At 43.8% G+C, this 72,089-nt stretch overlaps 1 protein-coding gene across 1 annotated transcript; it reads left to right on the forward strand.

Moving 5' to 3' along the window:
• The first annotated feature begins 28,983 nt into the window (after nt 1-28,983).
• On the forward strand, nt 28,984-34,045 carry LOC125538771 (plant UBX domain-containing protein 1). Its single transcript, XM_048702063.1, has 8 exons — nt 28,984-29,223; nt 30,554-30,656; nt 30,748-30,816; nt 30,944-31,017; nt 31,712-31,841; nt 32,527-32,631; nt 32,943-33,159; nt 33,635-34,045. Exons 1-8 carry the CDS (start codon nt 29,071-29,073, stop codon nt 33,636-33,638), a joined length of 855 nt encoding a protein of 284 aa, XP_048558020.1. The 5' UTR covers nt 28,984-29,070; the 3' UTR covers nt 33,639-34,045.
• The last annotated feature ends 38,044 nt before the right edge of the window (nt 34,046-72,089 follow it).

Genomic DNA, 72,089 nt, shown 5'->3' on the forward strand with positions numbered 1-72,089 from the left:
AGAAAAGGATGATGGAGACTATGATTCCCCCACAAGTTGGGATGAGACTCCAGACGAAAAAAAGAGAAAGGCCATAAAAAAGGGGAGAAGGCCCAAAAATGTGAGGAAAAGAGAGAAGGGGCAATGCTACTATCCTTTTACCACACTTGTGCTTCAAAGTAGCATCATGATCTTCATGATAGAGAGTCTCCTATGTTGTCACTTTCATATATATACTAGTGGGAATCTTTCATTATAGAACTTGGCTTGTATATTCCAATGATGGACTTCCTCAAAATGCCCTAGGTCTTCGTGAGCAAGCGAGTTGGATGCACACCCACTTAGTTTCTTTTTGAGCTTTCATACACTTATAGCTCTAGTGCATCCGTTGCATGGCAATCCCTACTCACTCACATTGATATCTATTGATGGGCATCTCCATAGCCCGTTGATACGCCTAGTTGATGTGAGACTATCTTCTCCTTTTTGTTTTCTCCACGACCACCATTCTATTCCACCTATAGTGCTATGTCCATGGCTCACGCTCATGTATTGCATGAAGATTGAAAAAGTTTGAGAACACCAAAAGTATGAAACAATTGCTTGGCTTGTCATCAGGGTTATGCATGATTTAAATACTTTGTGTGGTGAAGATGGAGCATAGCCAGACTATATGATTTTGTAGGGGTAGCTTTCTTTGGCCATGTTATTTTGAGAAGACATGATTAGTTTGTTAGTATGCTTGAAGTATTATTATTTTTATGTCAATATTAAACTTTTATCTTGAATCTCTCGGATCTGAATATTCATGCCACAATAGAGAAAATTACATTGAGAAATATGATACAATTATGTTATTATTGTTGAGAGAACTTGCACTAGTGAAAGTATGAGACCTCGGCCTTGTTTCCTAGCATTGCAATACCGTTTACGCTCACTTTTATCATTAGTTACCTTGCTGTTTTTACATTTTTAGATTACAAAAACCTTTATCTACTGTCCATATTACACTTGTATCACCATCTATTCGCCGAACTAGTGCACCTATACAATTTACCATTGTATTGGGTGTGTTGGGAACACAAGAGACTCTTTGTTATTTGGTTGCAGGGTTGCTTGAGAGAGACCATCGTCATCCTACGCCTCCCACGGATTGATAAACCTTAGGTCATCCACTTGAGGGAAATTTTCTATTGTCCTACAAACCTCTGCACTTGGAGGCCCAACAACGTCTACAAGAAGAAGGTTGTGTAGTAGACATCAGTCGGAGGTTCAAGTTCAAATCCTTTTGGGCGAAGGCGGATGGGTTCTTTGACACATTAAGGGCTGCTAGGGAATCGGTCCCACACGATGGAAACCCTTATGTCATTCTTGATCAAAATCTTAGGGCCACGGTGAAGGCCTTGAAGAAGTGGATTGACCGGTGGGTCGGCAATGTTAAGATGCAAATCGCGATTGCGCTTGAGGTCATTCTTCAGCTTGATTCTGCCATGGACACAAGAGATATTTTCTCTCAGGAGCGGGAACTGCGAAAGATTTTGAAGAGGAAGCTGCTTGTACTATCCTCCCTTGAGCGCATGATTGCCAGATTGCGATCCTGCCTCCTTTTTCTCTGCGAAGGGGACGCGAACACCAATTTCTTCCATAGCCACGCCCGTCACCGCCAGCGGCGTAACATGATCACCGTTCTCAGGTAGGGAGAGGTTGTTGCCATGGGCCAGGACGAGCTTTCATGCATGGTGGATGGATTCTATGATCGCTTGTTGGGTGAGGCCCCACTGCGGACGTAGGCACTTAATCTGGAAGTCCTGAACCTGCCTCATAGAGACCTGGCACACCTCGAGGTGCCTTTCACGGAGGAGGAGATTGAGCAGGTAATCAAATCTATGCCCATGAGCAAGGCGTCGGGGCCGGACGGCTTCACGGGTAGGTTCTATGCTTCTTGCTGGCACATAATCAAAGATGACATCATGCACGCCATGGACCTCTTGCACCAAGGTGACATGCGGGGACTACCAGCGATCAACAAAGCCATTGTTACACTACTTCCCAAGATCGATTGTGCGGTGGATCTAAAGGACTTCTGTCCGGCCAGCCTCATGCACGGGGCGATAAAGATCTTCGACGGGGCAATGGCCGTCAGGTTGGCCTCCGATTTTCCCACGCTTGCTGGCATACACCAGAGTGCTTTTATCAGAGGACGGTCGAACCACGACAACTTCATGTTGGTTCAATGCATGGCATGTCGGCTCCATGCCCTTTGAGAACCCACGGTCATGCTTAAGCTCGACATCATGAAGGCTTTCGACACGGTCCATTGGCCTTTTCTCCTTGAGGTGATGCAAACGATGGGTTTTGGTGCGCGATGGATAGAGTGGGTTTGTGGACTCCTGGCCACCTCATCTACGCGAGTTATGGTAAATGGATACCCCGGCAGGCCCATTTACAATGCAAGGGGCATGAGACAAGGTGCGCCTCTCTCGCCGATGCTCTTCATCTTGGCTATGGAGCCGCTGCACAAAATGTTCCAACTGGCGGCCTCCCATGCTCTCCTGACTCCGCTGGCCAGAGTGGGGATGCAACAGTGGCTATCGCTGTTTGCTGATGATGTGATGCTTTTTATCAAACCGAATGAAGCGGATCTACGCACCAATTCCTGGATCCTTCAGTGCTTTGGCGAGGCATCGGGCCTTAGAGTGAACCTCACCAAGAGTACAACATCGCCGATCAGATGCACTATAGCTGATATGGAAAGGGTGGAGCAATTCCTGGGATGCCCGACGGGCACATATCCTTGCAAGTACATTGGCCTCCCATTATCAATAAGAAAGCAAACATCGGGCCAGCTTATGGGTCTTGTGGACTGCCTTGCGCACAAGCTACCAACTTGGAGGGCCGCCTCTATGCCTAAGAGCGGACGCTTATTGCTGATCAAATTGGTCCTTTGTGCCATACCGATTCATGCGATGATGGTGCTTGACATCCCTCAGAAAGTGATCAAGGCCATGGTGAAAATCTGCAGAGGATTCCTTTGGTGTGCACGTGAGGGCGCGAATGGTGGTCAATGTAGAGTGGCCTGGGAGGCCGTGTGTGCACCTAAATGGGCAGGAGGCCTGGGCTTTCCCAACTTCCGGTGGCTGAACATTGCCATTCAATCCAGATGGCTATGGCTCCAGCATACTGATCAATCTAGAACGTGGGCTGAATTCCAGATAACAGTTCCGAAGGAGTCGAGGTAGCTATTCAGGGCCACGGCAAAAACTATGGTTGGCAACAGCTTGAGGGCTTGCTTCTGGGAAGACCGGTGGCTCGCTGGCTTTACAGCTCAGGATGTGGCCCCGTCCATATACACCATCGTTGCACCTAGCGTGCGAGCATCACGGACGGTCCACCAGGCGATTTCAACGGGCGATTGGGCCTTAGACATCAGGCCCGGCCTCACTGGCCAGCAGCTAAACGAATATATGCTCCTATGGGACCGGGTGACCAGGACAGTGCTCATGCCGGATGAGGCCGATCGCATCATTTGGAGCTGGGAGGCGAATGGGCAATACTCAACGAGCTCTGCGTATGATGCCAGGTTCGTGGGACGAGAAGTGGAGCCGACAACACAATTCACATGGCAATCCAAAGCCCCACTACGATGCCGCTTCTTCCTTTGGCTCGCGATGCACAATAGATGTTGGACCTCGGACAGACTTTCTAGGCGCGGGCTGGATCATCAGGACGTGTGCCCCTTCTGTGATCAGCATGAGGAGACCATTGATCATCTTCTGCTGGGCTGCGGCTTCATCAGAGAGGTTTGGGCTGTCATGTGTGGAGCGCTTAATAGGCCACAATGGACGCCGAGTCAGGACTCGATGCTGCAAGACTGGTGTGTCGTCACTACTACTCAAGGCCAAGGTGCAAAGGAAACGCGTGCCATCTTACTTCTAGTGCTCTGGGAAATTTGGAAGCACCGAAATGCAATTGTCTTCGAGGGAGCCCCCCTCTCCTTCGGGGCACTCACGACCAGAATTGACACCGAAGGACGAGCATGGAAACAAGCTGGCATCCTCAAAGGAAATGTAGAGCCTCTCCTCGGAGAGCTAGTTCGGTGGGCTGAGGGGAGTAGTTAGGCTAGATTAGTGCCCGGCTATGCAGTGGAGTTGGTTCCCATGTATCTTTGTAACATGTAAACGCCAACGTGGAGGGGCTCTCGTCCCCATCCTCTTCCTTTAACATATAGTACGCACACTCGTGCATATTCGAGAAAAAAAAAGAGATGACTAGTTAGTGCATTTCATTCGTGTCCGTCTTTCTACATGACTATACCTCAGCGATACGCTTGGCCGTGTTCGTCCATATTTAAGAGGCAGCGATGAAAATATTTTAAAAAATTGAAGCTATAGTGAGGGTTAGTAAATTTTGTATGCTCTAAATTACTCTGCATAGTTATAACATTTTGGCATATTTTTGCTTTTAAAATTGATATCAAGCAAGGGAAATCAAATGACCAGTGACACACCATTTCAAACACATCAAGAGCAACTCCAGCATAGTCGTCATATTCACAACCTTTATAATACATATGGATTGCGGTTCATAATGTTTTGGAGGCTCGGAAGATTGTGCGCCAGAATGCGGTCTTCATATTTTTCCTGTTTTTTTCTACACTGTTAACAACAACTTATATCAAACAAATTAATGATTCAACAAATATTATCACAAACTATAAATCCAAATACAACAAATAACCCAAATTAACAAGCAATTCAGATGCAACAAATAAATTGTTCAAGAAAAAAATAAAAGAAATTTAAACACACACCTCTAGTTTGCTATCAATGATACCCAATGAGATGCTCATGATGGGAACCATGGTCTTCAATCTTTCGGTGGACCCTAAGAAATGCTTGAATGTTGTTTGTGTGCCTATGAGGCTCGACGATTGCGCCAATATTTTCATAGTCGATGAGGCTTGACCATGGTGGAGGCAGAAATGATTTTTACTTGTGGCAAAATTTATGAAGAAGCAAACCATGTATGCATAATGCAATTATGCAAGAGCTCGCTAGAATACTAAGATATATATTACTTTGTATTTAACAAGTACAACCAAAATCCAAAACTAATTATTAGTTTCAATATAGGGGCTCCATGGAATTTTGGAGCTTATTTTAGCCAATGCCAACAAAATTTGAGTCAAAATTTGAAGTACAATTTCTTTTTTGTGGGGGATTTAGAATTCCTATTCCAATTCTAAATTAACTTTAGACGACTTGGCCAGCTGGATTGTGTGTTCGTGTTTTGATTCATCGGTGGGGTGTACTCGCAGGCCCACTTGCGGATGCATAAAGCCCACCAGCAAGTCAACAACCACTCAAGCCCGACACACACAGAATCATACAGATTTGAATTAAGATGTGCATGTATTTGTACTAGTAGGTTTTTTTGACGGAATTTTTTAGGTACGTCAGCCACCAAGGCTTGCCAGATAGCTGGCACCGCCCTTGATCCTCGATGATCATGTTACGTAGGACCACACAAAATGTCATAATACTTTCCAAGATATCTTTGTTCCAGAAACAAGCATGCCCCCAAGATAGTTGAAAACCTTGCTTGCAGGCTTGTAACACTCCAAATGCCCCCTCAATGTTCTTCCTATGAGCTTTCCGCGCCTTGGCAAAATGCTCAAGTTTCATGGTCTCATGATTAGAAATTGTGTTTACAAATGTTGACCAAGATGAATAGATGCGAGATAGTGGCATTGGGCATATCGATAGTCATTCACTGTGAAATTGCAAAGGTGGAGAAGTACCAACAACTAGCTTTGCAAACACATGAGATCTCTGCAACCCATTGATATCATTGTGGGATTCAAGCAACCTAAAGTAGCAATGCCAAATCCACAAGTCTTCAGAGGTAACAACTTCGAAAATTATTGTTGGATCATGGCAATGCCCCGTGATTTGGTCATGCCAAGTTTCAAAGCAATTCTTCCACCTCGAGTGCATACAATCAACACTCCCTAGCATTTTAGTGCAACCCTTTGCTTCATGCATCGCTAGAAGCATGACAGTGTCCTCGACATTGGGTGCTTGTGGATACCATTCTCCATAAATTCTCACTACAGTTTCAGCAAACATTTCCGTTCACTTTATGATTGTAGCTTCGGCTATTTGAAGATACCCATCCAATGCATATGCAGGAACGCCATATGCAATCATCCGAAGTGTCGCGGTCACCTTCTGATAAAGAGGACAAATCTAGGAGACCAACGACATTTCTCTGATGCGGGAAGAAAGGTTCATTGGCTTCCATGTCATTGGAAATTTGACGGAATAGCCGTTCTTCATGTGGAAACCTCGCCGGAACACATACAGCGGCAAGGTATGATCCGACATAAAGTATCGTGCATGAGCTTCTCGTGGCCTTCGATTATGTTTCGGTGAATTTTCGCACAACCAACTTTCGATCACGCACGCTTCCTCTTCATTCCAGTTGAAAGTGCATGTAGTCCCCATGCCTTTTCGCTGGTTGCATAGTCATTCACCACCTTCATGAGTTGTGAGTAAGAGAGAGCGGCCGTCGCATGGAGATTGCAGGTCGAATTGTGTATGAACTCGGGCTCTTCGATGTTGTCAGTGTCACTGCGGACCTCACGTCTAGAGGCTGCGAGGGAGGCCTTCGTAGCGCGGGGATGGCGTCGCGATTGCCGACAACGCCCGTTTGCCATGGTTTTCATCCAATGATCTCGTCATGCTGCAACATGTCCTTTTCCTTTTGGAACCGCGGGTGAGCATCCATAGTGGCTTGCCGCATGGCCTCCATGGCTCGCATAGTTGGATCTTCCCCTATTAGGGGTGTGCTAAGTAACCGCAGTGCGGCCTTTGTAGCCACGGGTGAAGTGGCCATTGATGTGACGAGCCCCGAAGCCCGGGCGTCGAGGGTCATGAAACCCGTGGGTCCAGTGCCCAAAGTGATGAACCCGAGAGGACCCCAAACTAGAGGGGTTGAAGTAGGAGGGACTGGACCCAAAGTAGGATGGCACCCATAGGAGCGACCCCGCTAGGGTTAATGATTACCGGCATAGCATTGGACGTAGAAGCACGGTTGGTATTGTTGTTGATCCCCTGTTCTACAACTCACATGGGGTTGTCATGAGGACCTGGTCCATGTTGATGGCCTAGGGAGGGTCCTCATCTTAGTTATCAGTTGTTGACGGAGAGCTTGCGGAGCTATCCTTGTCCTCCGAGTCATCCGTCCCAGATGCAATCTTCTCACTCATGATCGACAGTGGGCAATTGGTGCACACCATTGCGATCATATGGGATGTCTGGTTGGGTTGGAGGAGTGTTGCATTGTCGTTCCAACGCCTCAGCTTCACAGAGCACGGCTGTGTCGCTGGTCCTGATCGCCAGAGTTGATGCGAATGCTAGTGGTGCTCCCGGCCAAAGGCTAAAGCTGGGGTTGAAGGCATGCTTCAGAGCCGCATCCAAAGCTCGGAGATGTGATGGGACACGAAGCCTAATGCTACCATAGCGGTCGATGATGAACACGGCATGCCGAAGAAGAGGGTTCAGGCGGCGCGCTAGTGTAGAGCCGCCCTGCCTCATCCGCGATGAAGATGTGAGAGCCAAAGATGAAGCTCTCGCCCGATGCAAACTCGTCGGGCATGACTAAAGATTTGATCTGGGTTTGGCCTACGACCGGTGCAACCTTGTGACTGGCATGCCAACTGACGGTACCGAAAGCCGTCAATGGCCTCGGTAGGCTAGAGAGCGCGACCGAAAGTCCAAGGGAAATTGCATATGAGGAATTTACCTAGGTTTGGGCCCTCATGGTAGAGGTAATACTCTACTCCTACCTTGCTTTGAGTAACGGTGGGAAACACCTCGTGTAGGGGGGTACAAGTATGAGGTGATGACCGCTAGTGAGACGATGACCATGATGTTAGATGGCTTTCAAAGTACAACCAATCCTGTATGACGCCCACGTGCGTCATATAGGCGCAACTTCGCTGAAGCGAGAAGCAAGATAGCTCGACCCATTTGACACGCATATTGTGTTCTCGCTTTGTTTTTTCTTTTCTGATTTTTTTATTTTGGTTTTGGTTTGCTGTTTCAATTTCTTATTCGTTTTCATTTTTATTTTTTTCATATTTGTCTTCTACATTGTTTTATTTTTATAGTTTTGCAATATATGGTGAATACTTTTTTCAAATACAAATTGATTTTTTAAGTATATGAACATTTTTTCAAGCACACACTAAAGATTTTTACACATGTGATGAAAATTTTGGTTATATACACTGAGCTTTTATCAATATACGATGAACTTTTGTTAATTACATGATTAACATTTTTTAATATACAATCAATTTTTTGTAGACATTGATATTTTTATATATAAACACAGGTTGAACATTTTATAAAATATATTTTTTATTTACAATGTGTTTTAAATAAGTAGCTACTAGAAAAACAATAGTTGGTTATTTGGGTAAAAAATTGAAGGAAAAGAAACCCGGTCGTGGGGCAGGTTGGGCAGGCCCAATTGTCCTGGCTTGAGCAAAGCCACATCTACTCGATGCACGTGGGCGATGACTTGGAGCTCTCCCGAACTACCAACTGGGCTCACGTTATAAAGGAGGATGACGCCTAGGGTTTACAAGTTTCATAACGGACCTTGAGCCTTGATCCGTAGAGGGGCCCTTGGTTTGCACGCTAAGATGAAGAACCTTCGAGAAGTCGTTCCTTCTATTAGGCGAAGGACCCTCACTGTGACTTGGCTCTTTGGACCCTGAGGTTGGCCCATTGGTGGGCCTCCCGGGCGATGGGCCGCCCTCAATATAAAATAAGAATCGATTTTCTACTCACTCCCTCCCCGAAAGGGTGGCGTAAAGTTCGAAGCATTTTTTCTCAAAAAATCCAACTAACGGCCGTTCACCAGAGGACTAACCTAGCGAACGCCCTCCCCGTCGTCACATGAATCTTGGAGCAGAACCTGCAACCTCCTTTCTTCTGAGGTGCAATCTACAACCTCATGTGTGTGCCCGAACACCCATAGCCACTAGGCTTGGAGGGCCTTTGTGAACCATTTGTGTTTAAAATGCCACATGTATTTTTCAATCAAAAAAATCTTGTTTTTTTATTTTCTCACATGGCGGTTTGATTTTTTTATAGCATGACATTTTCTAAGAGGATGGCCCTTTTTATTAATGAGAGATGGCATTTTTTATTTTTAATGACGTGGCTGTTTTATTTCTAAGTGCATGACATTTTTTTAAGAGGATGAAATTTCCATTTTTAATGGCATGGCGGTTTTATTTCTAAGTGCATGGCATTCTTATTAATGAGATATGGAATTTTTTATTTTTAATGGCATGATAGTTTTATTTTTAAGTGCACAACATTTTTCTAAAAATAGCATTTTCTAATATTAAGAGATGACATATTTTTACTATTAAGAGATGGCATTTTTATCGTATGAGATGCATTTTTTGTTTATTAAGATATGCCATTTTTATTTTAAGAGATGGCATTTTTAATATTAAGAGATGATATTATTTATTTATTTTATAAGAGATTGCATTTTAGTGTTAAGAGATGGCATTTTTGTTATTTAAGAGATGACATTTTTTTATCATGTCATTTTAAAAGATGGCACCTTTTGTTTTTGGTCTATAAAAAATGCTCTCTAATTTTTACAGCATGGCATTTTTCATTTTTCAGATCTAATCTTGTTTGGGCCTGGAGGCCTTGTAGCCGAAAGGGGGAAACCAGGTTCACGAGCTCCCCAGCGCAGACTAAAAAAAAGAGAGCTCCCCAGCGAAGGAAAATGTTCGCTGGTGGATCGACGAGCCAGCGAACAAAACGATCGCTGGAGTCTCATCAGAAGTTTTCGATGTTTTTTTTTTCTTTTGAATTTCCTGTTCATCCTGAGCTGAAATGAGATCGAGAATAGAAGGGGACTTTCGTGTATATTGGTGCTATTCTAGGAGTGTCTCCTAGAATAAATGCAGAGGCGGTGGAAAGATAAGTCAGGAGAATAAAATTAACTTACTAATTAACCACTGTACATCTCTAAATCAGGAAGAAAGAAAATAAATTACTAATTATGTGAATATAATAAGGCATTCGGCTGGAGGTAGTGTGCTGCCGAGTTTATTGCTGTACCCGCTGTGCTCTTCTCTCTCCACCTATATATTCCCTGCGCGTGCGGTGCGGGGGATCGAGCTTCGCGCGTCAGACTAGACTAGAGAGATTATAGGAGGCCAGATCACTCGTTATCTTATCCATGCATGATCGTGTGCGCGCAGAGGAATAGGTCATGCAGTTACTGGTTGAAGGAGCAAGTCGTACGGCCGGCGTGATGCATAACTAAGAGCCGGGCGGCTAGTTCAATTTATCGAAGGCATTGCGCTTGTGTGCCTTGAGTACGTGAAAGCGAAACAACCGAACAACCGAGAGAGATACAGGTGAGAGAACCAGCTCCTACTACAACTTAATCGATCTAGTGCTCCGGTCAACAATGGCGCTCCGGCGGCGGCTCCACGTGCCCCTCTTCCTCCTCCTCCTGGGCGTCGCTTTTCTTGCGTCGCCCGTCGTCGGCCTCCCTCCCGGCGGCTGCTACGAGACGGCGACGAAGGTGTCCAGGCGGTGCTCGGGGGAGTTCATCAAGGCGCTCTTCTCCGACGACTTGCACGGGGTCAGCCGTAAATGCTGCGATGAGCTGACCTGCGTCCGCGAGCAGTCGTGCTTCAGCGTGCTCCTGTGGTACTGCCCGCCCGAGGCGTGGGCGCACTGTTACGGTGGTAAAGCGGCCGCCGGGGTGCCATTACAAGGGAGCCCCTGAGCGCCGGCCGGCCGCCGTCAATCCCGACGGCGCGATGTCTACGGAGTACGGGCACCAACAATAGGGTGACGTGCACATAAAATAAACCAATTAGGTGACGTGGCGTGCGTGCACCGGAGAACGTTGTGCGCGCGTGCTTCGTTGCGATTCTGTTTCTGCGTGCGTAATGTTTTTAGATCACGCGTGTGTCGTGTTTCCACTTGATATTTGCTTCTGTAATTGGGCATAGCACTAGCCGGTCATTTTAGAGTCGTGCAATTGCATTTCTTTCGTACCACTTTTTGTCTATGAATTTTTGTTTTTAGAAATGAATTCTAAGATTAAACATGTGGACGCGTCTAGCCGGCACCCAGCCGCCCAGTATGATTAGCGAGCGGCTTGTTATTTAAGGAAATTTTTTGTCCCTTCTTCTAATTAGAAAATCTTTCTCGTCTAATCCATTTTCCCGCAATGTATTAAATAGCAACACAGCCATATCTTTCAGCGCATGCACTTTGTTCTCCTATGCATTTATTTGTGGTTTTAGAATTTTAAAAAGGCATAACTTTTAATCCGCACATCAGAATTGCGATCTGTTTTCACAGTTGGAATCTTCGCGATGTGCTCTTTAAAACTAGATCCCGCATGGGTATGTTTGGACGAACCAGTCTTCCTGCCAACTAAACATCAATATGTGTGTAACTAGACTACATGCCGTGCCAACTGAGTATATGTGTGTGCCAATAGTCTTTTTGTCAACTAAACATCAATATGTGTGCAACTAGACTACATTCCCTTGCCAACTGAGCATATGTGTGTGCCAATAATCCTGCCAACTAAATATCAATGTATGTGCAACTAGACTACATTGCCGCGCCAACTGAGCATATATATGTAACTAGTCCTGTCAACTAAATATCAATGTGTGTGCAACTAGACTACATTGCGGCGTCAATTACGCATATGTGTGTGCAACTAGTGTCCTGCCAACTAAACATCAATATGTGTGCAATTAGACTAAATTACAAGCCAACTGAGCATATGTGTGTGCAACTAGTCCTTCTGACAACTAAACATTAATGTGTGTGCAATTAGACTACATTATAAGCCAACTAAAACATCAATGTGTGCACAATTAGAATAAATTATAAGCCAACTAATTTTTAAAAAAGTTGCACCATGTAGTACTAAAGTTGCACAATGCAGTATTTTAGTTGCATAATATAGCACCAAAGTTGGCATCAAAAAAATTTCGTCGAAACATATCCATGCGGGATCAATTTCAAAGATCTCGTCGCGATGAATCCAACAGTGAAAACATGACTGAATTCTAACGCGTGGTTTAAAAGATACGGCTTTAGAAGAATTTGAAATTCCAAAATAAAAATACGTGGATCTGTTTTCTTTAACTGATGGGACTAGTGTAAACACATTTAATGCCAGCACCAACTGCGCTACGAGACAAAAAAATACACATATGTGTGTGACAGAGCGGCCGCTCGAGATGTCCAAATAGCACGCGCGTACTTTTTAGTTTTCAGGTAAACATGTTTATTATACTCCCTCCAATCGCAGGAAGTAATTGTTTTTTACCACAAAGAAGCGAGTTGGTAATAACCTCATAGAAGTAACGAGAGGTCAAACATAAAAATATCTAACTACCATTTGTCTCTCCTCAAGTTTTGTTAGGGTTTGCATCCTGCTCAAGAAGGCAAGATGGCAATGGCTCTCTGGAGATGGAATAAGGTTCTTCATGCCTAACCCCCATCTCGGTGGTGCGTCTAGCATCATCGGAGGGCATGTGGAGGAGTATCTTCGTCAATTCTCGCGGTATTTGGTCGGTGGTTGTCTTTTATGGATCTGCTTGGATCAGGTCTTTGTTCGTCTATATTCGTGTTTATTACTTCTCATGTTTATTGTAGTGTCATGATTGAAAATGAATAGATCAGAAGTTTGCCAAAAAAAGAGGGGTCAAATATACCCAATTTTTATAATTTTTTGAATGAAACCTTGTTAAAGGGATGGGTGCTCAAATAATTTCATAAAGGGCAAAAATACAGAGTGTGTGCATGGTTAGAAAGATTCAGATCCCATGACACCCACAACTCCAACCCTAGCCACCGCCTCGGTCTCCCTCCTCTTCCATGTTCGGCGGCCTCGCCCATCTCCTTTTCTTTTTCTTAGTTTTTTGTTTTCCAGGCGATGTCGACAAGGTGTGGCGACTTTGGTATCTTCTTTCATGTTGTTTTGTGGCACTAGAACATAAAGACACGCGTTGCGGCGCCCGTCTTAATGAAAGAATTATTTAAATATGTAAAAAGTCTAAAAGCCTTTAGTTTTAAGGGGGAAATAAAGAATTGCTATAGTAAATCAGTATGGATAGTGCGGCATATTGGTTCAAGCTCTAGGTATAGGTTGGAAAATCAAAGGGTGACAATTCCATCATAAAAGTTTGTTTACGTATGACATCTGCTAAGATGTTTGAATAGGTGGTGGAGCGTGTCTGATTTTTTTTAAGGAAGCAAGCAATAGAAAAGCATGAGCTAATTCAGTAACTACCATTGAAAAGGCATGACGGTTACTGTATCGCCATCCCTAACACTTAACCACTCATTAGTCCAATAACTTCTGGAGAATTCTAGCAGATATAAAAATGCATATATTCAATTTTTTGTGCACTCAACTTATTAAATAGCTAATGCAGCTAGCAGAATATACCTCAATGTTCCTAGCATAGGCTCCATTATCATCTAAAGTGCAGCTGAAATTATAGAACTGATAATTATTTTCATATGTTGTCCATCAAGTTACACATTGTTAGTTTTACTCAACGCAACTGTATCTTAGACGTCCAACGTTGGTTATAGTGAATCGAGCATCGTTTTAAATCATCTAACTCTAGAAAGGCTCCTGCACCATCACACATACAAGTAACTCGGAAATTTTTTTGCTTAATCAGAAGAAGAATGACCTGATATTGATAAAGCATAGAAAACGAGCGGTGCAGGTTGATAAAAAACTGTTTTCTTTAATCAGAAGAGAAGTCAAAAGCTGGTTGCAGCTTGGGTCATAGTAATAGTTGAAGCTCTACAATTAGATGGATAAAAATGGGATTTGAACATGAACACAATGTACTTACGTGAGCCAAAGATAACTTACTGAGGATCAATATACTGGGAAGAGGGAGGAAACACGCATCCGTAGCTCTTACAATAGACACACTTTGTTTTGAGCAAACTTATATCATTCATTATTCATTGACCAATCTGCAGCTGCATAGTTAACTGATGAGTAATATTTGAAGTACAGAAACAACATGTTTTTGGTACATAGTACATGTAGCTGAAAAATATGTCCGCAGAAACGTCTTCATATCTGATTAACAACAACCAAATCGAAAATAAGATGGCAACATCAGAAACCTGCGGTTGGTTGTGAGCAGAGAAGATTAACAGTGTTAGAGTATTTAGGAGGGATAATTACCTGTGGTTAATGATGAAACTGTCATCGTATTTTTTTCACATCACACCAGACAATTCATCAATCAATTCAAGTGCGAAGGTCAAAGAGCCATTCAACGGAAAAGGAGCAAATGTTATATAGTCCAAGTTGTAGAATTCCTGATTCACTTATCAAGCGTGTATCAGCCAGTAGGGTATCATGTTGCAGGTCGGTTGAGTGAGGGCTCCATCCATAACAGATATAGCTAGCGCACAGGATCTCCCTTCTGCGAACAAAAGGACAAAAGAGCCGGGTCGGCCGTTGATTCGCCGTTGCTATCAGTCGGTCTACTCGTGCCTGCTGCTTACTTTCTCGGAGGCCTCAGTATGCTTGCGGCAACCGGGTAATTGGCCATGGTCAGCAAGCCACCGTAAAATTCTTGAGCTCCGCCACCGCTGGACGCCAAAATAGGGGGTTGGTAGTGCCGCTGGGCGCCCAGAGCATATGCAAGCTCGATGGTTGCAAGCTTGGTGGTTAGCTTGCGCCGTCTCCGTTGTTGTAGCCTCGCGATCATGGATACCGCAGAAAAGAAAAGGATGATGATGCGAGCGGAGGAGAGTATTTGTAGGCAGAAACTGCCATTCGTTAGAGCTAGAAGAAGTGGAAACGCAAGGTCGGCCATCTTCTGCGCCATTAAGCTTGAACCTTGAAGAAACTGATGCGACGCCATCAAGCTTGAACCTTGAAGAAACTGTTGCGGCGCCATCATGGCCTTCCCCACGCCGCCACTCCGCCTCCCAACCTGTCGTCGTCGCTCTGCCTTGCGAGTAGACCGAGCCTGATTCGTCTGGTTAGAAGGAACTGGGCTTAAGATAAAGGCCTGATCTTCTGTCCCCCCTCACGACCATGCGGCCCAGTTCATTAGAAGGCTCCAAAATTGATCAGCGGAGCAGCGGCCCTTTTGAAGTTGGCCCGGCCGGCTCGCAGGGCCTGACGAGGCAAACGAGAGGTCAGGGATGCCGCAGGATGACAGAATGATCTGACGCGTTCGTACCATTGATCGGACGAGTACATGAGTCAAACGCTGAGAGGGGTCGTAGGTCGCTCTCTTATACTGTTTTTAATGGCCCGGTTTCTCCAACTGCCCGAACTGATGATGATGAATTGCAAGCCTATTCTTCATGGGGTGATGCTCTTGCCGATGTGGCTTCAATGATTTATAGATCTCATCTGAAGGAGCAAGTAACAAATACGGCCTTCAAAGCCTGACAAGTAACTAATACAACCTTCAAAGCCTGGTATGGCGAGGGTGTTTCCACGTATCCCTTGCCTTTATTATTGGTTCACTGCAATTTTCAATCTTCGGTGGGCGGCTTTTAATTGAAGGAAGAAGACGAGTTGTATAATTTTTAATGTAATTTTATTTTCTACTAGTCGTTCTACATCCAGTTGTCTATCCATTGTACTGGATTTTGTTTTTCTTCATATTAATCAGATCTAAGATGCCTTTTAGGTGTCTTTATTCAAAAAATAACATACAAAGCGATCTCGTTAATCAGCGAAACTAGGCTGAAAACCACAACGAAAATGATAAAAGAAAGAAAAATGACTACGCCCACATCGGGCTATTAAGAACTCCGCCACCTAGGGATTATGAGCGGGTTCTTCGTTGAAGACCCCTTTAAGGAGACATGACACCAATCGAGTTCGTCACTGCAGGCATCGAATCCCCGTGGAAGATTCAAGCTTTTGCCTAGAGCCACCCATGACGGCCCCACCAAACCTTGGTTGAGGATCCAACCACATCAATCAGTCCCCATGACAACCTCAAAACCAAACGGTCCCAATCTGGCGGAGGAGAATCACTCTTCAACAATGCCTCCAAGAAGGGGAAAGTTACCCCCAAGCGCCATCATCGCATGCATCGACCCTTGCCAAAGGCTAAACTTTAGCCAGAGGCGCAAGCCTCTCCACCTAAGGATCCCCTGGGAGGGGAGCACTGCCATAAATAACCAGTAATACAAGCCTCGCAGTCGCATTGGCGAACCTGAACCACGCGGATCGGGGAACACCACCATTTCAACTTCGACACCATGAAGTTCAGTAAAGGCCAACAACCAGACATCGTCAGCGAGCCACCGCTAGGATGTGTTTGGTTATAGGGACATATTAGGTTGGCCATGGGTATTCCCATCCAAGTGGCTAGCGATAGTCACTTTTTTTTGTTTGGTTTGTGGGTGAGGTCGTTAGCCTGTGTTTTATTTGGTTTGAAGGATAAACCATAGTTAGGGATAGCCATTCGAGTGTTTGTTTTGAGGGATGAGTAATGGATAGGGGTTGTGGTGACCTTTTTGTTCGAGGTGGTGAGATTACCCCTTAATTTGTTATTTGTTAACATGAGGCAATCAATTATGATATGTACAATAATAACCCAAAAATGTAACTAAATTTTGACATCATGCATGCCCAAACAAACTCATTAATAGTACAAGCCAAACTTTAACTTCAATACATATCATAGTTCACCATTTTCACATACATAGTTCAACATTTTCAAGGGAGGGGGGGGTGTTGTAGCTCCTACTTCCTTGTCGCATTTTCCCTTTGAGCTGCTGTAGCACAACATTGATTAAAGAATCAGTATTTTGGGGAGATAATTATGGGAAGAAACACACATGTCAGTACAACACGCACACACAAGCACATCATGTGCACACCGCACACCCACACACATTGCTGGCAAGCCTGACAGGCACGCCCGACCGGAGAGAACCGCCTCCTTCCACAGGGCTCTGGCGGCTATTTGCAACACTCACCTCTGCTTGTCGCTGCCATCACCTCTGCTTGGTTGTAGCTCCAATCGGAGAAATGGCGGAGGAAGGATGTGGCACGATAAGTAAGAAGGTAAGAAAGGAGAGATCCATGCAATCACAGATTCACCTCCATCGCCACGCTTCAGTTAGCTTCCACCGCCGCCCGCCGTCACGGGAGAAAGAATAAAGATGGAACTCAGTTTGGGCATAAAACCTGGTATTCAAAAGTCGAACACGAAAAACCTAAACCCAAAAAACCCAAACATATTCTCGAGTAGCAGTTTTGAAACCCCGGATTTTACTCAGAAAATTCAGGTCAACATTCACGCACCTCGACCTACCTGAAGTAATAGGAGCCTAGTAAAAAAATCTTCCCAAAGGTCCAAACATCCCAGCCTAGCCAAAATGCCCCCACGTAATTTTTTTTCCAATTTCCTGCTTCCTACCAGGTTCGGTGTGTTGGGGAACGTAGCAGAAATTCAAAATTTTCCTACGTGTCACCAAGATCTATCTATGGAGAAACCAACAACGAGGGGAAGGAGAGTGCATCTACATACCCTTGTAGATCGCTAAGCGGAAGCGTTCAAGAGAACGGGGTTGAAGGAGTCGTACTCGTCGTGATCCAAATCACCGGAGATCCTAGTGCCGAACGGACGGCACCTCCGCGTTCAGCACACGTACAGCCCGGTGACGTCTCCCATGCCTTGATCCAGCAAGGAGAGAGAGAGAGGTTGAGGAAGACTCCATCCAGCAGCAGCACAACGGCGTGGTGGTGGTGGAGGAGCATGGTGATCCAGCAGGGCTTCGCCAAGCACCGCGAGATATGAGGAGAAAGAGAGGTAGGGCTGCGCCAACAAGAGAAGAAACTTCGTCTATGGACCGCTCCTTTGCCTCCACTATATATAGGGGGAGAGGGGGGGCGGCGGCCAGCCCAGATCCCATCTGGTGGGGCGGCCAAGGGGAGGGGGAGAGGGAGGCGCACCAGGCATGGGCCCTAAGGCCCATCTGCCCTTAGGGTTTGCCCCCCTCCTCCCCTTAGGCACCTTGGGCCCTTGTGGGGGGGCACACCAGCCCACCTGGGGCTGGTCCCCTCCCACACTTGGCCCATGCAGCCCTCCGGGGGTGGCCCCACTTGGTGGACCCCCGGGACCCTCCCGGTGGTCCCGGTACGTTACCGATAAAACCCGAAACTTTTCCGGTGACCAAAACAGGACTTCCCATATATAAATCTTTACCTCCGGACCATTCCGGAACTCCTCGTGACGTCCGGGATCTCATCCGGGACTCCGAACAACATTCGGTAACCACATACAAACTTCCTTTATAACCCTAGCGTCATCGAACCTTAAGTGTGTAGACCCTACGGGTTCGGGAACCATGCAGACATGACCGAGACGTTCTCCGGTCAATAACCAACAGCGGGATCTGGATACCCATGTTGGTTCCCACATGTTCCACGATGATCTCATCGGATGAACCACGATGTCGAGGATTCGATCAATCCCGTATACAATTCCCTTTGTCTAGCGTCCATCACACGGAGTGACAAATCCCAGTCTCGATTCGTGCCAACCCAACAGACACTTTCGGAGATACCCGTAGTGCACCTTTATAGCCACCCAGTTATGTTGTGACGTTTGGCACACCCAAAGTATTCCTACGGTATCCGGGAGTTGCACAATCTCATGGTCTAAGGAAATGATACTTGACATTAGAAAAGCTTTAGCATGTGAACTACACGATCTTGTGCTATGCTTAGGATTGGGTCTTGTCCATCACATCATTCTTCTAATGATGTGATCCCGTTATCAATGACATCCAATGTCCATGGTCAGGAAACCGTAACCATATATTGATCAACGAGCTAGTCAACTAGAGGCTTACTAGGGACATGGTGTTGTCTATGTATCCACACATGTATCTGAGTTTCCTATCAATACAATTCTAGCATGGATAATAAACGATTATCATGAAGAAGGAAATATAATAATAACTAATTTATTATTGCCTCTAGGGCATATTTCCAACAGTCTCCCACTTGCACTAGAGTCAATAATCCACTTCACATCGCTATGTGATTAACACTCAAGGTCACATCCCCATGTGACTAACACCCACGAGTTTACTAGAGTCAATAATCTAGTTCACATTACCATGTGATTAACACTCGATGAGTTTTGGGTTTGATCATGTTATGCTTGTGAGAGATGTTATAGTCAACGGGTCTGAATCTTTCAGATCCGTGTGTGCTTTACAAATCTCTATGTCATCTCCCAGATGCAGCTACCACGTTCTATTTGGAGCTATTCCAAATAACTCTTCTACTATACGAATCCAGTTTACTACTCAGAATAATCTGGATTAGTGTCAAAGTTTGCATCGGTGTAACCCTTTACGACGAACTCTTTTACCACCTCCATAATCGAGAAAATTCCTTAGTCCACTAGTTACTAAGGATAACTTGGACCGATGTCCTATGATCCATTCCTGGATCACTCTTGTACCCCTTGACTGACACATGGCAAGGCACACTTCAGGTGCGGTACACAGCATAGCATACTGTAGAGCCTACGTCTAAAGCATAGGGGACGACCTTCATCCTTTCTCTCTATTCTGCCACGGTCAGGTTTCGAGTCTTACTCAATGTTCACACCTTATAACACAGCCAAGAACTCCTTTGCCGATCCATTTTGAACTCCTTCAAAATCTTGTCACGGTATGTATTCATTTGAAAGTACTATTAAGTGATCTATCCTTATAGATCTTAATGCTCAATACTCAAGTAGCCTAATCCAGGTTTTCCATTGAAAAACACTTTTCAAATAACTCTGCATGCTTTCCAGAAATTCTACATCATTTCTGATCAACAATATGTTAACAACATATACTCATCGGAAATTCTATAGTGCTCCCACTCACTTCTTTGGAAATACAAGTTTCTCATAAACTTTGTATACACCCAAAACTTTGATCATCTCATCAAAGCATACATTCCAACTCCGAGATGCTTACTCCAGTCCTTAGAAGGATTGCTGGAGCTTTGCATACTTGTTAGCATCTTTCAGGATTGACAAAACCTTCCGGTTGTATCACATACAACCTTTCCTCAAGAAAATCGTCGAGGAAACAATGGTTTTTGACATCCTATCTGCAAGATTTCATAAATAATGCAATAATCGCTAATATAATTCCAACAGACTCTTAGCATCGCTACGAGTGAGAAAGTCTCATCGTAGTCAACTCCTTGAACTTGTCGGGAAACATCTTAACGACAAGTCGAGCTTTCTTAATGGTGACATTTACCATCATTGTCCGTCTTCCTTTTTAAAATCCATCTGTACTCAACAGCCTTACGACCATCGAGCCGTTCTGCCAAAGTCTACACTTTGTTTTCATACATGGATCCTCTCTGGGATTTTATGGCCTCGAGCCATTTATCGGAATCCGGGCCCACCATCGCTTCTCCATAGCTCGTAGGTTCATTGCTGTCTAGCAACATGACTTCCAAGACAGGATTACGTACCACTCTGAAGTAGTACGCATCCTTGTCGTCCTACGAGGTTTGGTAGTGACTTGATCTGAAGTTTCATGATCACTATCATAAGCTTCCACTTCAATTGGTGTAGGTGGCACAGGAACAACTCCCTATGCCCTGCCACACACTAGTTGAAGAGACGGTTCAATAACCTCATCAAGTCTCCACCATCCTCCCACTCAATTCTTTCGAGAGAAACTTTTCCTCGAGAAAGGACCCGATTCTAGAAACAATCCCTTATTGCTTTCGAATCTGAGACAGCAGGTATACCCAACTGTTTTGGGTGTCCTATGAAGATGCATTTATCCGCTTTGGGTTCGAGCTTATCAGCCTGAAACTTTTTCACATAAGCGTCGCAGCCCCAAACTTTTAAGAAATGACAGCTTATGTTTCTCTAAACCATAGTTCATACGGTGTCATCTCATCGGAATTACGTGGTGCCCTATTTAAAGTGAATGTGGTTGTCTCTAATGCCTAATCCATAAACTATCGTGGTAATTCGATAAGAGACATCATGGTATGCATCATATCCAATAGGGTGCAGTTATGATGTACGGACACACCATCACACTATGGTGTTCCAGGCTGTATTAGTTTTGAAACAATTTCCACAATGTCTTAATTCTGTGCCAAACTCGTAATTCAGATATTCATCTCTATGAGCATATCATAGATATTTTATCCTCTTGTCACGACAATCTTTCAACTTCTCCCTGAAATTACTTGAACCTTTCAATAATTCAGACTCGTGATTCATCAAGTAAATGTACTCAACATCTACTCAAATCATCTATGAAGTAAGAACATAACGATATCCACTACACGCCTCAGCACTCATTGGACTGCACACATCAAAATGTATTACTTCCAACAAGTTGCTTTCTAGTTCCATTTTACTGAAAACGAGGCTTTCAGTCATCTTGCCCATGTGGTATGATTTGCATGTCTCAAGTGATTCAAAATCAAGTGAGTCCAAACGGTCCATTTGCATGGAGTTTCTTCATGCATATACACCAATAGACATGGTTCGCATGTCTCAATTTTTTTTTTCAAAACGAGTGAGCCCAAAGATCCATCAACATGGAGCTTCTTCATGCGTTTTATACCGATATGACTTACGTGGCAGTGCCACAAGTAGGTGGTACTATCATTACTATCTTATATCTTTTGGCATGAACATGTGTATCACTACGATCGAGATTCAAAAAAAACATTCATTTTAGGTGCAAGACCATTGAAGGTATTATTCAAATAAACAGAGTAACCATTATTCTCCTTAAATGAATAACCGTATTGCGATAGACATAATCCAATCATGTCTATGCTCAACGCAAACACCAATCTCGATGGTAGAGGGAGCGTGCGATGTTTGATCAACCTTGGAAATACTTCCAACACATATCGTCATCTCACCTTTTAGCTAGTCTCTGTTTATTCCGTAGCCTTTTGTTTCGAGTTACTAACACTTAGCAACCGAACCGGTATCTAATACCCTGGTGCTACTAGGAGTACTAGTAAAGTACACATTATAATGCATATCCAATATACTTCTGTCGACCTTGCCAGCCTTCTCATCTACCAAGTATCTAGGGCGGTTCTGCTTCAGTGACTGTTCCCCTTATTACAGAAGCACTTAGTCTCGGGCTTGGGTTCAACTTTGGGTTTCTTCACTAGAACAACAGCTGATTTGCCGTTTCATGAAGTATCCCTTCTTGCCCTTGCCCTTCTTGAAACTAGTGGTTTCACCAACCATCAACAATTGATGCTCCTTCTTGATTTCTACTTTTGTGGTGTCAAACATCGCGAATATCTCAAGGATCATCATATATGTTGAAGGAAATATGCCCTAGAGGCAATAATAAAGTTATTATTTATTTCCTTATATCATGATAAATGTTTATTATTCATGCTAGAATTGTATTAACCGGAAACATAATACATGTGTGAATACATAGACAAACAGAGTGTCACTAGTATGCCTCTACTTGACTAGCTCGTTAATCGAAGATGGTTATGTTTCCTAACCATGAACAAAAGAGTTGTTATTTGATTAATGGGATCACATCATTAGAAGAATGATGTGATTGACATGACCCATTCCATTAGCTTAGCACCCGATCGTTTAGTATGTTGCTATTGCTTTCTTCATGACTTATACATGTTCCTATGACTATGAGATTATGCAACTCCCGTTTGCCGGAGGAACACTTTGTGTGCTTACCAAACGTCACAACGTAACTGGGTGATTATAAAGGAGCTCTACAGGTGTCTCCAAAGGTACATGTTGGGTTGGCGTATTTCGAGATTAGGATTTGTCACTCCGTTTGTCGGAGAGGTATCTCTGGGCCCTCTCGGTAATGCACATCACATAAGCCTTGCAAGCATTGCAACTAATGAGTTAGTTGCGAGATGATGTATTAGAAACGAGTAAAGAGACTTGCCGGTAACGAGATTGAACTAGGTATTGAGATACCGACGATCGAATCTCGGGCAAGTAACATACCGATGACAAAGGGAACAACGTATGTTGTTATGCGGTCTGACCGATAAAGATCTTCGTAGAATATGTAGGAGCCAATATGAGCATCCAGGTTCCGCTATTGGTTATTGACCGGAGACGTGTCTCGGTCATGTCTACATTGTTCTCGAACCCGTAGGGTCCGCACGCTTAAGGTTTCGATGACAGTTATATTATGAGTTTATGAGTTTTGATGTACCGAAGTTAGTTCGGAGTCCCGGATGTGATCACGGACATGACGAGGAGTCTCGAAATGGTCGAGACATAAAGATTGATATATTGGACGGCTATATTCGGACACCGGAAGTGTTCCGGGTGATTTCGGAGAAAACCGGAGAGCCGGAGGGTTACCGGAACCCCCCCCCCCCCGGGAGAAGTAATGGGCCATATGGGCCTTAGTGGAGAGAGAGAGGGGCAGCCAAAGGTGGTCCGCGCGCCTCTTCCCCCCTGGTCCGAATTGGACTAGGAGAGGGGGGCGGCTCCCCCCTTTCCCTCTCCCTCCCCACTTCTTTCCCCCTCCTACTAGGAGGAGGACTCCTCCTTGGCGCGCCATAGAGGGCCGGCCGGCCTCCTTCCCTTGATCCTTTATATACGGGGGCAGGGGGCACCCCTTGACACACAAGTTGATCCACGTGATCATATTCTTAGCCGTGTGCGGTGCCCCCTTCCACCATAGTCCTCGATAATATTGTAGCGGTGCTTAGGCGAAGCCCTGCGACGGTAGTACATCAAGATCATCACCACGCCGTCGTGCTGACGGAACTCTTCCCCGACACTTTGCTGGATCGGAGTCCGGGGATCGTCATCGAGCTGAACGTGTGCTAGAACTCGGAGGTGCCGTAGTTTCGGTGCTTGATCGGTCGGGACGTGGAGACGTACGACTACATCAACCAAGTTAACGCTTCCGTTGTCGATCTACAAGGGTACGTAGATCACACTCTCCCCTCCCGTTGCTATGCATCACCATGATCTTGCGTGTGCGTAGGAATTTTTTTGAAATTACTACGTTCCCCAACATATGTCCCTGATATAGTTCATCACAAAGCTCTAGCAGCTTGGTGGTAATGACTTTGGAGAAACATCACTATCTCATCTGGAAGATCAACTCCCATTCGATTCAAATGATTGTTGTACTCAGACAATCTGAGCACAAGCTCAACAATTGAGCTTTTCTCCCTTAGTTTGCAGGCTAAGAAAATCGTCGGAGGTCTTATACCTCTTGACGTGGGCACGAGCCTGAAATCCCAATTTCAGCCCTCGAAACATCTCATATGTTTCGCGATGTTTTAAAACGTCTTCGGTGCCTCAACTCTAAACTGTTTAACTGAACTATCACGTAGTTATCAAAATGTGTATGTCAGATGTTCGCAACATCCACAGACCGACGTTCGAGGTCAGCACACTGAGCGGTGCATTAAGGACATAAGCCTTTCTACTGTCCGCATAATTGCTACTATCAACTTTCAACTAATTTTCTCTAGGAACATATCTAAACAGTAGAACTAAAGCGCGAGCTTACGACATAATTTGCAAAATCCTTTTGACTATGTTCAGGATAATTAAGTTTATCTTATGAACTCCCACTCAGATAGACATCCCTCTAGTCATCTAAGTTGATTACATGATCCGAGTCAACTAGGCCGTGTCCGATCATCACGTGAGACGGGACTAGTCATCATCGGTGAACATCTTCATGTTGATCGTATCTTCTATACGACTCATGCTCGACCTTTCGGTCTCTGTGTTCCGAGGCCATGTATGTACATGCTAGGCTCGTCAAGTTAACCTAAGTGTTTCGCATGTGTCCGAGGCCATGTCTGTACATGCTAGGCTCGTCAACACCCGTTGTATTCGAACGTAAGGAATCTATCACACCCGATCATCACGTGGTGCTTCGAAACGACGAACTTTCGCAACGGTGCACAGTTAGGGAGAACACTTCTCTTGAAAAATTTTAGTGAGGGATCATCTTATTTAAGCTACCCGTCGTTCTAAGCAAATAAGATGTATAAACATGATAAACATCACATGCAATCAATAGTGACATGATATGGCCAATATCATATTGCTCCTTTTGATCTCCATCTTCGGGGCTCCATGATCATCATCGTCACCGGCATGACACCATGATCTCCATCATCATGATCTCCATCATTGTGTCTCCATGAAGTTGTCTCGCCAACTTATTACTTCTACTACTATGGCTACCGGTTAGCAATAAAGTAAAGTAATTACATGGCGTTGTTCAATGACACGCAGGTCATACAATAAATAAAGACAACTCCTATGGCTCCTGCCGGTTGTCATACTCATCGACATGCAAGTCGTGATTCCTATTACAAGAACATGATTCAATCTCATACATCACATATCATTCATCACATTTCTTCTTGGCCATATCACATCACATAGCATAACCCTGCAAAAACAAGTTAGACACCCTCTAATTGTTGTTTGCATGTTTTACGTGGCTGCTATGGGTTTCTAGCAAGAACGTTTCTTTACCTACGCAAAAACCACAACGTGATATGCCAATTGGCTATTTACCCTTCATAAGGACCCTTTTCATCGATCCGATCCGACTAAAGTGGGAGAGACAGACACCCGCTAGCCACCTTATGCAACTAGTGCATGTCAGTCGTGGAACCAGTCTCACGTAAGAGTACGGTAAGGTCGGTCCGGGGCCGCTTCATCCCACGATGCCGCCGAATCAAGATAAGACTAGTAACGGCAAGATAATTGACAATATTGACGCCCACAACTACTTTTTGTTCTACTCGTGCATAGTAACTACGCATAGACCTAGCTCATGATGCCACTGTTGGGGAACGTAGCAGAAATTCAAAATTTTCCTACGTGTCACAAGATCTATCTATGGAGAACCAGCAACGAGGGGAAGGAGAGTGCATCTACATTCCCTTGTAGATCGCTAAGCGAAGCGTTCAAGAGAACGGGGTTGAATGGAGTCGTACTCGTCGTGATTCCAAATCACCGGAGATCTAGTGCCGAACGGACGGCACCTCCGCGTTCACACACGTACAGCCCGGTGACGTCTCCCATGCCTTGATCCAGCAAGGAGAGAGGGAGAGGTTGAGGAAGACTCCATCCAGAAGCAGCACAACAGTGTGGTGGTGGTGGAGGAGCATGGTGGATCCAGCAGGGCTTCGCAAGCACCGCGAGATATGAGGAGAAAGAGAGGTAGGGCTGCGCCAACAGAGAAGAACTTCGTCTATGGGCCCTTGTGGGGGGGCACACCAGCCACCTGGGGCTGGTCCCCTCCCACACTTGCCCATGCAGCCCTCCGGGCTGGTGGCCCCACTTGGTGGACCCCGGGACCCTCCTGGTGGTCCCGGTACGTTACCGATAAACCCGAAACTTTTCCGGTGACCAAAACAGGACTTCCCATATATAAATCTTTACCTCCGGACCATTCCGGAACTCCTCGTGACGTCCGGGATCTCATCCGGGACTCCGAACAACATTCGGCAACCACATACAAACTTCCTTTATAACCCTAGTGTCATCGAACCTTAAGTGTGTAGACCCTACGGGTTCGGGAACCATGCAGACATGACCGAGACGTCTCCGGTCAATAACAACAGCGGGATCTGGATACCCATGTTGGTTCCCACATGTTCCACGATGATCTCATCGGATGAACCACGATGTCGAGGATTCGATCAATCCCGTATACAATTCCCTTTGTCTAGCGGTATTGTACTTGCCCGAGATTCGATCGTCGGTATCCCGATACCTTGTTCAATCTCGTTACCGGCAAGTCTCTTTACTCGTTCCGTAACACATCATCCCATGATCAACTCCTTGATCACATTGTGCACATTATGATGATGTCCTACCGAGTGGGCCCAGAGATACCTCTCCGTCACACGGAGTGACAAATCCCAGTCTCGATTCGTGCCAACCCAACAGACACTTTCGAAGATACCCGTAGTGCACCTTTATAGCCACCCAGTTACGTTGTGACGTTTGGCACACCCAAAGTATTCCTACGGTATCCGGGAGTTGCACAATCTTATGGTCTAAGGAAATGATACTTGACATTAGAAAAGCTTTAGCATGCGAACTACACGATCTTGTGCTATGCTTAGGATTGGGTCTTGTCCATCACATCATTCTTCTAATGATGTGATCCCGTTATCAATGACATCCAATGTCCATGGTCAGGAAACCGTAACCATCTATTGATCAACGAACTAGTCAACTAGAGGCTTACTAGGGACATGGTGTTGTCTATGTATCCACACATGTATCTGAGCTTCCTATCAATACAATTCTAGCATGGATAATAAACGATTATCATGAACAAGGAAATATAATAATAACTAATTTATTATTGCCTCTAGGGCATATTTCCAACATTCGGTCATTCCCGACCTCGACCCGACCCCAGTTTCCCATCTCCCAGCCTCCACAGGCAACACCACCACCAGTCCATGATGCAACCACCACCTCCATGCCTCCCACGCAATGACCATTGACCGCCACAACGCCTTGCAACGCGAAGCCTTCTGCTCTCGCAGGTCCCAGTGCACTGCTGCTCTACCTAGCCACTGTGTCGCCTACAACCAGACGTTGCGCGCCACCTGGAACCATGTGCCGATCGTCTCGTCCTAGGCCAACTTGCACCCCGTGGATGAGCTCCAGTGACGACAAAAGCCTCCATCTTCTCCGATGCGACACCACAACCAACCCATGTTCTCATTCGACATTTCCACATCTAGAGCCAATGTTTTTCTCACCATGCCATATTTCGGGTAATCAAGGCTACCCGAACCAAATTTTCGGGCACCCGAATTGTTGGGTAGCTATTTTTTTAAGGATTTTTTGGGTGTTAATTTTGGAAACCTGAATCTTTTTTACCCGACCTGATTGTTTGGGTAAAGTTGAACGCCCAGGCTAAGATAGAGGAGGAAGGGATAGGGTTGACTTTTTGTGGGAGTTGAACGAAATGAGAGGGTCATGTAAAAACATTTCGTGGGTTGCCTTTGTGTCGTATGCAACCGATGTCTATTTGTGTGAGATTTTCGCGGCTAGGCGGAGGCCTCCTTTTAAAAGAATATTCCTAGCATCCAGGTAGCTCTACTCTTTCCCACCCATGAACCAAACAACTAGCGTTTAGACAAAAAAAGGGCTACCCTTGTCTCGGGGTGGGATAGCCCAACAACCAAACGCACCAAATCAAAGAACCCTCACTTCCATTCCTCTAATTTACCTATACTTTCCTTTCAAAATAAAACGCAAATGAATCATAAGAGAAAAAAATCATAAGAATCTAACCCTACAAATGAAACGATCAACATAGTTTTTTTTCCTCTTTAAATTAAACAACCCTCGCTTCCCGCACACCAACAATTGAATATTATTCAATAGTTTCCATTCCTCTGATTTATCTATACTTAAACGCAAATGAATCCTAAGAGAAAAAATCCAAAAAAATCTAACCCTACAAATGAAACGATCAACATAGGTTTTTTCCTCTTTAATTTAAATTAAAAAACCCTCACTTCCAGCACACCAGCAATTGAATATTATTCAATAGTTTCCATTTCTATGATTTACCTATACTTTCCTTTCTCGCTCCGATGTTTTACACCATTCATATAATATATTTTACCCGCGTTCCAAACAGGACCCAGGGCCACTTCTTTGTGGCCCCCACATATCTTCCAATAAAATCCGGCAAAAAGAAAACGATATCTTCCACGAAAAGATTCACCACTCGCCCGGGGCCCGGGTGTCAGACTCCGCAACTCGGCCGCGCCCCCCACCGTGCCACACAAACCAGTATAAAAGGGGCTACGGTCACGCGCCTGCATGCACCAGCACCAGTACCTTTACCAGACCCGACCCGACCTGCAGCCGAGGCCCCACCTGACCTCCCCCCCGCGGTGCCCCGTCACGAAGCCGGTTCCCTGACGGTGCCACGAAGGCCGTGTCCGACCCCGATGGAAGCAGAGTACCCCCAAATAAACCCTCTCCTCCTCTGCTCCAGGCGCCGGAAAAGGGTGGAGGACGAGGGAGGGCTCGAGCTGCTGCTGTCCATGGATCTCGACGAGGAGGAGACGCGCCCGGAGCAGCAGGCGCCGCCCCGGGTTCCGGTACATCTCCCCTCCCTACCTCCCTCTCGCGCCTCCGTCTCTTGGGTTTCTTGGGCGAGTTCTTTGGCGGGGTGGAGTTCTTGGAGGGATGGGTACGGTGAAGGCCGCGCGATCTTGGGTGGGGGGCGGAGTTCTTGGCGGCGGGATGGGCGGCGTAAAGCGAGGATTCGCGCCTGGGATCGGGCGGTGGGCGCGCTCTTTCCGGATTCTTTGCGTCGGGGGTTAGCATCTTAGCGGGGCGTTCTTGGCTGGAAAGGGCGCCGAGATGGTGCGCTGGTTCGTGGGCATTGGTGCGTTGTGCTAGAGATTGCAGTTCTTGATGCTTCTTTACCTGCCAACTTTGTGTATGGAGGAGTGATTCCATACTTGTACAGCCGCATGGTGGGTGATTGGGGAATCCGCCTGGCTGGATGTATGCCTTGCGGAAGACGAGTTCTTTGACCTAGGTTTTAATCCATGGGTTCTTTCAATTGAGGGTTCGTCTTTATTGCTGTTGGCAGCACGAGGTTTCAAGGGGGAAATAGGCTCTGTAGATCTGTTAAGGTCCAAAAAGATTTTGTAGATCCCAGCAAATGAAGTGCCTGTTATTGTTTCTTTGTGTGAGATTGCTGGCAACATACTTGAAACTGAAGGATTAACATTTTACCGCGACATGCTGTAGCCTCTATGGTTTGCATTTGAGAGATTCTGTCTGTATGAACATTGATGGCCATGACAAGTTTAGGGGCCATCTGTAGCTTCGTCTACGTGAAGCTCTTTATGTTCTTACAATGCCTTGGTCGTGCTAGGCATATATGGTTATCGGTTGATTGGCAGAAAAGCAGTACTGTATCTTGGGACAAGTTTGGAGGGAGGCTGCCAGGTGCTCTGCAAAACACCGTAATGGCTGAAACCTACATGCTGTCAACTTGTTATTGACAACATCAATACTCTTTTGCTTGCCCTGTGATAGATGCTCAATTATTCGTAATTGTGTGCCCTCTGGTGTCAAATATAATCGAAAGCTGTCTTTGAACTTCAGAAAGACATCTGTGGCTTCATTTCGAATACATTTTTGTGCCGTATTTTTTCTCATATTGATCCTTTTTCGAATAAGCACCCATGAGTCTGTAGACTTTTCTGCTCAGGCGGTTGGTTTATACTTTGTGTCCAAATCATCGATAGGTTGATAATTATATGAAGTGTAAAACAATCAGTCATAGCACTTGTATTCATCTGCCCATGAAAGACTGTTCTTCTTTGGTCAGAACCTCTGTGTTATGATTTTCCATGAATAGAAAAGTAAAACGTAAAATGAAGTCTAACAACTACATTTTCTTCAAAATCACAGGACAAGCTGAAAGCAGTGTCACAAGAGCTTGGACATGAGATCCGGATATTTACAAGCACAACATTTGAGCTAATGACTAGCAAATTGGCCAAGGCAGATCAGGGTAAATCCTTTTACTTGCTTTTGCTTTACTCAATTCTATTTATGTGTCTTTATGGTAATTGCATTGTGACATGAAAGCATGATTCATGCAGAGGAAGACGATGACTTCTATGAGCTTCAGCCTAGTGATTATTACAAGTTGATTTCAAATAGGCTTGCAGGTTACTTAAATACTCTCTTAATATTGTCTGGGAACATTTACATTTATTACTTAAACATCCTACTTGGCATTGTCCAAGCTTTCTAATTTCTTAACTGTAACCATGTTTAAAATTTGACACCTTGCAGAACAATCGAAAGTTCTGAAGACTCGTAAAATAAGGGAAGCAGAACTTGCTGCTCAACGAGCAAGGCTAACAAAGGTAGGAAGGAATATGATGCACTATGCTACTGTTTAATTATTATGATTATGTAGGAGTGGCATACCCCTTGTACTAATACTACTTTTCATCTTCTAGCTCATTGTATTTTGCTTATTGATTTTATCTAGCCTTATATTAACAGTACCTCCGGACATGTTCTAAGGGAAAATTTGTTTCATAGAATAAATATATCTGCAAAGTCTAGCTGCTGGCATGTGAAATCCTATGAAGAAATACTTCAAATGATGCACATAGTTTGGATTACTCCCTCCGTTTCTTTTTACTCCACGTATAAAATTTGGTCAAAGTCAAACTACACAAAATTTGACCAAATTTATATCGAAAAATATGAACATATATAATACTAAAACTATATAGTAGTATGAAAATACATTTCATGGTGCATCTGACAATATTGATTTCATATTGTGAATGATGATATTTTTCAATACAAAGTTAGTCAAACTTTTAAAAACTTGACTTTTACCAAACCTTATACTCGGACTAAAAAGAAACGGAGGGAGTATTTATATTCAAAGTAGCTTCTTTTGCCTTTCCTTATTAATTCAGTATTACTAATTTAGTAGTAGAAAGTTCCCTGTGTCATCCTCATTTAATTGGTTTATTTGTTCGTCCCTCTCTGAATCTAGTTTCAGGGCAAATTCCATTTTGTTGCTAACCTTCTTAACTGTAGGCAGTGGCGAGGGTTCGATTCCCTGATGGTTACATTCTTGAGGCTGAGTTCCATCCATCAGAGACGGTACATAGTCTGGTGGATCTTCTCATGAAAGTAATTGCTAGACCAGACCTGCCATTCTATCTTTGTAAGTTCCACTTCTCTTTTCAGATGATGTAGAGTTTGACAAGTAATATTTTCCCTCTCCTCGTTTCCTGTTCACCAGTTCCTTTCATTTCACCCTGGTTCGGTTAAGATTGGCTCAGTGTTACCAATGATAATACATTTGTGTATGAGTAGCAAACGTATATGTTGACAATCATGACAAACAGGAAAACTACTAGTGCCCTATAAATAGTTCGATGGTCTAGCATCATGTGAACAAAATTTCAGTGCTCTGAGCAAAGGGTTTTACATATTTTTATTAATCGATTGTTATGAAGTGCTATAAATTAATCAAAAACAGTTTGGTATGCAACTATTTACAGCACCGACTTGTTGAGCTCCTAAGTACCCAAATGTGAAAGTGCTCTGATTGTGTGGTCTTTTGACAAGCTTGGTCACATTATCATTTTCTTGTGCCCTTGATTTGAATATCACCAGTGTCCAAATTGTTGCCAGCTTGATGTTGCATGTTTTAGATACAATATCTGTCCTGGAACCCATATTCCATATTACCTTTGCTTGAACTTGTAGAAGTCTGAGGATCCTCTAGTATCCATCCATTGAACTTTTCAGTTTTCACTTGGGATTTTCATAGATCATCTGTAGTCGTGTATTAGAGATGTACCAGTTACAACATCTTAATATCATTTTTATTGACTCCACAACAGACACAGTTCCTCCAAAGAAGCGAATAATGGACACCTCGCAGGACTTCTACACAATTGGCTTTGTTCCTGGAGCTAATGTCTTCTTTTCTTATGATCTGCCTGAAGGTATGTATTATCTTAAAAACTATAGTATCAATGACGAGGAAATAAGCAATCTTTATTTCTTAGCTTGAGTGTCTTGACAAAAATGCATTTTCTACGTATATAAAGTTGTGTTTCTGGTGCATTCGAAGACAGGCACATGTTCATGATTACCTATTCTATTTCAGCATTTGACTCTTGTTAGTCATATGCATATGCATGAGCTTGCCATTGGGCATTGAATAGCGCAATTCATTCTTGTTAATGTTAAATCAATGTTGTTGGTTCAGATATCAACATGTTTTTAGAGGTATTCATGTGTGTTTGGCATGCAGGGTCGGAGTTAAATACAGATGCTGTAAAATCCGGACCATATCTCCGTGAAGAAATTCGAACTTTGGATGGACTGTCACTTGAGTCGGAACCTTCTGACCAACCTGATGATTCAAAGACAAATTCTGATTCAGCTCATCAGTCTTATGCATTCCAATCTGATTCTGCACCACCAGCAGCAGCAAATAAGAAATCAGCCAAACCAAAGTGGTTCAAAAGGTACAGTTGCTTCTAGTGTCTTAGTGTTAGGAAAGATCAGCTTTGTTACTGTTGTTGTTGAATAACCGACCATGTCTTGAGTTTTGTGCTGAATTAAATGAAATCATCATTTCATTGCTGACTTGTCCCTTTGTTGAGTTTTATTTAGAATGAGATAGTTCGTGGACTATCCCAACAGCACTCTTAACTGTGATGGTAGTCCATTAATAAAAAAAATCCTCTCCAGATATAGCATTAACAACTGAACAATGAGCTAGTTTTAGGAGCTCACCAAATTAGTGCAGAATCATAGCTCTCCAAGTAGGAGTAGCATTTTACTTGCTAATTACACATATGTGAAAGTAGCTAGTTGCAGGTTCGTATGTGTTGACACAATATGCCACAAGAATATTCTCTGTTGCCTGCTTGCACCTTTTTCTGCTGGAGCATTCTTTGTTTTGTGCTAGATAATGACAGTCTATCTAACCTTTTGCAGGTGAGAGCATCAGAGCGTCAATAGTGCACCACCAGCGCGCAATAGCACTTGATTAGGCCTCTCAGCAATCCCAATGCATGATTGATCAGATTTCATGGTTCAACGGCTTCAGCTATGCCGCCCTAGTAGGAGAATTCATCCTGTGTTGCATAGGAGTTGTCGAACCATCGGAATTAGATCTCATATGTTCGTGGTGGTAGCATGTAAATTTGGCGTGTCAAACTGCTTTGTGGGTGTGTATTGGTTAACCCACCTCTCAGATATGTGTAAAAGGCCCCATAGAAACGAAGGAAATGACAGGGCCCGTGTTGTTTACACTTTACTGCATGAATGATATCCAGTAGCATCTTCATGAGAAAGATGGCTTGAGTTGACCGGAAAATTACCAATAAAGTATCGTGGCTTCTAACATGAGTTACTTTGCATTTATGTTATCTTGTTTGCGAGGGATGATGTCATGGCTTTGTTTTGCTTTTCTGCAGCAAAATTTTATGTTCCCTCAGTGAGCAACTAGTAAAGATTATGAGTGTTGCGGCGATGGTAAGTCGCAAAGCAGCATGCATTTTCAATGGCTAGTGGCCGTGGGGCTGCAAGATCGTGCTGAGTGGATGCTTTTGACGGGAAGGTCTAAATAATCGCAGCCTCACAGGCTTAGTTTAGTCTGAGATTGTGTGGCGTATATTTGCTAAATAACAGATGCCAAGGGACACACGGGGCTGCTATACTAAAGCTTCACGTGGCTGCTTTGCCAATGTCCCTGTCGCTGGATGCTTCTGCTCAATTTGCATTTCTATTCTCTCTCTGCATGGTTATTTGCTGGAGTGAGCATCGAAAGAAACAGATACGTTTTGTTGAGGTTGGAGCGATCCGACCTGATACACATGTGATGTGGCTGGTTCATCTCCGTTGACTTGCAGCTTACATGTGGTTAAAGCAACTCCATCTCAGCAACCCAAACAGACGCAGATTTTGTCCCTTTTTATTCGTTTGGGTCGCCTGTCCACCCGTCTGTGTTTGCTTTTTTGATTTGGGTCAGCCGGTGCGTTCAACGGGGCTGGACGCATTTTAGATATGTCCGCGTTGTTATTCGGTCGAACTACCACACTGCCTTGCCCGCTAGTTTTCGGCCGCGTCTCGTCCCGCAGCTCTCCCGTGTCCGCTGCGGTGGGCAATCGTTTTTGTCCGCGCAGATCCAAACAAACATGGTCGGACGAAATGAATCATCCGGTTGGAATTGCTCTTAGTTGGCTAACGAACGTAAAAAGTCTCAGTCCTAGGGACGATGCTTCGGTGCCTTAAGGCACCTACCTTTGTGTCTATGACATGTGGGCCCAACAGATGACTGGCTCATATGTCAGCGACCTAAAGGCAGGTGCCTTTTAAGACACCGAAGCTGCGTCCCAGTCGTGACCCTCGTTGAGCTCTCGAGCAGGCATTCTTACCATGACCCCGAAACAAATGTTTTTCCGAAAGTAAAAGGTCACGACATGGACCTCATGCTGTAACCCATCTCGGAGCTGACTGCGAGATGACGCACAGAGAGAAGAAAATCGTGTGGAGACGGTGTCTGAACCTTGGACCGGCGCTGACTCCACGGCTTTGCTATTTCTCTTTCTCGAGTATGAAATGAAAAGAAACAAAAGCTGGCCTCCCTGTTTGCAGGGGGGTTGGTTGGAGGAGTACGAAGATAGCCGCCAGACAGACCGCTCCGTGGCTTTCCCTTTACCCGGTCCTAGTCAAACGCGTGGGCCGCCTCCACGTACCGGATTTCCACCTGACATCGACCTCGTCGGCAAACTCCACGACGCTTTTTGGACTAGAGCTAAAAACAAATCTACCCACTTTTCCTAATTCATTCACAGCTATATCAAGGAGAGGAACCGACTAATTCCACAGCAGAGAGCAACATACTGCTGCAGTGCCGAATGATCTGCGGTTGATGCTTCACAAAGGGACAAAATAGCCACGTGTCCCCCCATTGGCCCACTGGATGAGGGGAGCATGTGCGAGTGCGACCCATTATTTGTTGGCCCTGCCTAGACAACGAGACAGACCAGTACCGTGCTTCTCTCTCAAGCCAAACGCAGATCGGATCCTTCTATTCTATGGCCTTGATCGAGGACGCATACGTCTGACCGAGAAAAGAGATTATATTTCATTTCAGTTCAAGTACACACGTGACCCGTGCGGACCTCGCTATGCATGTATTTTCGATCTCATCTGCCCCGTCCACAACCGCAGCGGGCTCTTTTATTTGCAGCAACTTGACAGACGTCGTCGCGCTACGACGATCCGTATCGCGATGCTGGTGCACAGATCTGGTTGAAAATGTGATGGAATGGTTTTCTTTGTGAAGTGGGAAAACGCATCGCACGTGTCGCCAGTGGTTACGTCGTCCCATCATCCAAGCGGATGACAAGCAAGTAACCCCTCATCTGATCGCCGCAGTTCGTAGGAGCAATCCGATCGGAAAGCTACCGCTCGGCTCAAGCGCAATGCAAATTTCAGCATGAGGGTCTATTTCCGCTCGGCTCCACATTATCTACCTACCTCATAAGAAATGTCTTTTCTTTTTGTGGTACAAGAAGCTAAAACTTCAAACAGTACATGAAACGCTTGGGAATCATCTTCACGCCTATTGCCGTATCGCATCCGTGTCATGTGTTGTATCACATTATGTTTTTTGCGTTCCAATTTGAGAGCTTTATTCAACGAAAGAGCTCATAGTATCATCAGCCATAAGGCTGGTGAGTAGGAAAGAGGGTCTAGATTCAGTCCAACTTTCGGTGACCATCGCATGCATGTTTAGTATAAAGGTGGGCCGGTACATTAGCTGATCTGCTTACATGTTGAATATCAAAAGAAGAAAAAGAGAAAGCTAGCTCTCCAATTTCTAAAAGTAAAGGTGCCACAATAGAAAGGCTATTGTGGCGAGTGTCCCAGAGGTTAACAATCTTCAGGCAGTCTGTTTCCATGATCACATGAGAAAAACCACGTAGATTAGCAAAGATAACTCCATCACGCAGCGCCATAGTCTCCCCAATGAACGAATCCGATATAATGTCACGGGACCATGTACCAAGGTGCAAGCGTGGCCTTCGAAGATCAAACTGTGCAAAGGCTTGTTCCCAGAACAACTTGGCATGGGAGCAATGCACCAAGGCATGCATAAGATCCTCATCCATTGCATTACAGACATTACATCTGCTGATTACCTTTATATGACGACGCCACAAGGTACATTCATCTGGAAGAATTCCACGCACCACTCTCCACCAGAAAACACGAACCTTCGGCAACACCTTGAGCTTCCATAGCGACTTCCACATTTGTTCTTTTGTCTGTGAGGATCCGGTAACTGTCCCTTCCTCTAGAGCTACAAGCTCCTTCTGAGTCACAAGAGCACGGTACACCGATTTTACAGAATAGATGCCACTTCTTTCATGGGCCCAAGCAAGAAAATCATCACCACCACCCGCCCGTAGTGAGATATTCAGTATAGCATCGACATCGGGGGATTTAAACACGTCCCTGATCAGGTCCCGACGCCACGTCCAGTTCCCCGGGTCAATGAGTTAATCAACTGTCTCAAGAGTAGTCCCACCCGGTACCACCATGGGCGACAATGTAGCGAGACCTAGAATCCATCTATCATGCCAAATTGAGATTGTAGTCCCGTCTCCCACCCTCTTGATCAGACCAGCTTGGAGCGCCGCCCTGCCTACCACTATCGCTCGCCATATGGCAGAGGAAGTCTTTGGCACCGTAGCCTCCATGAATTCACTATCAGGAAAATAACGACCCTTCATGACCCGGGCACAAAGCGACCCTGGGTTAGTAATAAACCTCCACCCATGTTTGCCAAGCAGCGCCAAGTTGAAAAGCTTCAAGTCATGAAAACCCATTCCACCGCGAGCTTTCAGAGAAGCGAGTTTGTCCCACGCCACCCAATGAAGAGAGCAAGGATCCAGGGATCCACTCCACCAAAACTTTGCCATACTGGCCGTCAGACTTTTGCATACCTTTTTCGTTAAAAGGAAGCAACTCATACTGAACATTTGGATTGCTTGAATAACTGACTTGATAAGTGATTCTCTCCCAGCACAAGCAATGAGTCTCTCAGCCCAACCATTCATTTTACTCCGCGATCTCTCGCCAATGTGATCAAAAGTACCACTAGTAATCCTCCCTACAGTAGTTGGGAGTCCAAGATACCGCTCACTGAACGTCTCCACTTGAATGCCCAACGGAGTTTTCATCTCATGCCTTCTATCAGTTGGAGTGTTTGGCGAAAAGAAAACTAAACTTTTATCTCTATTGACAGCCTGGCCAGAGCATGAAGCATATATCATCAAGATTTCATTCAGCCGAACCACGCTCTCTTGTGTTGCATTGATGAAGATAAGGTTATCATCGGCAAATAATAAGTGGCTCACCCATGGTGCCCGAAAGGACACACGGATGCCTCTATCTTTTTTTGAAATAAAACTTGAACTTTATTAATTAGAAATAATTGTTACATTGTCCATAAGAAGAGGTACAATATCCTTCATCGGCTCCTCAAACCAATCCCTACTGGCAGAAATTTTTGCTAACCTAGCTATTTCATGGGCCACTCTATTTGCTTCCCTATTACAGTGTTCAAATTTAACTCTAGGAAAATCGCAAGCCAAAAAGTAACAATAATCAAAAACTGCAGCTGCCGTTCCCGCCGAGTGTCCTCCATTTTTCATTATGTCGATCACTTCCATGTTATCTGAGTTTACAACAAGGCGATTGCAGGCCCGCCTTCTGTGCTAGGAATAAACCAAATTTAAGAGCCAGAACTTCAGCTGTTAATACATTATCACACCAGTCAATCCTCCAGTTTCCTCCAACAATGAACCTTCCCTTATCATCTCTCAGGACCGCACCAGCTGTACCTTGAAGGAGATCATAATCGAAAGCGGCATCAACATTCAGCTTCACAAATCCCCTAGGAGGGATACCCCGTCCCCCTATTTTATGAGTTGCCTTAGGGGAGTATGCATTGACATAGTTTGCCGTTATAGCACGAGCCCCCATCAAAGTTTGATTTGCATCCTGTAACTTTCCTTCATGGACCAGTTGACGTCTATCCCACCATAGATACCAAGATGTAATAGCTATTAACTCATGTGCATTCTGGATCCCTTAATGTTTAATTCTTGATCTTTCATAAGGAGTAAGAATTCTAGCACCGCCTCTCCCGCGTGGTCAACAATACAGGCTTTATGGATCACCTCTTGTAGACCTAATTTTCCCCAAACTTCGTTTGCCTTCTAACACTGAAACAAGATGTGTTTTGTATCCTCCGGTCCATTTGAGCATGAAGGGCAAATCGGTGAAACTTTTATATGTCTGTTAGCAAGTGTAACTCGGCATGGGAGGGTACCACGCATTGTACGCCATATGAAAATTTTAATTTTTGCTGGGCATGATAGTCTCCAAATCTTACCCCATATAGGGTTGACATTGGTTCTACCCATTCCGTTTGCGTGTTCTAATTTTTTCCCATGTTGTTGGTTCCATTCTTCCAAATAAGCTGATCGAACAGTGAACTTACCATTTTTTGTATGGCTCCAAGCAATAAAGTTAGGCATATTACGCATGGGAAGTGGAATTGCTAATACCCTTTGAGCATCAATTGGCCATAACGTTTGTCTCACCAAATCTTCATCCCAAGAATCCGTGACTGGGTCAATAAGGTCACATACTTCTGATAGTATTTATCCCCTTCTATGAGTAATAATTTTCCTACTCGCACAATTAGGAATCCATGCATCTCTCTATATATCAATATTATGTCCATTTCCAACTCGCCAGATATAACCGTTTTTCAGACAGTTCACTCCCGCCATGATACTTTGCCAAGTAAAAGAGGAGCCCCTTTTTAGATTTGCACTCATTAAATTGCCGTCCGGAAAATATTTAGCTCTCAAGATCGTAGCACATAAAGACTCAGGATTATCAAGTAGATGCCATGCTTGTTTGGCTAACAATGCCAGATTAAAACAGTGGATATCTCGGAACCCCATACCTCCTTGGTCTTTTGGGACGCACATCTTCCACCACGCCATCCAATGCATTCTCTTCTGGTTGTCCTCGTCACCCCACCAAAATTGCGACATCGCGTCAATGATTCCCTTACATGTTTTTTTAGGAATTTTAAAGACGGACTTGGCATAAGCCGGGATAGCTTGTACAACAAATTTGAGCAAAATTTCCTTCCCACCCGCAGATAGCAATTTTTCTTTCCATCCACTGATTTTCATAACAATTCTATCAATAAGGAATTGGAAACAATCACTTTTGTCCATACCCACATTTGCAGGCAAACCTAAATACTTATCGTTAAGTGCTTCGGTCATAATATTCAAAATTGTACAGATTTGCGCCTTGTCTTCTACCTTGGTATTGGGACTGAAGAATATACTAGACTTCTCAACACTCACCATCTGCCCCGAGGCTGCACAATAGGAGTTTAAAACCGATTTCAACACCTCCGTGTTCATAACATTTGCTTTCATAAGGATCAGCGAATCATCTGCAAAGAGAAGGTTTGAAATCGGTGGTGCATCCCTGCTAACCTTTATTCCGGAGATGTTCCCATTCTCCTCTGCATTCGCTAATAGAGCGGTCAGCCCCTTCGTACATAATAAGAATAAGTATGGAGATAGAGGGTCTCCCTGCCTTAATCCTCTAGTAGGTTTAAAACTCTCAGTTTCTTCTGTATTAAACCGGACCCGGTACTCCACTAAGGTTACACATTGTATAATCAAGTTTACCCAGTTTTCTTGAAATCCCAATCTGAGCATAATCTCCTTGAGGAAAGGCCACTCTACTCGGTCATAAGCTTTGTGCATATCCAGTTTAATAGCACACAGACCCTATTTACCATTCCTTTTTTTCTTAATAGTATGGAAGCATTCATATGCCACTAATATATTATCTGTAATCATCCGTCCTGGCACAAACACACTCCGAGTTGTGCTGATAATGTCTGAAAGTATTATCTTCAAACAAGCTGCGATCATTTTTGAGATTACCTTATACACGACATTACACAGACTAATTGGTCGAAATTGAGTTACCTTTTCGGGAGAATTAATCTTTGGGATCATTACAATTGTAGTCTCATTCCAACCATCAGGAATAGTACAAGTATTCACCGCCCGGAGTACCTCTTCTATTAGGTCATCCCCTAACAAGGGCCAAAATCTTTTATAAAAAATAGCATGCAACCCATCCGGACCCAGTGCTTTTAAATCTCCAATATCAAAAAGGGCCTTCCGAACCTCCTCGGCCGTATAAGGGGCTAGAAGAGTATTATTCATTTCATCTGTTACTTTCCTTTTGACAAGAGATAGGACCCCCGGGTCAGGTTGATTAACTTCCGAGGTGAAGAGTCTTGTGAAGTATCCCATAATATGGTTCTTCATCTCCTTATCTTGCACCCAGACACCGTTTTCATCAAGCAATTTTTTATCTGATTTCTCTTTTTTCTAGCCATTGCCGCATTGTGAAAAAAGGAGGTATTACAATCGCCATGTAATAGCCAGTTTGCATGGCCCCGTTGTACCCAGTAGATCTCCTCTTGCTCTAGTAGATTTTTGACAAGGACTAGAATCTCCTTCTGTCGTGCTTGAGACTCCGTGTTGATCGGTCCTCTTTTTAACTTCTCTAACTCTTTTCTGAGTTTATTAATTCTTCTTTTCGGTCCCCTCAGCGTATCACGGTCCCAAGTATGCAAATCCATATGCACCGCCCTAGTACGATCAGCGAGGGACGGTCCAATACCTAACATCTTCGCTTTATCCCAGGCTGTACGTACTATTTCCCCAACTGTCTCTTCTTTCAGCCATCGAGCTTCAAACTGTTTTATTCGTCTCTTTGGTTGTTCAAAAATATTTCTGTCGTAATATTCCGTATCGAGGATGAGAGGCCGATGATCAGAGTGTATATGTTCTTCATTTACAATTGCAGCCCGAGGAAATTTGTTTGCCCACTCCACATTACAGACCCCGCGATCAAGTCTTTCCCCTAATTTCGCCTCTCCTCCAAGTAAACAGATCACCAATACAGCCCATGTCTTCCAGACCGCATTCTCCCAAACAATTACGAAAGTCCCTCATCATAGCATTAGGCCTCGCACCACCCCCTTCCTTTTCTGAAGAAAGTAAAATCTCATTATAATCTCCCAAAATCACGGATATCATCCCAAGAATGTGTACGCTCACTCCAACTTGGATGTCCATAGAAACCTGTAAATCGCCATTGTACTACATTCTCACTGATAAAAAGCACATCAATAAAATTATTCAACACATAGTTCAAAACGACTTTATTCATCTTATGATAAAACAAAACGAGGCCACCGGCCCGACCATCACTCTCCACTACAAACATCGAATCAAAATTTAAAACACGACATAGCTCATCGGCTTTACATTTATTCAAATGAGATTCAGAAAGAAAAATTAACTCTGCCTTGGTTCGCTCTTGTAGATCCAAGAGCTCACGAACTACCATGGAGGAGAGGATACCACGACAGTTCCAACTTATGATTTTCATTTGGCTCGGCGGTCCTCCTCCTCAGAGGCGCCGAAGCGCCAACATTTTCCTTTTCTTCCCCAACCGATTCCCTCTCCTTCTGCTCAAAGTCCTCCTCCTTCTCATCTGTCTCCTTCACTACATATGTGATCACACCCTTCGCATTCTTAACTTTCTCCACCCTACCCGTACACACACACGCTTGGAGGAAACGTCTGTTACGTCCATGTCGCCATATAGTATGTGGTCATAACTATCCATGTGTTTCTCAAAAGAGAATTCTATATCACTACCCGTACGACGTTTGTCTACTGCGTGTCTCCTCTTTTCCCCTATGGTTTTTTGCGGGCCTCCTCAGCTCCCACGACCACTCCTACACTCTTTTCTTTTTTCCCTTCCTCTTTTGGTGACCCCGCATACTAGTTTTTGCAGCGTTGAAAGTAAAACAAATATCATCTGATTGGTCCGCCTTGGATGAGGCAGCAAGGAGGGCTGCGACAGCTCCCGAAAGAGCTTCCAGGACGCCTGGCTGGAACAACAGCTACTCTTTCTGAAACTCAGCCGCTATGATGGGTTGTTCACTAGCGGCCGGAGCACATGCAGAATAAAATTTGGGCCAGCCGGCCAGGGTCTTCTCTTGATTCTTCTATACAACATAGTGGTTCCCAGCAGCAGCAACAACATTCACCCGTGGGGCATTAGTACTGTCCATCCGCTCTGTTGCATGGCCCTTCTGGCCATGCGAAGCCGTGTGCATTGCCAGCCCCTGGCCCTCCTGGCCAAGGTTGGCTGGAGTAGAGGGCGCCCTTGCCTGGTTCACCTGACTAGTAGCAACACCCAAGAGCACTGATGAGGGAGCCCTAGCATCCCTGCCCTCCCGGCCGGGCGTGAAGATGGCCATGACTGCCGATTTTGCGGGATCAACAACCTCCTTTTCGGAGACCGTGAGACCGCTCACGGCCGAGGCCACCTTGACGACGTCCATCGTCTTCGCAGCCTTGTTGATGTCGATACCGGTGATCGGGGCCTTCTCACCACGCGATGAGCCCCCAAACATAAGAGCTCTTTTACTTGCACCTTGGCCTTTCCAGTAGGCTTCTATGCTAAGATTTTTAGGATAGCTAGCTACTCTCTTATCACTTGGGATGTTACAAAATCTCTCGGATGTATGACCTACAATCCCACAACACTCGTAGTACAGAGGTAATTTTTCATATCTTACATAATATTTGACTATCTTTGAACTACCCAAAGGAGTAAACTCGACTGTACTCTTTAGAGGTTCATGCAATAAAACTTCCACCCGGACCCGCAAGAATTTTTCAACAATGACATGGTTGCGGTGTGACACCTCAAGCACCTACCCTAATTGATCCCCAAGAGTCCAACCCATGCTCTCAGTCTTTAGCTCAAAAGGGAGGTCGCGTACCTGGGCCCAAATGGCCATTACTCCAAAGGTCAACCTCGGCTGGGTCGCCCTTGTCGTCGAACTCAGCAAAGACAACACCGTCCCGCTTATAGTGCCACGGCTGTGCCTTTAGCATGAACCGCCGGTCACCCTCGTTGGCAAGGTTGAGGATAAACCTTCCGTCATCGGAGTCCACCTCTTGTACAGTGACCACTCCTTGGTGCTTCCATGCCGTGGCCCAAAGCTCATCGATGATGGCGCACAGATTTGCTTGGAAAGGGGACAAGAGGCGTCCGACCATGAGGTGGCCGCTGACGGCCTTGTGCGCCGCCTCCATGTCGATGATGAGAGGGAGACCCTCGCCTCTGTGGTGCCTCGACACCGACTTCCCTCCACGGTCAGGAGTGCCCGGATGCACAGAAGCTCCGGCGCCCAAGAGTGCTGGCGGTGAGCGCACCCCCCAGCCGACGCCGTCACTCCGCTTGGGTTCGCATCCCTAGTCAGTTCCGCCGCTTCCCGCCTCCCCATCTCCTCACCCTTGTTTGCCATGCCGCTCAATGCTGAGCCCCAACAGAGCGAGAAAAGTACAGGTGGCAGAGAGTAGAAATTGGAAGAACTTTGAGACGAACAGAGTCTCCCCCAAATCCCACAAATATAGCACCCTCTACGCCCAGCCCTTATGCCCAATAGGGAATAATGGCTAGCCTTAATGAGATAAGAAAGACCATAATTTTGCCCTTTCCAAACAAATGCAGCGTTAATCTCTCTGCTGTCAACAAAAGAAATAAAAACCGCACAAGAAATTCACCATAATTTTGCAGCTTCCATAGATAGAATTGATGATATGGATGACCCCCTAATTTCGCTCACTACTTTCCAATCCAGGGGAAGAAATCACCAGAACATTAGGTAACAAAGACACATCCTCCCCTAAACCCATATTTTCCTCCAAATCACAGACCACTGAATCCGTGGAAGTTATGGCGCCTTCTGTCCCGATCGATTCTACCCCATATAGATCAGAGGGGATCACACCTTCCAAATTGCAGAACAAATTCTCCATTCTTCTCCTTGATTGCTTGAGGCACCGTTGGGGATTCTTCGCCCACCGGATTATTTGCCTTGATCTCCGCCAAAACTCCTACCTCTCTTGGCCGCTGAAGAGGCCCCCCACGAGGCCGACTTCAGGAGAGATAGACCCCTTTTCCAGCGGGTCCGCCGGCGTCGGCGCCGAGGCCGCCATCTACACATGCTCGAACTCCGTCGCCGCCAGATCGCCTGGGTGATCGCGGGAGTCCCCGAGGTTTTTTTTTGCAAAAGTCGCGGATGCCTCTATCAATATAAGGGGAACCATATGAATTCAACAGTGAAGGAAGGCCTTCTGCACATAATAGGAAGAGAAAAGGTGATACATGATCTCCTTGACGCAAACCACAAGATGGTGTAAAAAACGACAAAAGTTCCCCGTTAACTCTGACTGTAAACTTGGCCGAAGAAACACACTTCATTATTAAGTTCACAAAGTTGCCGCTAAACCCAAGCTTAGTCATAATTGCCTCTAAGTAATGCCATTCGACTCGATCATAGGCCTTCATCATGTCTAACTTGACAGCACAAGAATACTTCTTCCTCCGTCTCCTTGTGCGGACACTCTCAAAAGCCACCACAACATTATCAGTGATCAACCTGCCGGGGACAAAAGCACTTTGCTCCTTGCCAACCACAATGTCCATTAGCTCTTTCAAGCGATTAGTGATCGTCTTAGCCCCAATCTTATAGGGAACCGGGCAGAAAGATATGGGTCAGTACTGAGCAATGCACTGAGGGTTCCGTACCTTTGGTATAAGTGTAATCGAAGTATCATTGAACCCCGAAGGTAACTCGCCCCCATTAAGAAAACCTAGAATTGCGGGTACTAGATCTCCTTGAATAATATTCCAATGCCTTTGGAAAAAGCCCACGGTAAAACCATCGAATCCCGAAACCTTCGAAGGTGACATCTGGAAAAGGGCAGCACGGACCTCCTTGGGTTCATAGGGTTTATCCAGCAACATATTCATTTCCCCCGTAACACGCTCAGGAACGTACTGCAGCAGATCACTCATATCATTATAAACTTGAGAGGAATATAAATTTTGATAGAATGACTGCACTTCCGCCATATCTTTGGCTTCAGATGCACAAAAAGAACCATTAGCATGATGAAGATTGGCAATTCTATTCAAACGTTTTCGCTGCACCGCTTGTGCATGATAATAAGCTGTGTTGCGGTCACCTTTCCGCAGCCACGGCACTCGGGAACGTTGTCTCATCCATACCTCCTCTTGCCTCAATGCTTCATGAAGTTTCAGCACTGTGGCTTTCTCTTCATCCGATGGGCCTGTGGCAATAGATTGTTTTCTCAATATCTCGAGCTTGGACTGTAACTTCTTCACCTTCTTGGCAAGGCACCCAAACTCCTTAGCACCCCATGCTCCTAACTCACTTTGGAGCTTATGTAGAGTGTCTTGTATTCCTGCAAGGCCCTGCCCAGGATGATTCCTTCTCCACGCCTCAGCAACAAAATTGTCATACTCTGCATGGGACTGCCATACATCCTCATACCAAAATAGTTTTGGTCTCCGCGATGATTGAGCAAATTGAGTTTCAACCAAAACAAAGCAGTGATCTGATTCCACCGTGCTAATATGAAGAACACGCACCAGATTGAATCTCTGGAGGAAAGCTTCATTTGCTACACCTCTATCGAGGCAGGCTTTAACATTCATAGAGCCCCTTGTTTATTATCCCACATAAATGGTACCCCTGAGAACCCTAGGTCATGCAAGGAACAATCTTCCAAAGCTTCTCGAAAAGCTAGCATTTGCATCTCCGATCTCACAGCCCTGCTATAATGTTCCGTACCATACATAGTCTTGTTGAAATCTCCGAGGCACATCCAACCATACATAGTGCGGTATTGCATGCATCATTATCAAGCATCGCCAGCTACGGTGACGATCTTCAGTCCTTGGGGCTCCATAAAACCCCGTAAACCTCCATTCCGGAGTAGACAAATCTGCTTCCCGGACCATGACATCAATATGTCCAGAACTATAACTCTTTAGCTCGACTATTACATCACTTGACCAAAACAGGCCAATTCCACCACTTAAACCCGCACTATCCACCGCAAAACATCCCGCAAAACCCAGACTATGTTGCAAAATATCCACCCTCTTAGCTCTGATCTTCCTCTCTGAAACAAAGAGCAAAGCAGGCCCTTCTTTCTTCATTAATTTCCGAAGCTCTCAAACTGCCTCGGGGTTCCCAAGCCTTAGGCAGTTCCAACTCAGGCATTTCATGGCTCCTGGTAGGGCTGACCAGCAGCCGCTGCCGAATTTTCAAAGGATGTGGGAGGGGTGGGCTTATTCTTCTTTGGATCAGGCTCCATGAGTCCAGTGTCTTTTCCCCCATCTCCCTCTACACCAGCTGAATCATCGGATTTCTGAGCTGTGAACACCACCATATTAGTAGGATTACCACCTGTGATTGTCAGATTTCCAGTACTTGGCAGAACTAATGTTTCAACCCTATGATAAACTTTTTCATTCTGGGGGCCACCCTTTCTTTTGTATAGAGCTCTCTTCTTTGGGGAGTTGACCTCCTCATTCACACCTGATTTGCTGTTCGATGAAGCTGCATCTTTCTTACTGTTTGCAGAATTTTGTGGCTCCTTAGACGAGCCATCACTGGAAGCAGCTACCTTTCTGTCCTCCTGCGCACACAAGCTGGTATTAAAAGGCAGATCTTCGTTCTCATCACGGGTGCCCAGAGTAGGACAAAACAAATCAGAGTGGCCAAGATGACCACACGAGAAACAAAAGTTCAGCACGTGCTCATATTGAATATCATACGAGTCCTGAGACTTTCTCTTCGCTGAATCAATTAGAATCCAACGGCGCAAGGGTTTTTGTACATCAATCGTAACCCTTGTTCTCAAGAATCCCCCCACAGGATCAAAGTGGACAGATGTCGCATTGACATCTATCTGTTTAGCAATCCGTTTCCCCCAATTTTCAGTCTACAAGTTGAAAGGCAGGTTTGGAACCCTAGCCCACAACTGAAGCTTATCAAATTTTAACTACAACGGCCTCATTCTATCATCAAAATCCGCCAAAATTACTACATGTCGACTCACATGCCACGACGATCCATCCTGCAAGCGATCACGATCACGGCGATTCTCAAAATCAGCCATGAAGGTGTTCTCACCCACCGGCCTGAAAGACAGACCCCTGGGGTTTCCCCATGCCAGCCTCAATGCGTTGGCCATAGTTTGAATGTGAAAGATCTTCTGATGCAGAACCTTGCCAGTGATTGACCACTCCTGCGGGACTCCTTCATCGAGATCATCAACCACCAGGGGTGGCTTCTTCCTCGGTGAGATCCAGCTTACCGATAGCCTCCTCCATCTGTTCCCTCATCGACCTGGGGGTTTGCAGCCCCCATGAACTGCCGCTTAGATCCGTAGACGCAGCCATCTCCAGACCAAAGATTGATGCGCCCCGCCGACGAGATGTGAACGAGCATCGCCTTTCCACCGAAACCCTAATTGCCTATTGGGAGGCTCCTAGTTTTCAGGGGCCCCACAGTGAAGGAAATATGCCCTAGAGGCAATAATAAAGTTGTTGTTTATGTTTCCTTATATCATGATAAATGTTTATTATTCATGCTAGAATTGTATTAATCGGAAACTTAGTCTTGATAACCCACAAGTATAGGGGATCACAACAATTTTCGAGGGTAGAGTATCCAACCCAAATTTATTGATTCAACACAAGGGGAGCCAAAGAATATTCTCAAGTATTAGCAGCTGAGTTGTCAATTCAACCACACCTAGAAACTTAATATTTGCAGCAAAGTGTTTAGTAGCAAAGTAATATGATAATAGTGGTAACGGTAGCAAAAGTATTTTTTGGTTTTATAGTGATTGTAACAGTAGCAACGGAAAAGTAAATAAGCGAAGAACAATATGTGAAAAGCTTGTAGGCATTGGATCGGTGATGGAGAATTATGTCGAATGCGATCGATCATGCAACAGTTATAACATAGGGTGACACAGAACTAGCTCCAGTTCATCAATGTGATGTAGGCATGTATTCCGAATATTGGCATACGTGCTTATGGAAAAGAACTTGCATGACATCTTTTGTCCTACCCTCCCGTGGCAGTGGGGTCCCATTGGAAACTAAGGGATATTAAGGCCTCCTTTTAATAGAGTACTGGACCAAAGCATTAACACATAGTGAACACATGAACTCCTCAAACTACGGTCATCACCGGTAATGGTCCCGATTATTGTCACTTCGGGGTTAACGGATCATAACACATAATAGGTGACTATAGACTTGGAAGATAGGATCAAGAACTCACAATGTTTATGAAAAAAATAATAGGTTCAGATCTGAAATCATGGCACTCGGGCCCTAGTGACAAGCATTAAGCATGAAAAAGTCATAGCAACATCAATCTCAGAACATAGTGGATACTAGGGATCAAACCCTAACAAAGCTAACTCGATTACATGATAAATCTCATCCAACCCATCAGCGTCCAGCAAGCCTACGATGGAATTACTCAGCACGGCGGTGAGCATCATGAAATTGATGATGGAGGAAGGTTGATGATGACGATGGCGACGGATTCCCCTCTCCGGAGCCCCGAACGGACTCCAGATCAGCCCTCCCGAGAGAGTTTAGAGCTTGGCGGCGGCTCCGTATCGTAAAACGTGATGAATCCTTCTCTCTGATTTTTTTCTCCTCGAAAGTGAATATATGGAGTCAAGGTGGGCGTCGGTGGAGCGTCAGGGGGCCCATGAGGTAGGGGGGCGCGCCCAGGGGGGTAGGCGCGCCCCCACCCTCGTGGACAGGGTGTGGGCCCCCTGATGTGGATTCTTCTTCCAGTATTTTTTATGTATTCCAAAAATAATCTCCGTTGATTTTCAGGTCAGTCCGAGAACTTTTATTTCTGCACAAAAATAACACCATGGCAATTCTGCTGAAAACAGCATCAGTCCGGGTTAGTTCCATTCAAATCATGCAAGTTAGAGCCCAAAACAAGGGCAAAAGTGTTTGGAAATGTAGATACGACAGAGACGTATCAACTCCCCCAAGCTTAAACCTTTCCTTGTCCTCAAGCAATTCAGTTGATAAACTGAAAGTGATAAAGAAAAACTTTTACAAACTCTGTTTGCTCTCATTGTTGTAAATATGTAAAGCCAGCATTCAAGTTTTCAGCAAAGATTATGAACTAACCATATTCACAATAACATTTAGGTCTCATGTTTACTCATATCAATGGCATAACCAGCTAGCGAGTGCTACCTCTTGAGCACTGCGTTGGTTTTCCCTTGAAGAGGAAAGGGTGATGCAGTAGAGCAGCATAAGTATTTCCCTCAGTTTTTGAGAACCAAGTATCAATCCATTAGGAGACCACGCGCAAGTCACCTCGTACCTACACACACAAATAAGAACCTCGCAACCAACGCGATAAAGGGGTTGTCAATCCCTTCACGGCCACTTGCAAAAGTGAGATCTGATAGAGATGATAATAATAAGATAAATATGTTTGGTATTTTTATGATATAGATTGAAAATAAAAGATAGCAAAATAAAGTAGATTGGAAACTTGTATGATGGAAAATAGACCCGGGGGCCATAGGTTTCACTAGTGGCTTCTCTCAAGATAGCATAAGTATTACGGTGGGTGAACAAATTACTGTCGAGCAATTGATAGAAAAGCGAATAATTATGAGAATATCTAGGCATGATCATGTATATAGGCATCATGTATATAGACATCGACCGCTATCCAACATGCATCTAGAGTATTAAGTTCATAAGAACAGAGTAACGCCTTAAGCAAGATGACATGATGTAGAGGGATAAACTCATGCAATATGATATAAACCCCATCTTTTTATCCTCGATGGCAACAATACAATACGTGCCGGTTCCCTTTCTGTCACTGGGATCGAGCACCGCAAGATTGAACCCAAAGCTAAGCACTTCTCCCATTGCAAGAAAGATCAATCTAGTAGGCCAAACCAAACTGATAATTCGAAGAGACCTGCAAAGATAAACCAATCATGCATAAAAGAATTCAGAGAAGATTCAAATATTGTTCATAGATAGACTTGATCATAAACCCACAATTCATCGGATCTCGACAAACACACCGCAAAAGAAGATTACATCGAATAGATCTCCAAGAGAATCAAGGAGAACTTTGTATTGAGATCCAAAGAGAGAGAACAAGCCACCTAGCTACTAGCTATGGACCCGAAGGTCTGAAGTAAACTACTCACACATCATCGGAGGGGCCATGGAGTTGATGTAGAGGCCCTCCGTGATCAATGCCCCCTCCGGCGGAGCTCCGGAAAAGGCCGCAAGATGGGATCTCTTGAGTACAGAAGATTGCAGTGGTGGAATTAGGTTTTCGTGGTGCTCCTGGATGTTTGCGGGGTATATGGATATATATAGGAGGAAGAGGTAGGTCGGTGGAGCAACAAGGGGCCCACGAGGGTGGAGGGCGCGCCCAGGGGGGTGGGCGCGCCCCTGCCTCGTGGCCTCCTCGATCGATTCTTGACGTCCACTCCAGGTCTCCTGGATCATGTTTGTTCCAAAAATAACGCTCCCGAAGGTTTCATTCCGTTTGGACTCCGTTTGATATTCCTTTTCGGCGAAACCCTAAAATAGGCAAAAAACAACAATTTGGGCTGGGCCTCCGGTTAATAGGTTAGTCCCAAAAATAATATAAAAGTGTAAAGAAGCCCATTAACATCCAAAATAGATAATATAATAGCATGGAGCAATCAAAAATTATAGATACATTGGAGACGTATCAAGCATCCCCAAGCTTAATTCCTGCTCGTCCTTGAGTAGGTAAATGATAAAAACAGAATTTTTGATGTGGAATGCTTCCTAACATATTTCTCAATGTAATTTTTCTTTATTGTGGCATGAATGTTCAGATCCGAAAGGTTCAAGATAAGAGTTTAATATTGACATAGAAATAATAATACTTCAAGTATACTAACTAAGAAATCATGTCTTCTCAAAGTAACATGGCTAAAGAAAGTTATCCCTACAAAATCATATAGTCTGGCTATCCTCTATCTTCATCACACAAAGTATTAAATCATGCACAACCCCGATGACAAGCCAAGAAATTGTTTCATACTTTTGATGTTCTCAAACTTTTTCAATCTTCACGCAATATATGAGCGTGAGCCATGGATATATCACTATGGTGGAATAGAATGGTGGTTGTGGAGAAGACAAAAAAGGAGAAGATAGTCTCACATCAACTAGGCGTATCAACGGGCTATGGAGATGCCCATCAATAGATATCAATGTGAGTGAGTAGGGATTGCCATGCAACAGATGCACCAGAGCTACAAGTGTATGAAAGCTCAACAAAAGAAACTAAGTGGGTGTGCATCCAACTTGCTTGCTCACGAAGACCTAGGGCAATTTGAGGAAGCCCATCATTGGAATATACAAGCCAAGTTCTATAATGTAAAATTCCCACTAGTAAAAGTGACAACATAAGAGACTCTCTATCATGAAGATCATGGTGCTACTTTGAAGCACAAGTGTGGAAAAAGGATAGTAACATTGTCCCTTCTCTCTTTTTCTCTCATTTCATTTTTTTATTTGGGCCTTTTTTTTCTTTTGGCCTCTTTTTTTTTCGTTCGGAGTCTCATCCCGACTTGTGGGGGAATCATAGTCTCCATCATCCTTTCCTCACTGGGACAATGCTCTAATAATGATGATCATCACACTTGTTTTTTTACTTACAACTCAAGAATTACAACTCAATACTTAGAACAAAATATGACTCTATGTGAATGCCTCCGGCGGTGTACCAGGAATGAATCAAGAGTGATATGTATGAAAGAATTATGAACGGTGGTTTTGCCACAAATACGATGTCAACTACATGATCATGCAAAGCAATATGACAATGATGAAGCGTGTCATAATAACGGAAAGGTGGAAATTTGCATGGCAATATATCTCGGAATGGCTATGGAAATGCCATAATAGGTAGGTATGGTGGCTGTTTTATGGAAGGTATATGGTGGATTTATGGTACCGGCGAAAGTTGCGCGGTACTAGAGAGGCTAGCAATGGTGGAAGGGTGAGGGTGCGTATAATCCATGGACTCAACATTAGTCATAAAGAACTCACATACTTATTGCAAAAATCTATTAGTTATCGACACAAAGTACTATGCGCATGCTCCTAGGGGGATAGATTGGTAGGAAAAGACCATCGCTCGTCCCCGACCGCCACTCATAAGGAAGGCAATCAATAAATAAATCATGCTCCGACTTCATCACATAACGGTTCACCATACGTGCATGCTACGGAATCAAAAACTTCAACACAAGTATTTCTCAAATTCACAACTACTCAACTAGCATGACTCTAATATCACCATATCCATATCTCAAAACAATCATCAAGTATCAAACTTCACTTAGTACTCAATGCACTTATATGAAAGTTTTTATAATGCCATGTTGTTCTAAAGGACTCTCAAAATAATATAAGTGAAGCATGAGAGATGAATTATTTCTATAAAATAAAACCACCGCCGTGCTCTAAAAGATATAAGTGAAGCACTAGAGCAAAAACTATAAAGCTCAAAAGATATAAGTGAAGCACATAGAGTATTCTAATAAATTCCAATTCATGTGTGTCTCTCTGAAAAGGTGTGTAAAGCAAGGATTATTGTGGTAAACTAAAAAGCAAATACTACTTAAATCATACAAGACGCTCCAATCAAAACACATATCATGTGGCGAATAAAAATATAGCTCTAAGTAAAGTTACCGATGAACGAAGACAAAAGAGGGGATGCCTTCCGGGGCATCCCCAAGCTTAGGCTTTTTCGTGTCCTTGTATTTTACCTTGGGGTTCCATGGGCATCCCCAAGCTTAGGCTATTTCCACTCCTTGTTCCATAATCCATCGAATCTTTACCCAAAACTTGAAAACTTCACAACACAAAACTTAAAAGAAAATCTTCGTGAGCGCCGTTAGTAAAAGAAAACAAACCACCACTTCAAGGTACTGTAATGAACTCATTATTTATTTATATTTGTGTTAAACCTACTGTATTCCAACTTCTCTATGGTTTATAAACTCTTTTACTAGCCATAGATTCATCAAAATAAGCAAACAACACACGAAAAACAGAATCTGTCAAAAACAGAACAGTCTGTAGTAGTCTGTAGGTTTCGAATACTTCTGGAACCCCAAAAATATAAAATAAATTGCTGGACGTGAGTAATTTATCTATTAATAATATGCAAAAATAATTAACTAAATATCACTCTCCAGTAAAAAAATGGAAGCAATTCTCGTGAGCGCTAAAGTTTTTGTTTTTTACAGTAATATCAAAAAGACTTTCCCCAAGTCTTCCCAACGGTTCTACTTGGCACAAACACTAATTAAACACAAAAAACACAACCAAAACAGAGGCTAGATAAATTATTTATTACTAAACAGGAACAAAAAGCAAAGAACAAAAATAAAATTGGGTTGCCTCCCAACAAGCGCTATCGTTTAACGCCCCTAGCTAGGCATAAAAGCGAAGATAGATCTAGGTATTGCCATATTTGGTAGGAAATCCATAAGTGGCTCTCATAATAGATTCATATGGTAATTTAAATTTATTTATAGGGAAGTGTTCCATGCCTTTCCTTAATGGAAATTGGAATTTAATATTCCCTTCCTTCATATCAATAATTGCACCAATCGTTCTAAGGAAAGGTCTACCAAGAATAATAGAACATGAAGGATTGCAATCTATATCAAGAACATTGAATTCTACGGGCACATAATTCCTATTGGCAACAATAAGAACATCATTAATCTTTCCCATAGGTTTCTTAATAGTGGAATCCGCAAGGTGCAAGTTTAGAGAACAATCATCAAATTCACGGAAACCTAGCAAATCACACAAAGTTTTTGGAATCGTGGAAACACTAGCACCCAAATCACACAAAGCATAGCATTCATGATCTTTAATTTTAATTTTAATTGTAGGTTACCACTCATCATAAAATTTTCTAGGTATAGAAACTTCCAACTCAAGCTTTCTTCATAAGATTGCATCAAAGCATCAACGATATGTTTAGTAAAAGCTTTATTTTGACTATAAGCATGAGGAGAATTTAGCACAGATTGCAACAAGGAAATACAATCTAGCAAATAGAAATTATTATAATTAAATTCCTTGAAATCCAAGATAGTGGGTTCATTGCTATTTAAAGTTTTGACCTCTTCAATCCCACTTTTATCAATTTTTGCATCAAGATCTAAAAACTCCGAATTTTTGGGACGCCTTCTAACTAAAGTTGACTCATCTCCAGTCCCATAATTATCAAGATTCATATTGCAAAACTAAGATTTAATAGGGGACACATTAATAACTTTTAGATCTTCATCTTTATTATCATGAAAATTAGAAGAACACGCTTTTACAGAACAATCTTTCTTAGCACGCATCCTAGCGGTTCTTTCTTTGCACTCATCAATGGAAATTCTCATGGCTTTGAGAGACTCATTGATATCATGCTTAGGTGGAATAGATCTAAGTTTCAATGAATCAACATCAAGAGAAATTATGTCCACGTTCCTAGCAAACTCATCAATCTTAAGCAAATTTTCTTCAATCAAAGCATTGAAACTCTTTTGCGAACTAATAAATTCTTTAATATTAGATTCAAAATCAGAGGGCATCTTATTATAATTTCCATAAGAATTGTTTTAGGAATTACCATAATTATTAGAGGAATTACTAGGAAATGGCCTAGAATTAAAATTACCTCTATACGAGTTGTTACCAAAATTGTTCCTACCAACAAAATTCACATCCATAGGTTCATTATTATTCTCAATCAAAGTAGACAAAGGCATATCATTAGGATCAGTAGGAGCACTCTTATTAGCAAACAATTCCATAAGTTCATCCATCTTTCCACTCAAAACATTAATCTCTTCAATTGCATGCACTTTTTTACTAGTGGATCTTTCAGTGTGCCATTGAAAATAATTAACCATAATATTATCTAGGAGTTTGGTAGCTTCTCCTAAAGTGATTTCCATAAAAGTGCCTCCCGCGGCCGAATCTAAAAGATTTCTAGAAGCAAAATTCAATCCGACATAATTTTTTTATAATCATCCATAAATTCAAACCATGTGATGGGCAATTACGTATCATTGATTTCATCCTCACCCAAGCTTGTGCAACATGTTCATGATCAAGTTGCTTAAAATTCATAATATCGTTTCTAAGAGAGATGATCTTAGCAGGAGCAAAATACTTAGAGATAAAAGCATCTTTGCACTTCTTCCATGAATCAATACTATTTTTAGGCAAAGACGAAAACCAAGCTTTAGCACGATCTCTAAGCAAAAACGGAAATAGCTTAAGCTTAATAATATCATTATCCACATCTTTCTTCTTTTGTATATCACACAAATCAACAAAGTTGTTTAGATGGGTAGCGACATATTCACTAGGATGGCCAGAAAACGGATCTATCATGACAAGATTCAGCAAAGCAGTATTAATTTCACAAGATTCAGCATCGGTAAGAGGAGAAATCGGAGTGCTAATAAAATAATTATTGTTGGTATTGGCAAAGTCACGCAATTTAGTATTATCTTGATATCGTGACAAACAAGCAATCCAACACACAAGCAAAACAAGAAACATGCAAAAAAGCAAATAGAAAAAGAGGAGGGGAACGGAAAAAGAGGGAAAAAGGAAAAGAGGGTGAATAAAACGGCACGGGTGAAGTGGGGGAGTGAAAAACGAGAGGCAAATGGCAAATAATGTAATGCGAAGGATAAGAGTTGTGATGGGTACTTGGTATGTCTTGACTTGGCGTAGATCTCCCCGGCAACGGCGCCAGAAATCCTTCTTGCTACCTCTTGAGCACTGTGTTGGTTTTCCCTTGAATAGGAAAGGGTGATGCAGTAGAGCAGCGTAAGTATTTCCCTCAGTTTTTGAGAACCAAGGTATCAATCCATTAGGAGACCACGTGCAAGTCACCTCGTACCTACACACACAAATAAGAACCTCACAACCAATGCGATAAAGGGGTTGTCAATCCCTTCACGACCACTTGCAAAAGTGAGATCTGATAGAGATGATAATAATAAGATAAATATGTTTGGTATTTTTATGATATAGATTGAAAATAAAAGATAGCAAAATAAAGTAGCCTGGAAACTTATATGATGGAACATAGACCCGGGGGCCATAGGTTTCACTAGTGGCTTCTCTCAAGATAGCATAAGTATTATGGTGGGTGAACAATTTACTGTCGAGCAATTGATAGAAAAGCGAATAATTATGAGAATATCTAGGCATGATCATGTATATAGGCATCACGTCCGAGACAAGTAGACTGAAACGATTCTGCATCAACTACTATTACTCCACACATCGACCGCTATCCAGCATGCATCTAGAGTATTAAGTTCATAAGAACAGAGTAACGCCTTAAGCAAGATGACATGATGTAGAGGGATAAACTCATGCAATATGATATAAACCCCATCTTTTTATCCTCGATGGCAACAATACAATACGTGTCGGTTCCCTTTCTATCACTGGGATCGAGCACCGCAAGATTGAACCCAAAGCTAAGCACTTCTCCCATTGCAAGAAAGATCAATCTAGTAGGCCAAACCAAACTGATAATTCGAAGAGATTTGCAAAGATAAACCAATCATGCATAAAAGAATTCAGAGAAGATTCATATATTGTTCATAGATAGACTTGATCATAAACCCACAATTCATCGGATCTCGACAAACACACCACAAAAGAAGATTACATCGAATAGATCTCCAAGAGAATCAAGGAGAACTTTGTATTGAGATCCAAAGAGAGAGAACAAGCCATCTAGCTACTAGCTATGGACCCGAAGGTCTGAAGTAAACTACTCACACATCATCAGAGGGGCCATGGAGTTGATGTAGAGGCCCTCCATGATCAATGCCCCCTCCGGCGGAGCTCTGGAAAAGGCCCCAAGATGGGATCTCTTGGGTACAAAAGGTTGCAGCGGTGGAATTAGGTTTTCATGGTGCTCCTGGATGTTTGCGGGGTATATGGATATATATAGGAGGAAGAAGTAGGTCGGTGGAGCAACGAGGGGCCCACGTGGGTGGAGGGCGCGCCCAGGGGGGTGGGCGCGCCCCCTGCCTCGTGGCCTCCTTGATTGACTCTTGACGTCCACTCCAAGTCTCCTGGATCACGTTTGTTCCAAAAATAACGCTCCCGAAGGTTTCATTCCATTTGGACTCCGTTTGGTATTCCTTTTCGGCGAAACTCTAAAATAGGCAGAAAAATAACAATTTGGGTTGGGCCTTCGGTTAATAGGTTAGTCCCAAAAATAATATAAAACTGTAAAAATAAGCCCATTAACATCAAAAATAGATAATATAATAGCATGGAGCAATCAAAAATTATAGATACGTTGGAGACGTATCAGCGAGCAATAATAACAAACCTTGGATGACAACACTTTCTCAAAACAATCATGATATGATATAACAAGATGGTATCTCGCTAGCCCTTTCTGAGACTGCAAAACATAAATGCAGAGCACCTTTAAAGATCAAGGACTGACTAGACATTGTAATTCATGGTAAAAGATATCCAGTCACAGTCATACTCAATGTAAGCTAACAGTAATGGATGAAAATGACAGAGGTGCTCTCCAACTGGTGCTTTTTGATAAGAAGATGATGAGTCAACATAAAAGTAAATAGATAAGCCCTTCGCAGAGGGAAGCAGGGATTTGTAGAGGTGCCAGAGCTCGATTTTGAAATATAGATTAATAATATTTTGAGCGGTATACTTTCATTGTCAACATAACAACCGAGAGATCTCGATATCTTCCATGCTACACACATTATAGGCGGTTCCCAAGCAGAATGGTAAAGTTTATACTCCCCCACCGGGTGCCTCCAACTAACAACAGTCCTGGGGGAGTTTTGTTTGCAATTATTTTGGTTTGATTTGAGCATGTGACTGGGCATCCCGGTGACCAGCCATTTTCTCGTGAATGAGGAGCAGAGTCCACTCCTCTTGAGAATAACCCGCCTAGCATGGAGGATACAGACAACCCTAGTTGATACGTGAGCTATTTGAGCATACAAAATAGAATGTTTATTTGAAGGTTTAGAGTTTGGCACATACAAATTTACTTGGAACGGCAGGTAGATACCGTATATAGATAGGTATGGTGGACTCATATGGAATAACTTTGAGGTTTATGGAATTGGATGCACAAGCAGTATTCCCACTTAGTACAAGTGAAGGCTAGAAAAAGACTGGGAAGCGACCAACTAGAGAGCGACAACAATCATGAACATGCATTAAAATTAATCAACACCGAATGCAAGCATGAGTAGGATATAATGCACCATGAACATAAATATCGTAGAGGCTATGTTGATTTTGTTTCAACTACATGCGTGAACATGTGCCAAGTCAAGCCACTCGAATCGTTCAAAGGAGGATACCACCCCATCATACCACATCACAACCATTTTAATAGTGTAAGTGCATCTAGTGCCCCTTAGTGATTTTGGTGTATTGAAGACTTATAGGTTAAGGGACTAATGTGTTTATGAGTGTACACAGGTCTATCAGGCTACAAGGAGTTTGATAGTTACAGAGAAAGTCGAACCCTAAAAATGAAGTTCTTCATCTGAAGACTTTGGTATTCTGAAGACTTTCTGAAGACTTTGAAAGTGAAGAAATTGGTGTGACCTTGAAGACTTGGTATTCATTCGAGGAACATGAAGCGTGAAGACTTTTGTTTTCGTAGTTTCATTTTCTCTTTCTTGAGTCATAGGAAACACCATACTGTTAAAGAGGGTCGAGGAAATACTAAGGAAAAATTTCCAAGTGATGCTCAACTCAAAATCCTACACCTACCAATCCCTTCGAGTGAAGCCATTGGAAATCTCATATAGTCCAATCATATTCTTCAGCGACAGAGGCGAAGTTCTTCTGGTCTCTGAGGAATTTGTTCTGACTGAGGAGTTAGTAATTCCCCAGCGGAGATTTCCTACACAGCGAGGAACATGATAGCCATGAGGATTTTGCTACTCAAAATTCCGACCGTTGCTGTGCTATGCACCAGCTGTCCCAAAATATCTATCCATCTAATGGTCATATCATTGAAGGGCATTCATGTCTTATCATGTCGGGCTGCTCCCTAGGCTATAAATAGCCGCCCCCTACAACCACTAGCTGGTTGGCTGCTCCGAGAGAAACTGACACTTGTCATTTGAGAGCAACCCATCCTCTGAGGACTTTGAGCGAAAATCATCAAGTGAGGAAAAACCCAAAACCCAAACACCTACAAACCCCAAGTGATTGAGCATCATGAAAGTGCGTTATATCGACTAGAGGGGGGGTGAATAGGTGATTTTTATGAAATTCTTCACTGGGGAATTTGCCGGTGAGGAAATTCCTTAGCGAAGAACTACTAGTAGCGGAATAAGTACTCAAAAGTAAACATGACAGAATACAAGCATGGTCATCATGATGAAATGAAGACAGGCACAGAGTACAGGAGGCGTGAGCGCAGGATAACACAGGATGAAGACAAACAGACTGAAGAAATTGAACTGAGGAAATTGAGAAAGTCTTCAGTCAAAGTCTTCAAGCACAGATATGAACAAGCACACAACACAGTTATGAGGAAATGAAAGAGTTGAGGAAATAGAACCAGTAAGCTTGGTGAAGAAAATTATTTGGTAGACCAGTTCCAACTGCTGTCTCAGTTGTACATCTGGTTGGAGCAGCTGAGTATTTAAACTCGAGGACACACAGTCCCGGACACCCAGTCCTGAACACACAGCTCAGGACACCCAGTCCTCACCGTATTCTCCTTGAGCTAAGGTCACACAGACCTCGCCCAATCACTCATGGTAAGTCTTCAGGAGACTTCCAAACCTTCGCAAACTTGGTCACTCGACGATCCACAATTCCTCTTGGATGCTCTAGACCATGACGCCTAACCGTCTGGAAGAAGCACATTCTTCAAAGGTAACAAGCGTCGGATCCACGCAGGATCAATCTCTTCAGTGATGCTCAATTACTTGGGGGGTTTGTAGGTGTTTGGGTTTTGGTTTGGGTTTTTCCTCACTTGATGATTTTCGCTCAAAGTCCTCGGAGGATGGGTTGCTCTCAAATGACAAGTGCCAGTTTTTCTCGGAGCAGCCAACCAACTAGTGGTTGTAGGGGGCGGCTATTTATAGCCTAGGGAGTAGCCCGACATGATAAGACATAAATGCCCTTCAATGATATGACCGTTAGGTGGATAGATATTTTGGGACAGCTGGCGCATAGCACAGCAACGGTCAGAATTTTGAGTAGCAAAATCCTCAGGGCTATCATGTTCCTCACTGTGTAGGCAATCCACACTGTCGAATTCCTAACTCCTAAGTCAGGACAAATTCCTTAGAGACCAGAAGAACTTCGTCTCTGTCACTGAAGAAATTGACTGAACTGTATGAGATTTCCAATGGCTTCACTCGAAGGGATTGGTAGGTGTAGGATTTTGAGTTGAGCATCACTTGGAAATTTTTCCTTAGTATTTCCTCGACCCCCTTTAACAGTATGGTGTTTCCTATGACTCAAAAAGAGAAAATGAAACTACGAAAACAAAAGTCTTCGCGCTTCATGTTCCTTGAACGAATACCAAGTCTTCAAGGTCACACCAATTTCTTCACTTTCAAAGTCTTCAGAAAGTCTTCAGTGATCCAAAGTCTTCAGTCGAAGAACTTCATTTTTAGGGGTCAACTTTCTCTGTAAATATCAAGCTCCTCATAGACTTATAGACCTGTGTACACTCACAAACGCATTAGTCCCTTAACCTATAAGTCTTCAATACACCAAAATCACTAAGGGGCACTAGATGCACTTACAATCTCCCCCATTTTGGTGATTGATGACAATATAGGTTAAGTTTTCAACGGGGATAAACATATGAAGTGTAACTACTGATATTGAGGAATTTGATTGCAAGATATAGAAGAACTCCCCCTGAAGATGTGCATAGTGAGGAATTTGCTTTTGAAGCAATGCACACTTGAAGAGTTGAATCATGGAGATCTCCCCCTATATCTTGTAATTCATAGACACATTTGACATATCACAATGAAGAATTTGAAATGCATGATGAAATATGGTGACTGATGTAATTCAGCATGCGTGCATTAGCATATATGAGGAATAAGCATGCAGAAAATCATATCAAAAGTGTCAGAGCACCATCGGGTTTAAGTTTACAACTCGATCCAATAAAGTCTCAGAAGAACGAGAGTTGTAACTTAACAAAAAAATGCCCATATAGAAAGACCCGCTTGAAGACTAACTCAAAATTCTCCCCCTTTGTCATCAAATGACCAAAAGGATCGAATATGAGGACTAACGCCCCTGAAGAATATCAAGTTGATGAAGGAGTGCCAGCATTGTTGGGGTCGTTTGTTGTAGTAGGGCCTGCCACAGTGTCGTCCAAGTCTTCATGTTCATCAGTGTCGCGCGGTGAAGAATATGAGCTGGCCACCAGAGAAGGAACCTTGACCTTCTTGAATTTCTTCGGTGGAGGTGCAGACCAGTCAAAATCTTCATTGAGACCCATTTTCTTCAGATCTTCTTCACCATACAGATGTGACAGGATTGCCCAGGTGCGACCGAAGACTTGATGGAGGTAGTAATGGTTTTTCTTCACTGCATTGTGTGTGGCAGTTATGTTGTGAAGAAGTGAACCAAACTGACATTTAACCCATTTGTGATTTCGATCCACCTTCTGGTGAAGACTAAGCAGAAGTTCACGTTCAGTCATCACGCGCGGAGCAGTGGCTTGAGGAGTGGACTTGGGTGCATTGGCAGAGTCATGTGTGGTAGAGTCATCATTGGTGGAATAAGATGCAACTTTGCGAAACTGACCATCCAATGGACGAATGCCTTCATCTATTACAGCTGGTGCCTTGCCCTTTCCATCAACTGAGGAATATGTCTGCTTGAGGACTTCAATTGGGGGCAAGTAGCTGAGGTGATTCTGGAAATCAGCTTTGTAGTTGAGTGAAGACCTTGTCCTGAGGAATCTCATAATCCAAGGTGCATAAGGCTTCAGCTCAAACGGAGACAGTGCAACATTTGCCATAGTCCTCATGACGAAATCGTGATAATTGACAGGAATGCCATGAACGATGTTGAATACCAGATTCTTCATGATGCCAACAATTTCCTCATCAGACGAGTCGTGGACTTTGATAGGACTGATTGTCCTCGTAAGAATACGATAGACAGTTCTGGGCACGGTACACAATTCCTTCACGAGGAATTTGTTTCTTGGTGCTTGACCTAGCTTCAAAGGTTTCATCAGCACCTGCATGTAATGATGTGTGAGCTCAGGTTCACTGTAGATGCAGCGAGCTTCTTCAAGGGGAGGACTGAGTGGTAGAGCACGAAGCAATTCAGAGGCTGGTGCAGTGTAGTGAGTGTTTTCAGACATCAGTCCAGCACCCATGAATTCACATCTTCAGCATCTCCGGTGATGTGCAGCGTTGCATAGAATTGAAGAATCAGTTCTTCATTCCAATCGCAGATGTCAGAGCAAAAGTTTAGCAGTCCAGCGTCGTGAAGAACACTGAGGACTGGTGCGAAGCACGACATAGATTCCATATCCACGTGAGGAATATGCTCATGGTAGAAGATTTTCTCCTTGTTGAACAGCACCGAGGAATAGAAATTGGCTTGACTAGCAGTCCAGAAACGTCTCTTCCTAATGCGAGCAGAGTTATATGGGTTGTAATCTTTGAAGAATATGTGCTCGCTGAATAAATCATCGGCCTTGAACTTTTGCTTGCGTGAGAATGGATCCTTTGGATTCGGCAGAGGAGTGTCAGTGAGTTGCATCACGACCTCAGGAATCTCAATCGCAGGTTCTTCAGGCTGAGGAATTTCTGGTTCCTCCTCAATGCAGTTTCTTCAGTGCTAGTGGCTGAAATTTCCTCATGGACAGATGCAGTGGGATGAGTTTCTTCAGAGCCCATTTGTATAGTTTGTGCGGGGGACTGAGGAATTTGCTGTAGAGGGGTGAACATTGGAGAGTTTGGATGCTGACTTTCCCAGAATTCATCACTGATTACAGGTGTGGAGCAGCCAACGTCCACATCTTCATCTTCCATTTCTTCAACGCCAGCCTCTTCAGCTGTGAACTGAGGCATAGGCGAGGAGATGATAGGTGTTGAAGGGATCGCATCCACTTCAATTTCTTCATCCAACGGTTCAGATGAAGTAGCAGAAGGAGTTTCTTCATCAGATCCGCTAGGGATCACATATTCTTCATCAAAAGGAACAAGGTCCTTTGATGGTCTGGTTGAGATGGGAACAACATCAATCGGATTTGCAAATAAACTTGTCATAGGCTTCATTTTATTCAGGCGCACCACTAGTGGGTGCCCTGGCAATTTCTTCAGTGGCTGGAATGCAGTCATCAGCCCTGGAACTCACATTTTCTTCAGCAGCCTGATTGTCATCAGCGGTGCTGGCATTTTCTTCAGTAGGCTGAGCAGATGCTTCAGCCTGAGGAATTTCCTGTTGCGTTGGGGCTGCAACATTGGAAGTGAAGTTATCCGCAAATTTCACAAAATGAACCTTGGCTCCAAGCCAATCAGCGCGATATGTGTCAAAGTCATCACTGAGTTTCTTGATCTCAGTCTGGATAGTGACAAGTTCTTCAGTTGTCATAGAGACAACGTTTTTCTTCAGATAACGCTCTTTCTTGTACTGCGCTTTCTTGATCTGCCTGGCCTTCTCAAATTTCCACTTTTCTTCTTGAATGAAGTGGGTCAGCATGTGACTTTGGCCAGGAGTCAGCTTGAAGTCAGGCATGGGAGTGTTGGGGTCCTTGTGCCAGACATCAATGTAGTCGAGGATCAACTTGGGATCCAAAAGCAGTGGCACCTCTGATCCTTTGGCTCTAGCGGCCCTGACTTGCCTGTCTCTGATGATTTTTGCAAGTTCATCATCATCAGCTTCGTCTTCTTCAGACGGTACTTGGAACGTGACTTGTTTCTTCTGAGGACTTGGGCGAGGACCTCGTCCAGCAGTGGCCTTTGTCTTCAGCAGTGAGGGGCCAGCTGAGGAACTAGCTGAGACACCTGAGGAAATGGAGATGCCTGCAGTCCTTTGGCACGAGGCGAGATGCACAGGTGCTGAGGATTTAGTCGGAACATCTGAGGGCTTAGGCGGAGGAGCTGAGGACTTTGGAGGAACATGAGCAACATGAGGAATTGGCCGTGAGGGCTTTGAGGATTCCGGCCGTGAGGGCATTGCTGAGGAACTTGGCCTTGAGGGCATTGTTGGTGAAGCACTTGGCTTGCGCGCAGGCTTCTTTGACATAGACTTCTTTGGCTTGACAGCAAAGGCTTCAGCAGAGGCAGCAGCAGCAGCAGAGTCTTCATTGAATTTCCTCACTGCTTCTTTGGTTTGCTTAGCCAACTTGGCTTGGCGCTTGGCCCATTCATCAGGATAGTCCTCACCACGCTTGAGGCTGGTGGGATCAGCGATTTGGCCAGGTGCCAATGGAGCTCTTGGGCATGGAGGATTGAGTGCGAATTTCTTCATATACTTAGGAGTGACGTATCTGTACTCCCTCCATTCTCTTTCCCATCTCCTCTCTATCTTCTGAATGCGCACTTTGCGCTCATTCTTGGTTTCCTCAGTAGGTGTGCATTACCCAGCATATATTTCATCAGGGATCTCAAACGATGTATTTACCTCAGGCCTCTTTCCTCCCTTCTGTGGCTTCTTACCGTCAGCCATTTTCTTCAGTTGAGGAATTTGAACAATTGAATTCTCTGAAGAAGTATGCAACTTTTCTTCGAGGAATGCTGCAAATGAGTTAAGTTGATGAGAACCTAGTGATTCAACAGCTGACATGTGTACCTGTGAACAGAGTATAGTTGCAAGGAATTTGGAGAGGTCATATGCGTTCTCAGAGGGTTTTTCAAAAGAACAAGTTTGAGGAATTTGACCAGATGAGTCTTGAAGAATTTCACTAAGCGTTCTTTGTCTTAGGTTCCAGAGTTGTATAGATCGAAGATCCACACAATTGAGGAATCTTGAAGAAAAATGATGCTTAGAGAAACGAATCAAGAAAAGATGACTTGTGCGGTGTTTAGTGTGTGAAATTATGAAGAAAAACACCTTTGAAGATTTGAAGATAATCAGTCGAATCAACGAGGGTAGTAAAAGTAACTTTTAATTACTCTGGACGAAGAACACGACGAACTGGAGTAAGGAGATGTGAAGTTCGTCTGTGCAGATCTTCCATGCCCTAACTTGGCGGAGGAAGACGGCTATGACGGCGGTGGAGTGAAGATTTCCGCGGTCGGCGCGAGTACGTCGGCGATGAGGTCGAGGCAGTGGCTCTTCCTCACCGGCGGCGATGAAGTAGCGGCGGCACTAGGGTTTGAGAAGCTTGAGCTAGAGAGAGAGGTCGAGCGGAGTAAAAGAAGTGAGGAAGGGGCGGAGGGGTATTTATAGCCACGGTGAAAAACTGCTCGCCCAAAGAAATTTGACGAACGTGCCCCTGACACTTCTCATTCGCTTGACATGTGTCACCCACATACAGAGAGGTGGAGATCGTGTGCGATTGTGGGTGAGTGGATAAGTATAACGAGGGATGCGGAACAGTTTGAGCGGCAAAGCCGAAAATTTCAATAAGATAGGTTTTAAAGTTCCGTTCGCAATTTCTTCAGCTGACAAGGACACAGTGAAGATTTTGAAAGAGTTTCAAATAGAACGCACATGAAGATTTTGTGAATAGATTGGGTTGAGTAGAGCATAGAGGGGGAAGGGTCAGATCACATTCACTTAGCAGAAGAACCAACTTGAAGAATTAGCAATAAGTGAATGCTGTAGGGGACATAAACTTATATATATATATATATAGTCAAATGAAGAAAAACGACGGAAGCAGTGAAGATAATGCAAAGTTGAAGAATATGAATAATTGAGGAATTTAACTTTTGGTGGTGGCATGACCCACCGTATAAGAATGATGATTTCAGACACCGCGTACAATTAACGTATGGTTCTGATCAAATTCTTTGTTAATTTCTTCACACTAAGAGTGTTGTTCTTCATTGAATTGAAGAGAAATGTTTCTTCATGTGTTGCACATCTAAGTCATCAATTTTGCATAAGTGTTAGGAACATTTGAAGATTCTAGGATATTTAGCTCACACCGCAACTTGCTAAATCTCTTCTCATCCAAGGGCTTTGTGAAGATATCGGCTAGCTGTTCTTCAGTCTTCACATGCTCAATAGAAATGTCGCCCTTCAACACATGATCACGAAGAAAATGATGACGAATCTGAATGTGCTTTGTCTTCGAGTGCTGATCTGGGTTGTGAGCAATCTTGATGGCACTCTCATTGTCACAAAAGAGAGGCACATTCTTCATGTTGACACCGTAGTATTTGAGAGCTTGCTTCATCCATAGCAATTGGGCACAGCAAGAACCAGCGGCAATGTACTCAGCTTCAGCAGTAGATAGTGATACGCAGTTCTGTTTCTTTGAGGACCAACAGACCAAAGATCGTCTGAGGAAATGGCATGTACCATATGTTGACTTGCGGTCCACACGATCACCAACATAGTCAGAGTCAGAATATCCAATGAGATCAAAAGCCGATCCCTTGGGGTACCATAATCCAAGTGTTGGTGTGTGAGCTAGATATCGAAGAATATGCTTCATAGCCTTATGGTGTGATTCCTTCGGTGTAGCTTGAAATCGGGCACACATGCAAACACTAAGCATTATATCTAGCCTAGATGCACATAAGTACAATAAAGATCCAATCATGGAGCGGTATACCTTATGATCGAAGTCAATACCATTTTCATCAGTGCATAGATGGCCATTTGTGGGCATAGGAATTTTGACGGCTTTGCAATCTTGCATGCCGAATTTCCTCAGTACATCCTTGAGGTATTTCTCCTGAGATATGAATATGCCATTGCGTTGTTGACGAATTTGAAGACCTAAGTAGAATTTCAACTCTCCCATCATAGACATTTGGTATTCTTCACTCATCATATAGGCAAATTCATCACTATAACCTTGGTCAGTACAACCAAAGATAATATCATCAACATATATTTGGCACACAAACAATTCACCATCATAAGATTTAGTGAAAAGAGTAGGGTCGAGTGAACCGGGTTTGAAGCCTTTCGTCATGAGGAATTCCTTCAAAGCATCATACCACGCCCGTGGGGCCTGCTTGAGGCCATAGAGGGCCTTGTTGAGTCTGGAGACTTTGTCAGGATTCTTTGGATCTTCAAAACCTGGGGGTTGAGCAACATATACTTCTTCCTCAAGCTTACCATTGAGGAATGCACTTTTCACATCCATTTGATATAAAGTGATATCATGATGGTTAGCGTAAGCAAGTAATATGCGAATAGCCTCAAGTCTAGCAACAGGTGCAAAAGTTTCATCGAAATCAATTCCTTCAACCTGTGTGTAGCCTTGAGCTACAAGCCGTGCCTTATTCCTCACCACAAGGCCATTTTCATCTTGCTTGTTGCGGTAGATCCACTTTGTGCCAATGATATTGTGCTTGCGAGGATCTGGATGTTTGACCAGTTCCCAGACATTGTTGAGCTCAAACTGATGTAATTCTTCTTGCATGGCCTGAATCCACTCAGGCTCCAGAAATGCTTCATCTACCTTAGTGGGATCTGTAATAGAGACAAAAGCATAGTGCCCACAAAAGTTAGACAAATGTGAAGCTTTTGAGCGTGTGAGAGGACCTGGCGCTTTGATGTCATTGATGATCTTTTCAACTTGCACTTCTTTTGCAATGCGAGGATGAGCTGGTTACTGTTGAAGAATTTGATCAGCGTTTTCTTCAGCACCATTTTCTTCAGCATTTTCTTCAGGTGCATTAGCTCGACGTTCTTCATGTTCTGGAATGAATTCTTCAGCAGATTCTTCAGTGGGAATGACATCCTCAGTAGCCTTGAACTTGATAGTTTCCTCAGGTGCTGGTAGATCTATCACAGTAGGTAGGTGCTCTCTTTATGAGCCATTAGTTTCATCGACCCGATCTATTGATGGATGCTCCATTATCGCATCTGAAGCATATCATCTTTGCTGACAAAGGCAAAAGTCAGGTATTGGGTCTAGGTAAGGTTGCAATTACAAAGGATCGACACATGGACAAAGTCATGCTTGTTGAGTCCTTAGGATACAACCTTATGTCTGTCTCAATGCTTTGTGATCTTGATATGGTTGTTGTCTTTGGCAAGTACCGTTGTGTTGTGGTTATGGAAGCTGACAATTCCAAAGTCTTCGAAGGCTTTAGGAGAGGAGACCTGTATATTGTTGATTTCTCTACAGGACCACAACCAGCCGTGTGCTTACTTGCAAAAGCTTCAGAAGGCTGGCTCTGGCATCGACGACTTGGTCATGCAGGCATGAGGAATTTGCACACGCTTGCGAAGAAGAAGCATGTCATTGGCATCGAGAATGTCAAATTCCTCAAGGATCACCTATGCGGAGCCTGTGAAGCTGGGAAGATGACGAAGGCCAAGCATCCAGCGAAGACTATCATGACCACCACTCGCCCATTTGAATTGCTTCACATGGATCTCTTTGGTCCTAATCATTATTCTGCTATTTCAAATGAAGCATCTCAATATGGCTTTGTTATTGTTGATGATTACTCTCGTTACACATGGGTACACCTTGTTACTTACAAACATGAAGTGCAGGAAGTCTTCAAACGATTTTCCTCGAGGGCTTCAACCAACTTTGGTGTGAAGATCAAGCACATCAGAAGTGACAATGGCACTGAGTTCAAGAATTCTGGTCTCGATGACTATCTTGATGAACTTGGTATTACTCATGAGTTATCTGCTCCTTACACTCCTCAGCAGAACGGCGTCGTGGAGCGCAAGAACAGGACTCTTGCTGAGATGGCTCGCACTATGCTTGATGAATACAAAACGCCTCGTCGGTTCTGGACTGAGGCAATTGATACTGCATGCCACATCATCAACAGAGTATATCTTCACAAATTCTTCAAGAAGACTGCCTATGAACTCCTCACTGATAAGAAACCCAATGTAAGTTATTTCAAAGTCTTCGGTGCTAAATGTTGGATTAGAGATCCTCATCACAACTCAAAATTTGCACCGAAAGCACATGAAGGTTTTATGCTTGGTTACGGAAAGGACTCGCACACCTACAGAGTCTTCAACAACGTTCTTCACAAGGTTGTTGAAACTGTAGATGTGCGGTTCGATGAAACTAATGGCTCGCAAAGAGAGCACCTACCTACTGTGATAGATGAACCAGCACCTGAGGAAACTATCAAGTTCAAGGCTACTGAGGATGTCATTCCCACTGAAGAATCTGCTGAAGAATTCATTCCAGAACATGAAGAATGTCGAGCTAATGCACCTGAAGAAAATACTGAAGAAAATGGTGCTGAAGAGAATGCTGATCAAATTCTTCAACGACAACCAGCTCATCCTCGCATTGCAAAAGAAGTGCAAGTTGAAAAGATCATCAATGACATCAAAGCGCCAGGTCCTCTCACACGCTCAAAAGCTTCACATTTATCTAACTTTTGTGGGCACTATGCTTTTGTCTCTATTACAGAGCCCACTAAGGTAGATGAAGCATTTCTGGAGCCTGAGTGGATTCAGGCCATGCAAGAAGAATTACATCAGTTCGAGCTCAACAATGTCTGGGAACTGGTCAAACGTCCAGATCCTCGCAAGCACAATATCATTGGCACAAAGTGGATCTACCGCAACAAGCAAGATGAAAATGGCCTTGTGGTGAGGAATAAGGCACGGCTTGTAGCTCAAGGCTACACACAGGTTGAAGGAATTGATTTCGATGAAACTTTTGCACCTGTTGCTAGACTTGAGGCTATTCGCATATTACTTGCTTATGCTAACCATCATGATATCACTTTATATCAAATGGATGTGAAAAGTGCATTCCTCAATGGTAAGCTTGAGGAAGAAGTATATGTTGCTCAACCCCCAGGTTTTGAAGATCCAAAGAATCCTGACAAAGTCTTCAGACTCAACAAGGCCCTCTATGGCCTCAAGCAGGCCCCACGGGCGTGGTATGATACCTTGAAGGAATTCTCATGAAGAAAGGCTTCAAACCCGGTTCACTCGACCCTACTCTTTTCACTAAATCTTATGATGGTGAATTGTTTGTGTGCCAAATATATGTTGATGATATTATCTTTGGCTGTACTGACCAACGTTATAGTGATGAATTTGCCTATATGATGAGTGAAGAATATCAAATGTCTATGATGGGAGAGTTGAAATTCTTCTTAGGTCTTCAAATTCGTCAACAACGCAATGGCATATTCATATCTCAGGAGAAATACCTCAAGGATGTACTGAGGAAATTCGGCATGCAAGATTGCAAAGGCGTCAAAATTCCTATGCCCACAAATGGCCATCTGTGCACTGATGAAAATGGTATTGACTTCGATCATAAGGTATACCGCTCCATGATTGGTTCTTTATTGTACTTATGTGCATCTAGGCCAGATATAATGCTTAGTGTTTGCATGTGTGCCCGATTTCAAGCTACACCGAAGGAATCACACCATAAGGCTGTGAAGCATATTCTTCGATATCTAGCTCACACACCAACACTTGGATTATGGTACCCCAAGGGCTCGGCTTTTGATCTCATTGGATATTCTGACTCTGACTATGCTGGTGATCGTGTGGACCGCAAGTCAACATCTGGTACATGTCATTTCCTCGGACGATCTTTGGTCTGTTGGTCCTCGAAGAAACAGAACTGCGTATCACTATCTACTGCTGAAGCTGAGTACATTGCCGCTGGTTCTTGCTGTGCCAATTGCTATGGATGAAGCAAACTCTCAAGGACTACGGCATCAACATGAAGAATGTGCCTCTCTTCTGTGACAATGAGAGTGCCATCAAGATTGCTCACAACCCAGTTCAGCACTCGAAGACAAAGCACATTCAGATTCGTCATCATTTTCTTCGTGATCATGTGTTGAAGGGCGACATTTCTATTGAGCATGTGAAGACTGAAGAACAGCTAGCCGATATCTTCACAAAGCCCTTGGATGAGAAGAGATTTAGCAAGTTGCGGTGTGAGCTAAATATCCTAGAATCTTCGAATGTTTTTTGAAAAGGACACTCATCCTAACACTTATGCAAAATTGATGACTTAGATGTGCAACACATGAAGAAACGTTTTTCTTCAATCAATGAAGAATAACACTCTTAGTGTGAAGAAATTAACGAAGAATTTGATTCTCAGAACCCTATGATAATTGTACACGGTGTC

Source organism: Triticum urartu, chromosome 2, assembly GCF_003073215.2.
Source record: "Triticum urartu cultivar G1812 chromosome 2, Tu2.1, whole genome shotgun sequence".
Lineage (NCBI taxonomy): Eukaryota > Viridiplantae > Streptophyta > Magnoliopsida > Poales > Poaceae > Triticum > Triticum urartu.

What these genes read in the sequence shown, in the direction of transcription:
- LOC125538771 (XM_048702063.1), top strand. Translation starts at nt 29,071, where the DNA reads ATGGAAGCAGAGTACCCCCAAATAAACCCTCTCCTCCTCTGCTCCAGG. An exon ending in AGGCGCCGCCCCGGGTTCCG is followed by an intron (nt 29,224 to 30,553) that starts GTACATCTCCCC and finishes TCAAAATCACAG; the next exon opens with GACAAGCTGAAAGCAGTGTC. An exon ending in GATTTCAAATAGGCTTGCAG is followed by an intron (nt 30,817 to 30,943) that starts GTTACTTAAATA and finishes GACACCTTGCAG; the next exon opens with AACAATCGAAAGTTCTGAAG.